This window comes from Dendrobates tinctorius, unplaced genomic scaffold (genome assembly GCF_039654945.1).
Source record: "Dendrobates tinctorius isolate UK_male_01 unplaced genomic scaffold, ASM3965494v1 ptg000032l, whole genome shotgun sequence".
Lineage (NCBI taxonomy): Eukaryota > Metazoa > Chordata > Amphibia > Anura > Dendrobatidae > Dendrobates > Dendrobates tinctorius.
In genome coordinates, this window is record NW_027361700.1 from 29,405,669 (window position 1) to 29,477,757 (window position 72,089).

Genomic DNA, 72,089 nt, shown 5'->3' on the forward strand with positions numbered 1-72,089 from the left:
CTGCGAGGACAATGTAGTGCTCTGAGTGAATGTACCAGCAGAATCATCCATCAGCGGCTGTGCATCAGTGCACTCCATGTCAGATTCATCTTGGCCTGGGTAATTCACCATTTCACTTGATAATCCAGGCATGGTATGTGAAAACAGCTCCATGGAGTAATCAGTAGTATGGCCTGCATCATCCTTCAATCTTGGTTGGGGTGAAGGACACAAGGAAAGGTGTGGTTCATGAACATGAGCCTCCAATGACGACTCAGTGCTTTTACTTTTTACAACTGAAGAAGAGGAGGCGATAGAGCTGGAGTCAGCAATGTAAGACAAAACTTTTTCCTGATGCTCTGCCTTTAAAAGCGGTTTGCCAACTCCTAGAAAACTAAGCGTTCGAGGCCTTATGTAGCCAGACGATGACGCAGGGTCAGCACCTCCTGCATTCGGTCCTATTTTGCTCTTGCCACTACCATCAGATCCACCACCAACACCATCATTACCAGCTGCCAACCCCCGCCCAATTCCACGGCCTCTTCCACCAGCCTTCCTCATTTTTGGTAGAAATGTAGACAAAATCCAACAAACTATATAGTAATGTAAAACAAGGTACAAGGTGTCTATAGGACAGGGGAGATTTAGAATTTCTGCACACACTTGTGGACAGTGGACACTTTTGGATTGTGTGAGGCCCACTGATATCTGAGTGCTATGTGACAGGCTCGATGGCACAGCTGCCTGTGACCAAAGTGACGAGAGGATAATGGAGATTTTGAATCTCTGCGCACACTTTTGGACACTGGACACTTGTGGATTGTGTGAGGCCCACTGATATCTGAGCGCTATGTGACAGGCTCGATGGCACAGCTGCCTGTGACCAAAGTGACGAGAGGATAATGGAGATTTTGAATCTCTGCGCACACTTTTGGACACTGGACACTTGTGGATTGTGTGAGGCCCACTGATATCTGAGCGCTATGTGACACGCTCGATGGCACAGCTGCCTGTGACCAAAGTGACGAGAGGATAATGGAGATTTTGAATCTCTGCGCACACTTTTGGACACTGGACTCTTGTGGATTGTGTGAGGCCCACTTATATCTGAGCGCTATGTGACAGGCTCGATGGCACAGCTGCCTGTGACCAAAGTGACGAGAGGATAATGGAGATTTTGAATCTCTGCGCACACTTTTGGACACTGGACACTTGTGGATTGTGTGAGGCCCACTGATATCTGAGCGCTATGTGACACGCTCGATGGTACAGCTGCCTGTGACCAAAGTGACGAGAGGATAATGGAGATTTTGAATCTCTGCGCACACTTTTGGACACTGGACACTTGTGGATTGTGTGAGGCCCACTGATATCTGAGCGCTATGTGACAGGCTCGATGGCACAGCTGTGACAAAAGTGACTAGAGGATAAGGGAGATTGGATTGCTTTTAAAAAAGCAGTTTGCGGAGCAGTGGGTAAACAGCAATGCCAGCGTGTCAGGAAGCCTTAAAAGGCAGCCTAACAACCAACACCACTGATACACCACAATATAGCCTCCCCTTGCACTGCACACACAGTGACTTGTGTGTTGTGCAGGCCAAATCGCTAGCAGCAGAAGCAGTTTTTTTGTCTTCTTCCCTGCCTAACGCTCTCCCTACAGAATCAGCAGCAACCTCTCCCTATACTAAGGTCGGCAGAAGTAAGATGGCGGTCGGCGTGCACGCCCTTTTATACCCCCTGTGACGCCCACCAAAGCAAGCCAATCACTTGCATGCCCTTCTGAAAGATGGTGGTGACCCATGCCTAGGTCATCACGTTGCCCACAGTGTCCGTGGATCCTGATTGGCTGAAAAAGAGCGCAAAACAAACTTTTGAAACGCGACTTTGGCGCATAAGTCGCCGACCTCGTGGCCGACCTCATCCTAGGGTCGGGTTTCGTTTCATGAAACCCTACTTTGCCAAAAGTCGGCGACTTTTGAATTTTTTCGACCCGTTTCGCTCAACTCTAGTTGTAACGCCACAGACAATGAGAAAGAGACTAGAATTCAAATAAGTTGATGAGTGAAGTAAGAGTGCAACTAATCAAAAAGTCAGCATTTGTACTGACAGATTTGTAACACCACACAAGGGAAGTAAGTAAGATATTTTGTGGGGTAAGTACTAGTCTACATTAAATAATATCCATGATGAAGGCATGACCAAAAAGCGTGTTGGAGTGGGTACATGCACCCCTCTAGATCCTTGCTAGGAGCTGCACTGCTTGCATATGTAACTACAATTAAGGGTGATTTCTGTTACAATAGTGACTGATTTTGGTTTTCCTTGTGGTAGTTAGATATAATGTATAAGGATAAGGATGAAGATTTATTTTTCCCTGTGCAGTGTTATTATCAGCTGTTGGTATAAATGATGCGATAATAAGATCAGTGATATATAATGTATTGGTATCACCAGCAACTCTCTGTAATAGTTCTCTAGCTATAATGTGATCATTTAGGGATGTGTGTGCCCCATAGTTTTAGAGCTAACATATATATTTTGTTATGTAAATTTTATGAATTCCCCCATTTCTTCTCTGTGTCAAAATTATTGTGATGCTTTTTACTAATAAAGTACTGTACATAATGCTTATTGCTCTGGACTCATACTAGTTGTTTCTTTTGGTTGCTCTTTTTGCGTGAAATATCCCTGGTAATGGTGAGACAAAACATACCATTAGTGGCTCTTACCCATATCCGTATCTGCGGAGTTCCACACACCCCAACGCACGTTTCGCGTCAGCTTCCTCAGGGGGCCAGAATGAAGTGTTCATCTTTCTGATTAGTTGCACTGTCACTTTGCGCATCTACTTATTTGAATTATAGGCTCTTTCTCATTGTCTGTGTCTATGGCATTACACCATATTTTGGTGCACCTAAGATGAAAATTGAATAGCTCTGTCACTGATAAGTATTTCTTATTTATGTATTTGCCTTGTATACTATGAACTATTTATTAAAAAACATATTTTTCATAATTCTTCTGTGGATTATATGCTTTGTGTTTCTGTTTTAATGAAAGACTATGGCGTGCATAATACTATGTGAAGTGCATTGAACTATATGGAGGACTGTTTTGGTGCATTATACAATATGGAGGATTACGGGGGTGCATTATACTATATTGAAGACTGAGTGGAGTATATTATACTATATGGAGAACTATTGGGAGTGTATTATACTATATGGAGGACTTTGGAGAGTGCATTATACTGTGTATTAGCCTGTTCCTGTCCACTATTTTTTAATTGTTTTTTGATGGAATAAAGATTACTCTGAAAATTTTACCAGAAACTGGAACATTTCTTCCTTTTCCTGCAAGTGCATTATGCTGTATAGAGGACTATGGGGTGTGCATTATACTATATGGAGGACTATGGGGGTGTATTATATAATAATATATTATTTAGTATACTAAACAAGCAAATAGCTGCCAATTCATTGACTGGATTGTTTATGCCAAAACAAAAATCTTTGTTCTCAGCAGCACATCGCCCAGTGAAAACTTCAGATATGCTGCTGATAACATGATAATGCATGGGGACAGATTGATCTATTAGTGATCATTCGGTGCCCATCATTCTTCCTCAGCCGGTAAGGAGGCCGGGGAACAAGCAGCAAATGGCTTCAATATTGTCAATCGCACTTGTTTAGCGGCCTGAACTCAGGGCATGTAAATACAACTAAAATGTTTCTGTGTGATGGCGCAACATGTGAGCATTTGTGGCCCCACTTTAAACTTTTGCCCAGGTCCCTAATATGTCTAAAACTGGCCCTGACATCATTGGTCCCCAAATGGTTGAATAGCATGCAACCTTATTTGGAGATGACACTGGGGCTTTTCTTATGATTCACTATTATTCCAATGGAATCAATGTTACTGATATGTGTCGCGTGTGCAATGATCACAACAAGTACATTGCAGCTAGCAGAAGATTCTTTTGGTCTTTCCATGGAACCGCACTCCATTACTGGACACTATTATGTGAAAGCTCTTTAAATTATATTTGGCAGGTTCCAACCTTTATTTGCCACCTACATTGGTAAGATTAATAGAATACAGAAACCTTGGCAATAACTAATGTCCACCTCTTGCCATTTTGAACAGTTTTTCTTTTAATTTCAAAATTCCTCATGTTGAATGGGTTTATTGTAACTTCCATAGAGGTGCAAAGGTGGACATAAACATTAGACAGCCGTAAGCTGATCATTTGGCTAATAGCTATCTCTCCAGAATCCCCCTATACAAGAACACTCTGCTCAGCTGAGGATTCTATTGTCTTTTATGAGAGAGCCATTGCTATAGTCACAAGAATTGGGCAATGGAATTCAAATGATGGGCAAATCCAAGTTCAGCTACTATCTGATATGCTTTAAAGGGGTTGTCTGGTCAAATCATATAGATGACCTATGTCTGATTGGTTGTGGTCGGACTCCTGGCATCATCACCGATCAGCTGTTACAAGCTCAGCAAGCTGGATGTGAACACATGGAACACAGATGCAAAGAGCAGCTCCATTCAATGTGTAGCAGTTGCTGCTGGGTACTGCAGAACAGCTAGTGTTCCATAAAGTGGCTCCCCAGTATACTACAGTACCATTTGATAGGAGTTTTAGTTTTATAGCAGCTGAAAAGCTTTAAGCTAATGAAGACAGCAGTAGAACATAGAGCAGAACATTGTGTTGCATTCAGACCCTTCTTTTACAGAGAACTTGTCGTGAAAGTGCAGTCCAGTTTGCAGGCATCATTTAATGGAGCAGATGGAGTGGACTAAATTGATATATAGTTTTGTGAGAAAAGAATCAGTATAACCTGTGATTTCATCATTTAAACCTCTGCTCATTCTGTGAATTTTGGTCAAGTGGGCGGACCTAACAGTGACTGACAACTCCCTATTTAGGCCTCTATCACACTTCAGTCTTTTGACTTTTGCAAACCGTCAAAGTGTGAAAAAACGGATCCGTTTCCGCTTTGCAAAAAAACGGATGCACCTGATCTTTTTTTTCGGACGGATCCGCTGCATCAGCCAATGTATGAAATTAAAAGCAACGGGAGTCTGGAAATGGAGAGAGAGAGATAGAGAGGGAGAGAGATTATTTTTTCAGTGTCAGAATGACTTTTGGGGTTAAATTACATGAATGGAAGCTCTTAGCAATTAACGGTTTGCAATGGATCCGTCGCCCACAAGCGTCCATTACAGCACATGGCGGACAGCGACAGATCCGTTGCTATCCGCCGTTTCAACGCAGGCAAAAAACGCTTAAATGTCCGTCCACTCCAGACAGCGGACGCCAAAATTATGACGGATCCATCAAAAAACGGATGCAAGGATGACCATTCGTCGCAATCCGTCGCTAATGTATGTCTATGGGAAAAAAACGGATTCCGCCAAAAAACATGGCGGATCCGTTTTTTTCTAAAAACGGCGTATTTCAACTGATGTCAAAAGACTGAAGTGTGAAAGAGGCCTTATTCACACTTATACAAAGAAAGCTGTCAATCACTGATAGGACCACCCATTAGAACAAAAATCCCAGAAAGAGCAGAGGTTTAAATTACCAAAACAAATGTTATGCAGAATCTTTTGTCACAAGACTATAATCAATAAGTTCAGCTTCCCCTGCTCTATAACATTGTGCCTGCCGATTGGACTGCATTTTAATGGTGACAGGTTCCCTTTAAGTCATCAGCTTGGCTTAGTTCTCCCAAGTGTCTTTTTGCCCAGTCTGGCTACTTTGCTTTCCTCCAAATTATGGCTCAATCTTTAACAGGTGTAAGTAGACTATGCTCCAGATTTTTTCCCCAATTATGCACTGTTCACATGAAGAATGAAGTCAGCAGCACATAGACCTTGGCAATCCTTCTTAAGACCTTTAAACACATTAAAGTCATCAAAAACAAGATCAGTTGGCTATATGACACGAATCAAACATACATATGAAATCAGGGGTCGGAAGAGATAGCTGATGACCAAATGAGTTGTCTGCCAACAGCTATCTGATGGGTATGGCCAGTCCTTTGGGAAGTGATGCATCAGCATTGCGAGCAGGACGAAAAAGAAGAGATACAACGCTCCCTCATCTGACTTTCTTCAGTCCTCTATTCAGCCTTGCTGTTCCACAAACCTGTTCACTTTATGTGACATGGCAGCTAAGGAGGGTTTCAACAAAAAACCTGCACACAAAAGGTGGTCACAACTCAGAATAAGATGCGGGATCATTTTATACAGGTTTTATTATAATTACAAATAGATCTTCATGGGAGGTGGTACTTTCAAAAAACTTTTGCGAGGGTTTTGCTGAGGTTTTATATTCCATTTATTTTATTAGCTTTGTACACATGAATTCACAAAAATTCATTTACAGAATTTTTTAATATACAAAAATATTTACATAAACTAATAAACTAATAATTAATACCGGGAACATGAAAGAGAGATAACAGAGATATCAATGTTGTGTGAAAGTGATATTGTGGAAAATGTAGAGATTTCACATAAGTACATAATGCTCCAACTTAGGTTATGTCTGTGTAGGGCGACCCTGACAGAGGAGGCCAATTCAACAACTTGGTGGTCAAGATGAGATTTGAGTGGTAAGATAGGGGGCCTAACGAAGAAAGACATAAAGATAGAATTAAAGGATGTGGGTACAAAAATATTGCAAATGCTACGCCCCTTTATGTACCTTTCCTAAAATGCTGAGTTAGGCTGGTTTCACATTAGCGCTTTTTAAGCGCACGCACGGCCGGGGGTAGCTCCGCCCCCAAGCCGGCTCTCTGCCCGGCGTGCCCGCCCCTTGCTTGTAGCGCCGCCTCCTAGTGCACAGCGGCGCCTGCGATTGGCACACCCTATCTTTAGCATAGGGTGCGCAGATCGTGCGCAGGCCGTGCGCTAGTTGCGCTTTGACCTGCGCTGCGCACTTTTGACGGTGCGCCGTGCGCGCCAAAATCAAACTTTTCGGATTTTGGCGCGCACGGCGCACCGTCAAAAGTGCGCAGCGCAGGTCAAAGCGCAACTAGCGCACGGCCTGCGCACGATCTGCGCACCCTATGCTAAAGATAGGGTGCGCCGATCGCAGGCGCCGCTGTGCGCTAGGAGGCGGCGCTACAAGCAAGGGGCGGGCACGCCGGGCAGAGAGCCGGCTCGGGGGCGGAGCTACCCCCGGCCGTGCGTGCGCTTAAAAAGCGCTAATGTGAAACCAGCCTTATATGTATGGTAAACAACTAATAAAAAATGAGGACTTGATGACACAGCACATACTGCAGTTGAACACCCTCTTGCCTCAACATCTGTGATCTGCTCTCTTCTAAGTGTGATATTGACATACATACATTTTATACTTGATCATTCACTGGGAATCTCACCAATGAATGTAATAGTGCATTTGTGTGCACAGAGGGTGGATTATTTAAAGAGGTTGTCCACTACTTTAGCATTGATGACCACTATGTTAAAGCAGTGGACAACCTCTTTAATCATTTACCGGTACATTGTTTTGCAATTTTGTATTTTTACCAGTGGTTTTTTTACTGTGCGTTTCATAGGTTATTTTTTATTATGCAATATGTTGCAGAATGTAATTACATTTCGCAGCACATTTCATTAAAGATGATGAATCTGTTCTTGTTTTGACACAACTTTCCCATCTTCAAATTCCTCTATGATGGAAACAATCTTCAAACTTCTACGTGAACCTAAACGGAAGAAGAGCAGAAATACATTAATCATTTGAGAACAGAAACACTCAAAATACCAGCAACATACATAGAAGAGAGAAGTCCCCATACAGAGGTACAACTAGGAGCTCTTTTAATATGGCTCAAGAAACTCGCCACCCCTGAATCAGTTACATCGGTCTTAATAACCATTGGGATAGGAATTTTGACTTGCCTTTTGGTTTTATAGATTCAGCCAGTGGAATTCTGTAAGGAGGAGAAGAAGAAAAATGTATGGTAACTGGATTTATTTCCGATGATTTAGTCTAATACAGTGGGGAAAAAAGTATTTAGTCAGCCACCAATTTTGCAAGTTCTCCCACTTAGATAGATGAGAGAGGCCTGTAAATGACATTATAGGTAGACCACAACTGTGAGAGTCAAAATGAGAAAACAAATCCAGAAAATCACCTTGAGATGAACTTTTGTTAATGACCAAATACTTATTTTCCACCATAATTTGCACAATAAATCTTGCCAAATCAGACAAGGTGATTTTCTGGATTTGTTTTCTCATTTTGACTCTCATAGTTGTGGTCTACCTATGATGTCAATTACAGACCTCTCTCATCTTTTTAAGTGGGAGAACTTGCACAATTGGTAGCTGACTAAATACTTTTTTCCGCACTGTACATAGGCAGTAGTATAGATATACTGTATGTTTAACTCATAACCTAACCATATATGGATTTTAAGATGAAACTGATAATCTTGTCCCATTAGTCTATTATAAAGACACGGTAGCTATTCCTCCCTACATACATGTCTTCTTCTTGCAGGAGACGTCTATATGTTGCGATTTCCATCTCCAGGCGTGTCCTTGCATCCATCAGAATCTTATACTCATGTTGTTGACGCTCCAGATCGTATCGTAGCGTGGAAAATTCGGCTTCAACATTGTTAACCAAACCTTGTATATAAGCTAGCTGAGCCCCATAATCATCTTCTGTTTCGACTAAAGAGCCTTCCAAAGCCAATTTCTGCAACAGGTCACGACAAAATAAATAGTCATTTGCAGGATATAATTCTTACTAAACAGATGAAAACTCATCCAAATATTTGCCCAAATTGTTAACACCACTTTTTGCACAGAAAAAAAATTTGCATTGTATTTGCACAAATATTTCTGACTTTTTTTTTACTTCTAAAAATTCTATTGAGTTAGGCTAGTTTCACATTTGCGTTTGGAGGAGCAGCGGATTCTCACCGTGAAGCTCCGCCCCCGGCCGCGCCTCCTCCGGTCAGCTCCACCTATGGGCACATGCCGCTGCATGCGGCCTGCGTACTCTATCTTCAGCATTGGGTACGCAGGCCGTGCGCAGGTATGCGTTTGCCGCCACATGCGTCGTTTTGATGGTACAGCGACCTGCGCCAAACACGTGTTGCATTATAGTGCTAAAGATAGGGTATGCAGGCCGCATGCAGTGGCATGCACCCATAGGCAGAGCTGACTGGAGGAGGCGTGGCAAGGGGCGTAGCTTCACGGCGAGCGTCCGCAGCCCAATGCTACGCCTATAAACGCAAATGTGAAACTAGCCTAAGAAGACTTCCATACTCAACTAACAATGATAGTGCCATCAATACAGCTGCAGTACAGTGGTGCTGTTTCTGCTGGAAATAAGCAGACCCTTTTCTAATCTCAGGCTTTAGCTTTAAAGGAAATCTTTAATCAGGTTTTTTCTACCTAATCTGAGAGCAGCATGCAGTAAGGGCAGAAACCTTGATTCTATCAGTGTCTCACTTGTTGGGCTTCTCATTGTAGTTATAATAAAATCACTGTTTTTTCAGCAGTAGATTATCACTAGAGCACTAGTATCCCTGCTGCCAGGAAGTCAAGCCCCACCCTTACCACTTATAGGCAGTTTGCTGCCTATGCACAGTGGTGTGGGCGGGGTTATACAGAGCACAGCATTTACAGAACTGGTAGAAGTGCAGAAGATAAAACAGTTTTTCATCAAAACTATAGTACCCAGTAAAGTAAGTGATACTTTTCTGAAATCATCGTGTCTGTCCCTCCATTATGCTGCTCTTATATGATGTAGCAAAAACCTGGTGACAGATACCTTTTTAGGCTACATTCCCACAATGAGTTTTTGTTGAGATTTTCATGCTGCAGAATTTCTGCACCAACTATTTAATTTTTTTACTTGCAGTTTTTCATTGCGCTTTTGTGTTTTTTAACATGTGTTTTTAATGCGTCTTTAATTCTGCGGTTTTTGTCTTTTTTTGGTGTGTCTGCTTTGTTTTTTGTAATTTCTGGTATTTGGCAAAACTTTATTGATATATTTAGGTGCGGATAACAAGTGTTTATAGTGCACTTCCGCTGTGGAAATTCACTAAAAACGCATGTGCGTTTTTTACATGCTGATTTTCTGCATCTAATGCAAGTCTATGGGGAAAATTCGCACAGAAAACTCAGTGTACCTGCAAGAGAAACTGATGTGTTGCAGAATGGAAACACACAACACAGGCCAGTTTACACTAAGCACAAAAAAAAAGCACAGTGGGCATTCCATCCACTTTTCTGGAACTGTACACAGCTTCAAAAATGCACCAAAAGCGCAACATGGGAACGTAGCCAACGACTTATTTCCTAATGTCATAAAAAATTTAACAGAAGCTGTCTCACCATAGCTAACGCCTTTTAGATCAGATTTACAGATCAATCAGTTGAAGCTGAAATCAAACAAGCTGATCTCCACCAAGTTTTCTGTAGCATTGTAGATTGCTAGTAACTGTCTAACATACTTCATGTCAATACCAAAAGTGCACAGACCCAATGCTCTACCCCATCTGACGGTGTAAGTACGTACTTTGCTCATGTCAGCATGAAGATCGATCTCCAATGTCTGTATTGTGTGCCGTAGATCAATGACTTCAGATTTCACTGTCTGCAGCTGCTCAGTCCCGGAAATCATGTCTTGGTTCAATTTTTCACTCTAAGCAATTAAAGGAAAATATAAAACATGACATATGACTTGCCTATCTCAGGTTCAGATCCGTATACTTGACAAGTCTCTGTAACTTTTGTAAGGTTGCAGCTGGACAGGTCCTTGATGGGAGATATGTGTCACCGAGATGTTTAGCCTCAATGATATAAAGCCCAGAGAAGCATGCTACAGCACATTAGTGCCGAGAGGTTTTTTTTAATAGGGCAGCATAGTTTTAGGAGCAGTCAGTTTTTAATTTTCTTTTGTGACCCTTTGTTCCAAAATTATGCCGCCTGGTAAAAAAAATGTTAAAAAATTGATTGGCCAGCATCAGAGGAGAAAAAGCAAAGGCCCTCTGAGAAGTTCATAGAATCATAGAATCATAGAATCGTAGAGTTGGAAGGGACCTCCTGGGCCATCTGGTCCAACCCCCTGCTCAAAGCAGGATTCGCTAAATCATCCCAGTCAGATGTCTGTCCAGCCTCTGTTTGAAGACTTCCATTGAAGGAGAACTCACCACTTCTCGTGGCAGCCTGTTCCACTCATTGATCACTCTAACTGTCAAAAAGTTTTTTCTAATATCTAATCTGTGTCTCCTCCCATTCAGTTTCATCCCATTGCTTCTAGTCTTTCCTTGTGCAAATGAGAATAAAGTTGATCCTTCTACAATGTGACAGCCCTTTAGATATTTGTAGACAGCTATTAAGTCTCCTCTCAGTCTTCTCTTTTGCAAACTAAACATTCCCAAATCCTGCAACCTTTCCTCATAAGACAGGGTTTGCAGACCGGTCACCATTCTGGTCGCTCTTTTCTGAACTTGCTCCAGTTTGTTGATGTCTTTTTTAAAATGTGGTGCCCAAAACTGGACACAATATTCCAGATGAGGTCTGACCAAAGTGGAGTAGAGGGAAATAATGACTTCACGTGATCTAGACTGTATGCTTCTGTTAATACATCCTAGAATTGCATTTGCCTTTTTTGCTGCTGCATCACACTGTTGACTCATATTCAGTCTGTGATCTATTAGTATACCCAAGTCTTTTTCACATGTGCTGTCACTTAGCCCTATTCCTCCCATTCTATATATGCTTTTTCCATTTTTATTGCCCAGATGTAGTACTTTGCATTTCTCCCTGTTAAAAACCATTCTGTTAGTTGCTGCCCACTTCTCCAGTTTATTTAAATCTTTTTGAATCCTCTCTCTCTCTTCTCTAGTATTAGCTATCCCTCCTAGCTTTGTGTCATCAGTTCTGTGCTATATATCCAGTAGGGTGAAGGGAAAATTTGCACCATTAAGGCCGGGATCACACATGCGAGAAACTCAGACGAGTCACGCATGTTAATACCCGGCACTGCCGCCGACACTCAGGAGTGGAGCATGTGGCTGCATGTATTGCTATGCGGCCGCACACTCCAATCCGAGTGCGGCGGCAGTGCCAGGTATTAACATGCGAGACTCATCTGAGTTTCTCGCATGTGTGATCCCGGCCTAATACTGAGAGTGTTACTTTGGAACAGAGGGGAACAGAAGAAAAACAAAAACTGGTCAATTGGAGGAGGTACTCAGTTTAAATTTAAAAAATCCAATGCAAATTCCTCTTTAACCCCTTACCTACATTGGACGTACTATTGTGTCCATGTGACCTGGGACCTAAGTCCCAAGGACGGAATAGTATGTCTAGTGAGATCAGCGGCGCTCACGTGGTGAGCGCCGCTGATCGCGGCCGGGTCTCGGCTGATTATCACAGCTGATCCCCGACACGTTAACCCCTTGCACACCGCGATCAAACGCGATCACGGTGTACCGGGGGTTAAAGGGAAGCATCGGCTTCCCTGAGCCCCCCCTTCGCAGCGCAATGTGCAGCGCTGCTGCGGGGGTCTCTTTCCCTACAGGTCCCCGGATCCAATATTGCGACGGGGACCTTCGGGGGCCTGCAGGGAGCTGACTTCCTCAGTGCCTGCAAAGCGCACTCATGAGGAAGTCTGCGTCTATGCCTGTGACATATCGCTGATCTGTCACAGTGATCTGTGATGTGACAGATCAGTGATCTGTCACAGGACAGTGATGTCCCCCCTGGGACAACCTAATAAAGTTAAGAAAAAAAGTGTAAAAATAATTTTAAAAAATCGCTGAATAAATTCCAAAAAAAAAAAAATATTCCCTAATAAATTCATTTTTTGGAAATAAAAAAAACGAAAAACAATAAAAGTGCACATATTTGGTATCGCCGCGTCCGTAACGACCCGCCCTATAAAACTGTCCCATCAGTTAACCCCTTTAGCAAACCCCTTAAAAAATAAAAATAAAAAACAAAGCAAAAAATAATGATTTATTATCATACTGCCAAACAAAAAGTGCAACAACGCACGATCAAAAAGACGTATATAAATATCCATGGTACCACTGAAAATGTCATCTTGTCCCGCAAAAAACGAGCTGCCACACAGCGTCATCAGCAAAAAATAAAAAAGTTATAGCTCGCAGAATAAAGCGATGCAAAAATAATTATTTTTTATATAAAATTGTTTTCATTGCATAAAAGCGCCAAAACATAAAAAATTGACATAAATGAGGTATCGCTGTAACCGTACTGACGCGAAGAATAAAAGGGCTATATCAATTTTACCGCACGCGGAACGGTGTAAACGCACCCCCCAAAAGAAATTCATGAAACGCTGGGTTTTGTTCTTTCTGCGTCCAAAAATCGGAATAAAACTATTTTTACAATAAAAAGTGTCTTTTAGCGTGTGACAGCTGCAAAATATCAAAACCGCCATAAATAGTAAATCAAACTCCCTGTTATCACCCCCTTAGTTAGGGAAAAATAATAAAATTAAAAAAAATGTATTTATTTCCATTTTCCCATTAGGGTTAGGGTTAGGGTTAGGGCTAGGGTTAGGGCTAGGGGTGTGTTGGGGTTAGGGTTGGAGTTAGAATTGGGGGGTTTCCACTGTTTGGGCACATCAGGTGCTCTCCAAACGCAACATGGCATCTGATCTCAATTCCAGCCAATTCTACGTTGAAAAAGTCAAATGGTGCATCTTCCCCTCCAAGCTCTGCCATGCACCGAAACAGTGTTTTACCCCCACATATGGGGTATCAGCCTACTCAGGATAAAGTGCAAAACAACTTTTGGGGTCCAATTTCTCCTGTTGCCCTTAGGAAAATAAAAAATTGGGGGCAAAAATATAATTTTTGTGGAAAAAAATGATTTTTTTATTTTCACGCCCGGGCGTTATAATCTTCTGTGAAGCACTTGGGGGTTCAAAGTGCTCACCACACATCTAGATAAGTTCCGTGGGGGGTCTAGTTTCTAAAATGAGGTCACTAGTGGGGAGTTTGAATAGTTTAGGCACATCAGAGACTCTCCAAACGCACATGACACCCGCAGACCATTCCATCAAAGTCTGCATTCCAAAACGTCACTCCTTCCCTTCCGAGCCCCGACGTGTGCCCATACAGTAGTTTTCTCCCACATATGAGGTATCAGCGTACTCAGGACAAATTGGACAACAACTTTTGGGGTCCAATTTCTCCTGGTACCCTTGGGAAGATAAAAAATTGGGGACTAAATGATCATGTTTGTGGAAAAAATACGATTTTTTTATTTTCACGCCCGGGCATTATAAACTTCTGTGAAGCACTTATCACTACACATCTAGATAAGTTCCTTGGGGGATCTAGTTTCCAAAATGGGGTCACTTGCGGGGGGGGATTCCACTGTTTAGGTACATCAGGGGCTTTCCAAATGCAACATGGTGTCCGATCTCAATTCCAGCCAAAAAGTCAAATGGCGCTGCTTCCCTTCCAAGCTCTGCCATGCGCCCAAATAGTCGTTTACACCTACATATGGGGTATCAGCGTACTCAGAACAAATTTCACAATAACTTTTAGGGTCCTGTTACCCTTGGAACAATAAGAATTGAGGGTGAAAAGATCATTTTTGTGAAAAAAATATGATTTTTTAATTGTACGGCTGTACGTTATAAACTTCTATGATGCCCTTGGGGGTTCAAAGTTCTCACCACACATCTAGATAAGTTCCTTGGGGGGTCTAGTTTCAAAAATGGGGTCCCTTGTGGGGGGTTTCCACTGTTTAGGTACATCAGGGGCTCTCCAAACGTGACATGGCGTCCAATCTGAATTCCAGCCAATTTTGCATTGAAAAAATCAAACGGTCCTCCTTCCCTTCTGAGCTCTGCGATGAACCGAAACAGTAGTTCCCCCCCACATATCAGGTATCAGCGTACTCAGGACAAATTGCACAATAACTTTTGTAGTCCAATTTCTCCTGTTACCCTTGGTAAAATAAAAAAAATTGAACTTGAAGTATTTTTTTTGTGAAAAAAAGCTAAATGTTAATTTTTTTTTAAATATTCAAAAAATTCCTGTGAAGCACCTGAAGGGTTAATAAACTTCTTGAATGTGATTTTGAGCACCTTAAGGGGTGCAGTTTTTAGAATGGTGTCACCTTTGGGTATTTTCTATGACATAGACCCCTCAAAGTGGCTTCAAATGTGATGTGGTCTGTAAAAATAAAATGGTGTTGCAAAAATGAGAAATCGCTGGTCAAATTTTAACCCTTATAACTTCCTAACAAAAAAAATTGTGGTTCAAAAATTTTACTGATGTAAAGTAAATATGTGGGAAATGTTACTTATTAAGTTTTTTGTGTGCCGTATCTCTGTAATTTAAGAGCATAAAAATTCAAAGTTGGAAAATTGCTAAATTTTCATAATTTTCGCCAAATTTCTGTTTTTTTCACAAATAAACACAAGTTATTTGAATGAAATGTTACCACTAACATGAAATACAATATGTCACAAGAAAACAATGTCAGAATCACCGGGATCCATGGAAGCGTTCCAGAGTTATTACCTCATAAAGGGACAGTGGTCAGAATTGTTAAAATTGGCCCGGGAGTTAACGTGCAAAAAGCTAAAAAGCTAATGCGAGTGTTGGTTAGTACACCGAAAGACAAGTGATAAAAGCCTGCATTAAAATTACCAGTAATTAATAAAAACACATTTTTATTCTTTATGCCAATAAGATCACATGTGCTTTTGCATATCCTCATAAAACATGAAAGCTAGAAGGGGTCAAAATTTGGGCCTAGAGTAGCCTTTAGGCACCATATTCGAGAGGCGGAATATAGCCGAATGCAAAGTGTGTAGGGAACACAATCATGAAATATTAGTCTAAGGCTGGTTTCACACTTGCGTTTTATTGCGCTGCATTTTTGCGCAAACATGCGCATGCTTTTTTTTCCCTATATTTAGCATGGGTGCACATTGTCATGCGTTTGTACGCATTTGTATGCGCATGTGTCTTTTTGTAGTGTGCTCCCAGGCGCACAAAATGCAACCTGTTGCATTTTTGGTGTGTCCGACCTGTCTAAAAAAAATGCATGCGCACGCAATGCGCACGGAATTCACCCAAAAACACATTAAAGTCTATGGGAGCGCTGACGTGCGCATGGTCATACGCTCGTCAGCGTTTAAAAACGCATGCGTTTTTAGGTAAAAAAACATGAGCAAAAAAAGAAGAAAACGCATTAAAAACGCATGATGCATTTTTTATGCGCGTTTGCACTGCGCACGCAGCGCAAAAAAAAGCAAGTGTGAAAGTAGCCTAACTATTCACACAGCTGGCTCCTTCCAGAGGATCCAGTGTTTTTCCCTGAGGTGAGAACAGTACCTGAGTCATGAACCAGTTCTCCACATCCTTCATGTTTTCCTCCATCAAGCTTTCATAATCCCTTCGGATTTCTACCAAGATCTTACTCATGTCGACTGACGGTGCAGCGTCAACTTCCACATTCACTCTGGCTCCTAGTTGTGTTTCAAGGCTGTTTACTTCCTAAAGAAATACCAGGCTGTAAGATCAGATATATATGTGAAAAATCAAAATACAATAAAGGAATTGTGGAGCCTGGAATTAAACTTATTGATCCTTGCAGGATAATTATTCTTTGTTTTATACAGCATAGTGTAGTGAGGTGTAGTATTATACAGTGTATTGCAGTTTAGCGAGGTGTAGCATTACACAGTACAGTGTAGTGAGGTGTAGTATTGTACAGTATAGTATAGTGTAGTGAGCATACATATTAGTCCATAAAAAACCATAAATACCAAGGTCACACTCCGTATCACAATGAACCAAACACATATTCACACACAGCGAAAGGGAAAAGGAGTGTATATTATAAATTCATTTTATTAAACATATACATACAAAATTGATAAAAGAATGCCTCATGTCAAACAAAAGACTAGGCAGAAAGCGACTACCACTGATTATGGAAGGTATTTTTACCATAAATAGACCTAAATTGTTCCATACATAAATTATGTCTTACAAGGCACCACAAACTGCCTACATAAATATTTCTATAAAATAAATGAATAAATAAACGGCAATTACTAATATCAGAGTGCCTTTCCTTTTTGTTTGCAATGTATATATATATATATATATATATATATATATATATATATACACACACTAGGCAGGTAGCGTGCAAAGGAGAGTATAGAGGTCAATGTCAGAGTTTAAATCCCTGTCCAAGTGGATAAAGCAATGCCTCAGTGCATGTAAACTGGAGGGTAACACCTGAACTAGCAGCAAAGAAAGGGACCAAATGGAAAAGTTGCATATTAGTCATTTTACCTCAGTGATAAGCCAGGGGTTTGTCGAGTCTCCCGCCCCAACGCGTGTTTCATTTATTATTCTTCCAGGGGCATGAGATCAGTGGTAGTCGCTTTTTGCCTAGTCTTTTGTTTGACATGAGGCATCCTTTTATCAATTTTGTATTTATGTGATTAATAAAATTAATTTATAATATACATTCCTTTTTCCTTTCGTTGTGTGTGAGGGTATGTTATGGTGTAGTGAGGTATAGTGTTGTACAGTATAGTGTAATGAGGTGTAGTATTGTACAGTACAGTGTAGTGAAGTGTAGTATTGTACAGTACAGTGTAGTGAAGTGTCGTATTATACAGTATAGTGTAGTGAGGAGTAGTATTGTTCAGTACAGTGTAGCGTATTGAGGTATAGTATTGCTTGGCATAGTATAGTGTAGTGAAGTGAAGTATTGTACAGTGTACTATAGTGTTATGAGATGTACTACAGTGAGGTGTAGTATTGTACAGTATAGTGTAGTGAGGTATAGTATTGTACAGTGCAGTGAGGTGTAGTATTGTACAGTGTAGTGTAGTATTTTACAGAGTAGTGTAGAGAAGTGTAGTATTGTGTAGCGTAGTATAGTGAGGTGTAGTATTGTACAGTGTACTATAGTGTTATGAGGTGTAGTATTGTAAAGTTTAGTGTAGTGAGGTGTAGAATTTTACAGAGAAGTGTAGTGAAGTGCAGAATTGTGTAGTGCAGTATAGTGAATGAGGTTTAGTATTGTACAGTGTACTATAGTGTTATGAGGTGTAGTATTGTACAGTATATTATAGTGAGGTGTAGTTGTGGCACCCCAGAGTCTGGTTGCCATAGTGACATTGCCTCCCTCTAAGGGGTGATGTCATGCCTGGAGGCAGGAGGGGGGGTCCCCATGCCAGGTAACACAGGTTACATGACAATTCCTGGTGCAGGTCATAAAGGGGAGCTTCCTTATAAATTCTGGCCAGCAAGTGGGGTTAGTGAGTCAGTAAGAAGTCAGCTGAGAGAGTAAACAAGGGAGTTGCCATGGAAACGGGGGCAGCTGGAGCTCATGACAAGAAAGTTAGAGACAGTTGAAGTTGGTCTGTGAAGAGGAAAGGGACAGGAGCAGCGACAAGAGGCTCTGGGGGAACTAAAATTGCGTATAGCTGACCCCAGAGCGGAGCGCTGATATAAAAAGGACGCCAGAGTCCTTGGCTGGGCAGGAGCTGTATGCCCTGACAGTCGAATCTGGAGTACAACGGACTGAAGGCATGGCAGCAGACCAAGAGCCCGGGGCTGACAGTGAAAAGGACAGTACCCGTGATATAGGCTCACGCTGTCAGTCATACATGTTAGAGATCATCACGCAAGAGAGGGCCTCAGCTTAGCTACAAGCAGCAGGGACCCGAAAACAGAGCGCAGAAGGAAGGTCCCCAACCCCACCTGGCAGGGTGGATCCCCTGATTGCCTCCAGTTGAGCAAGACTCAATCCCTCATCTGTATGTGGTACCCCAGACTGAAACTACTTTAAAGTAAAAGGTAAAGAAAACTGCACCTTTCTGTGTCCTTCACTTATTCTCTGCACCCCAACGTTCACCACCATCTGAACAATCAATATATTTGCCCTGGGGCCCCGCTCTACCCATGCGGAGCTGAACCATCTTTGCTGCGTCACCATCAGCCCCAGAGGACCAAAACCGCAATGTCGGCCACCCATTGCCGAACACCACGGGTGGCGTCACAATAAAACACCACATAACTATCCTCTATTTAATTACTGGACGCCCAGGGCCATGGACCGGGTCACTGCCACCGTGACATCCCCTTTTGAGAGCCTGACCGGCCCGGTGCCGAGTAACCTAAGGCCCTGTGGGGCGCTCCATAGTATTGTACAGTGTAGTATAGTGAGGTGTAGCATTGTACAGCGTAGTGCAGTGATTTTGTAGTATTGTACAGTGTGGTAAAGTGAGGTGTAGTGTTGCTCAGCGTACTATAGTGTTATGAGGTGTAGTATTGTACAGTATACTATAGTGCGGTATAGTATTATACAGTGTAGTTAGTATAGTGAGGTGTAGCATTAAACAGTGTACTATAATGTTATGAGATATATCACAAGAACGTGCCCTAAAGTGTTAAATACACCCAATATCTGGGTGCATGTACCATTTAGAACAACCAATACTTCACGAAAGGAGACAATATTAATGAATAATTGCCCCAAATAATGGTACTATAATAAAAAGTAATTTTATTGATATTTCAATTAAAAACAATAAAATGACAAAAAAAGGTATGGAATCCAATAAAGAGGGACTATATCCTCATAGGGAATCACAAAAAGACATATGACCAGAGAATTTTGCAATAATCAAATATACTTGCATAAAAGGAACTATGGAAGAGTCAAAAATTGAACGATCAATAGAATCAAAAATACGAGTAATAGTTAGAGTTGAGCGATACCATCCGATACTTCAAAGTATCGTATCGGATGGTATCGGCCGATCTTTAAAAAAAGTATCGGTATCGCCGATTCCGATACCGGAAGTCCCATTCAAGTCTATGGGACTTCCGGTATCGGAATAAGAAAAACCCTTTCCTGCCCTTGTACAGCCTCTCTGGGGTCTGTACGGGCCTTTCGGGGGGCTGTGCCGGCCTGCCAGGGGGTCTGTGCAGGCTCCGGTGGTCTGTGCCGGCCTGCCGGTGGTCTGTGCAGGCTCCGGGGGGCTGTGCTGGCCTGCCGGGGGGCTGTGCCGGCCTGCCGGGGGGCTGTGCCGGCCTGCCAGGGGGTCTGTGCAGGCTCCGGTGGTCTGTGCCGGCCTGCCGGTGGTCTGTGCAGGCTCCGGGGGGCTGTGCCGGCCTGCCGGGGGGCTGTGCCGGCCTGCCGGGGGGCTGTGCCGGCCTGCCGGTGGTCTGTGCAGGCTCCGGGGGTCTGTGCAGGCATCGTCCGATGGGACTACAAGTCCCATCTGGCGATGCCTGCTACCATGACAGTGATTGACACATTAGCCAATGATGGGACAGTAGTAGTCCCATCATCCGGCTAATGTGTTAAATGTAAAAAAAAAAAAAAAAAAAAATTACATGCTACATTCATACTACATACTACATACATGCTACATTCATACTACATACTACATACATGCTACATTCATACTACATGCAACATACATACTACATATATACTACATGCATGCTACATATATACTACATGCATGCTACATACATACTACATGATACATACTACATATATACTACATGCATGCTACATACATACTACATATATACTACATGCATGCTACATACATACTACATGCTACATGCATGCTACATACATACTACATGCTACATGCATGCTACATACATACTACATACATGCTACATATATACTACATACATACTACATATATACTACATGCATGCTACATATATACTACATGCATGCTACATACATACTACATATATACTACATGCATGCTACATACATACTACATGCTACATGCATGCTACATATATACTACATACATGCTACATATATACTACATACATACTACATATATACTACATGCATGCTACATACATACTACATATATACTACATGCATGCTACATACATACTACATGCTACATGCATGCTACATACATACTACATACATGCTACATATATACTACATACATACTACATATATACTACATACATACCACATACATACTACATGCATGCTACATATATACTACATGCATGCTACATACATACTACATATATACTACATGCATGCTACATACATACTACATGCTACATGCATGCTACATACATACTACATGCTACATACATACCACATATATACTACATACATACAATACATTCATACAATACATACATAGACATACAGTACATATAACATAGAGTAACATACTTACCAATACTTGTCACATTGTTCCCCGAAGCCATTGTCGTCTACGGAATAAATATTAACATAACAAACCACAAAAATACTCACCCACGATCCGAAGCAGTCCACGAGTGTGTCCCACGACGATCTTGGGTAGAGAACTGCAGCATCAGCTGATGCTGCCGTTCTCTACGGGCTGCAGGAATCCAATGACGGAAGGTAGGTATCCTTCCGCACTGTATTCCTCCGCCACTTAAAAAAAAAAAAAGTCCCTAGTCTCACTTTATGCCATTGCTGTGTGGGAATTTCCCACACAGCAATGGCATAAAGTGAGACTAGGGACTTTTTTTTTTTTAAGTGGCGGAGGAATACAGTGCGGAAGGATACCTACCTTCCGTCATTGGATTCCTGCAGCCCGTAGAGAACGGCAGCATCATCTGATGCTGCAGTTCTCTACCCAAGATCGTCGTGGGACACACTCGTGGACTGCTTCGGATCGTGGGTGAGTATTTTTGTGGTTTGTTATGTTAATATTTATTCCGGAAAGACAATGGCTTCGGGGAACAATGTGACAAGTATTGGTAAGTATGTTACTCTATGTTATATGTACTGTATGTCTATGTATGTATTGTATGAATGTATTGTATGTATGTAGTATATATGTGGTATGTATGTAGCATGTAGTATGTATGTAGTATGTATGTAGCATGCATGTAGCATGTAGTATGTATGTAGCATGCATGTAGTATATATGTAGTATGTATGTAGCATGCATGTAGTATATATGTAGCATGTATGTAGTATGTATGTGGTATGTATGTAGCATGTAGTATATATGTAGCATGTATGTAGTATATATGTAGTATGTATGTAGTATATATGTAGCATGTATGTAGTATATATGTAGTATGTATGTAGTATATATGTAGCATGCATGTAGTATATATGTAGTATATATGTAGCATGCATGTAGTATATATGTAGTATGTATGTAGTATATATGTAGCATGTATGTAGCATGCATGTAGCATGTAGTATGTATGTAGCATGCATGTAGTATATATGTAGTATGTATGTAGCATGCATGTAGTATATATGTAGCATGCATGTAGTATGTATGTGGTATGTATGTAGCATGTAGTATATATGTAGCATGCATGTAGTATGTATGTAGTATGTATGTAGTATGTATGTAGCATGCAGTATGTATGTAGTATGTATGTAGTATATATGTAGTATGTATGTAGCATGCATGTAGTATGTATGTAGTATGTATGTAGTATGTATGTAGTATATATGTAGTATGTATGTAGCATGCATGTAGTATATATGTAGCATGCATGTAGTATGTATGTGGTATGTATGTAGCATGTAGTATATATGTAGCATGCATGTAGTATGTATGTAGTATGTATGTAGTATGTATGTAGCATGCAGTATGTATGTAGTATGTATGTAGTATATATGTAGTATGTATGTAGCATGCATGTAGTATGTATGTAGTATGTATGTAGTATGTATGTAGTATATATGTAGTATGTATGTAGCATGTAGTATGTATGTAGTATGTATGTAGTATATATGTAGTATGTATGTAGCATGCATGTAGTATGTATGTAGTATGTATGTAGTATGTATGTAGTATATATGTAGTATGTATGTAGCATGCATGTAGTATATATGTAGTATGTATGTAGCATGCATGTAGTATATATGTAGCATGCATGTAGTATGTATGTGGTATGTATGTAGCATGTAGTATATATGTAGCATGCATGTAGTATGTATGTAGTATGTATGTAGTATGTATGTAGCATGCAGTATGTATGTAGTATGTATGTAGTATATATGTAGTATGTATGTAGCATGCATGTAGTATGTATGTAGTATGTATGTAGTATGTATGTAGTATATATGTAGTATGTATGTAGCATGCATGTAGTATATATGTAGCATGCATGTAGTATGTATGTGGTATGTATGTAGCATGTAGTATATATGTAGCATGCATGTAGTATGTATGTAGTATGTATGTAGTATATATGTAGTATGTATGTAGCATGCATGTAGTATATATGTAGTATGTATGTAGCATGCATGTAGTATATATGTAGCATGCATGTAGTATGTATGTGGTATGTATGTAGCATGTAGTATATATGTAGCATGCATGTAGTATGTATGTAGTATGTATGTAGTATGTATGTAGCATGCAGTATGTATGTAGTATGTATGTAGTATATATGTAGTATGTATGTAGCATGCATGTAGTATGTATGTAGTATGTATGTAGTATGTATGTAGTATATATGTAGTATGTATGTAGCATGTAGTATGTATGTAGTATGTATGTAGTATATATGTAGTATGTATGTAGCATGCATGTAGTATGTATGTAGTATGTATGTAGTATGTATGTAGTATATATGTAGTATGTATGTAGCATGCATGTAGTATATATGTAGTATGTATGTAGCATGCATGTAGTATATATGTAGCATGCATGTAGTATGTATGTGGTATGTATGTAGCATGTAGTATATATGTAGCATGCATGTAGTATGTATGTAGTATGTATGTAGTATGTATGTAGCATGCAGTATGTATGTAGTATGTATGTAGTATATATGTAGTATGTATGTAGCATGCATGTAGTATGTATGTAGTATGTATGTAGTATGTATGTAGTATATATGTAGTATGTATGTAGCATGTAGTATGTATGTAGTATTTTTTTTTTTTTTTTTTAACATTTAACACATTAGCCGGATGATGGGACTACTACTGTCCCATCATTGGCTAATGTGTCAATAACTGTCATGGTAGCAGGCATCGCCCGATGGGACTTGTAGTCCCATCGGACGATGCTTGCACAGACCCCCGGACATCAGCACAGCCCCCCGGCAGGCCGGCACAGCCCCCCGGCAGGCCGGTACAGACCCCCACAGGGTGCACAGCCCCCCGGCAGGCCGGCACAGCCCCCCGGCAGGCCGGCAGAGACCCCGGGCAGTCCACACAGCCCCCCGGCAGGCCGGCACAGCCCCCCGGCAGGCCGGCAGAGACCCCCGGAAGGCCCGAAATGACGGCGCATCATGATGCGCACACACCGCGCATCATGATGACGTCAGGCCGTCAATCAACTGAACTTCCGATTCCGATGCCGAATTCCGATATTGAAAAAATATCGGAAGTCGGTATCGGAATTCCGATACAGCAAGTATCGGCCGATACCCGATACTTGCGGTATCGGAATGCTCAACACTAGTAATAGTAGTGAATCAGGCACAATCCTAAAATGACAGAATTACCCTCCTGTGTATACTTGAACTAACTGCATTCATTGGTATAAACGTAACTACATCAATGTGTATTGGAGCTGAGCCCTACATCACAAGGCACATTCCAATTCAGAGCTAATCAAAAGCTTCCTGCCAATGCCATGATAATAAGTATAATGAATTACCTAAGGTTAGTAGGCTGGTCCCCTGGCATCCCTCTGCTCCGACGCGTGTTGTGCTTTCCTTCTTCAGGAGGCATTCTATTGATCATTCAATTTTTGACTCTTCCATTGTGCCTTTTATGCAAGTATATTTGATTATTGTAGTGTAATGTAGTTTAGGGAGGTGTAGTATTGAATAGTGTAGCGTAGTGAGGTACTGTGCAATGTAGTGAATACTAATTGTACAGTGTTGTACATTGTACTGAGACATGGTATTGTTCATTATAGTGTGTTGAGGTGTTGCATTGTACCATATATCATACTAAGAGCTTGTATTGTGTAGTACAGTGTTGCGTAGTACTGTACAGTACAGTATAATGATGTTTTGCCCTGTATGATTATTATTATATTGTGATGTGTTGTAGCATTGTACATTATTGTGTAGTATTGCACATTACAGTGCAGTGTTGTGTGGATTTGTACATTAGTTGTGTAGTATTACATATTATAGTGTAGTGTTGTGTTGTATTGTACATTATTGTGTAGTGTTGCACATTATTATAGTGTAGTGTTGTGTAATATTGTACATTACTGTGTGACTGATGTGTAGTACTGTATAGTGTAGTACAAAAATTGTAACTCACAGATCCATCATTCTCAATCACAGTACCTCATTATGACTCTTCTTTAGTAATGATAAATCTTCCAGGTGGAAATTAATCTGAAGTTCAAGGTCATATTTTTCCATGTTCAGTCCATCAAGACATTTCCGCAAGGCTTTAATATCTGCTTCTATATTATTTCGTAAACTGAGCTCCATGGAATATCTTAAAAAAAAATATATCACTTTATTTTAACCTTTTATAATGACAGGTAATGCTGTAACTAATCTTTATAATATGTTTCTGATTTTATTAAGGACCTTTCACCAAATTTTTCATTTTCAATTTTTACTGGGAGAAGAACTACATGTCGCCAGTGAAAACACTTACATGGACTTAATTAAAGTTAACCCATTAGCTACCAAATACTTTGATCATTAATTAGTGATGAGTGAACGTGCTTTGATAATGTGTTATCCCAGCCTGCTCGGGTGCTATTCGAGCGTCTTCGGAGTGCTCAAATAATATGTTTGAGTCCCCGCTCCTGCATGTCTCATGGCTGTTAGACAGCTGCAACAGATGCAGGGATTTCCTAACAAACAGGCGATCTCTGCATGTGTTGTGGCTGTCTAACAGACGCAATACAAACAGCCGTAGGTACTCGAACATATTTGTTGAGCATGCCAAAGACACTCAGTTAGCGCCCGAGTGTGCTCGGATAACACCTTATCCCAGCACGTTCGCTCAAGACTATTGCTAATATCTTCACAATGGAGAGGCAAAATTAAAAACAAACACAAAAATTGGATTTAGTTCTGCAGCCATTATTACAATGTGTGTCCAGTTCAACATGGAATATTGGGTGAATTGTCCTTTTTCAGAGCTCCTGTGAGGGTCACTCCACTGGGACTCCAGATTATTTTCTGGAATGTGGTTGTTCAGGCAATGTGAAAATGATGCACCTCAGCCTCTTCATTCTCATAATTAGAGTCCCAACATTTAGGCTGTGTGAATACGTAAGCGGTTTTTACGCATATTTTAAGCGTTTTTACAGGCAAAAACGCTTAAAAACTGCTTAAAAGAAGCATCCCATTCATTCATTCACCTTACGAAGACTGGAAAACGTATTTGGAAGTCGCCTTGCTACACTCATCAGGAGTGTTTTAAACTAGAACAATGCGAGAAGGGAAGCAAAAGGCCAGAAAAAGCCATACACCTGACAAATGCTATTGAGAACTCTGCTATTAGAAGTGGAAGGAAAGAACAAAGACAAAAAAATCTAAATAATAAAAATATTGGAGAAAGAGAAACCAATCACAAACTAAAATGTTTCTATACTAATGCACAAAGCATGGGCAGCAAACAAGGAGAGTTGGAACTACTAACACAGGAAAAGAAATATGATGTCATTGAAATCACTGAAACTTGGTGGGACAATACACGATTGGAATACAACGCTAGAAGGATACAACTTATTTGCAAGAAACAGACTTGATAACCGAGGAGGCGATGTCGCATTGTATGTTAGAAACGCGTATATCTGCACAGAGATTGAAGCTTCAGAGACTGGGAGTTCTGTGGAAACTGTTTGGGTAAGAATACAAGGACAGAACAACGGAAAGGACACCATTATTGGCATTTACTACAGGCGGCCTGTGCAAGCTGAAGATATGGATGAACTCTTTATGCATCAAATGGCCAAGTTCTCCAAAAAATATGACATAGTTGTCATGGGAGATTTCAACTATCCAGACATTTGTTGGGAATCTCTCTCAGGCAAAACTAACAGGTCAAGGAAATTCTTATCCTCTCTTGCTGACAACTTTATCTTCCAAAAGGTAGGGGAGAAAACAAGGGGAACTGCTACCTTGGATCTAATCCTTATAAACAGGGAGGAAATGGTTGAGGAGGTAAAAGTGGCTGGGACCCTAGGAGGTAGCGAACATGCTATTTTAGAATTTTGGATAACTAGAGGAGGAAGACCTGTGAAGACTCAGACGTCAAGGTTAGATTTCAGAAAGGCAGATTTTAAGGGATTCAGAAAGAGAATTGGAGTGATCCAATGGCTGGATATCCTTAAGGACAAAAATGTCGAGGAAGGATGGGAAATCTTGAAAAATGAAATTCTCAAGGCAAAATCGTTAACAATTCCAAAAAGAGGGAAGAATAGGAAGCATTTAAGGAAACCAGGATGGATGAACACAGAACTTAAACACATGCTAAAAATGAAGAAAGAAATGTTTATGAAATGGAAAGAGGGAGGCATATCTAAAGAAGAATATAATGCTGTCTGCAGAATCTGCAGGGCACGAATCAGATTACTAAAGCTGACAATGAATTGAGGCTTGCAAGAGACGCCAAAAGCAATAATAACAGATTTTGTGGATATGTTAAAAGTAAAAGAAAAGTCAAAGATGCTATAGGATTTTTACAGGATGAAAATGATGAAATGGTAAGACAGGATGTTGAGAAGGCCGAACTTTTAAATTCCTATTTTGCATGTTTTCTCTCAGAAAGGAAATGTAACATCAACTATTCTTCACTGTCCTATTAAGGGAATAGAAGAATCCAGAATAACTATAAACAGAAATATAGTGAGGAAACACTTAGCTAACCTAAATGAATTCAAGTCTCCAGGTCCAGATGAATTAACACCCCAGAGTGTTGCAGGAGATAGCAGAAGAAATTTTTGAACTGCTTTCCATAATCTTTGAAAATTCGTGGCGAACAGGAGAAGTCCCAGAAGACTGGAGAAGAGCAAATGTTCCTATCTTCAAAAAGGGGAAGAAGGTGGATCCAGGCAACTATAGGCCAGTGAGTCTGACTTCTATGCCAGGAAAGATCTTTGAACAAATTATTAAACAACATGTATGTCAGTACCTGGATAAGAATGAAGTGATTAAACAGAGTCAGCATGGGTTTGTAACTAATAAGTCATGTCAGACTAACTTAATTTCCATCTATGACAGAATCACTGATTGGGTGGGGAAATGCTGTAGATATAGTATATCTTGACTTCAGCAAAGTATTTGACAAAGTATCTCACACCATCCTTATTGAAAAAATGACTAAGTATGGAATGGACAAGGCAAATGTTAGGTGGATTCATAACTGGCTTAGTGATGGGACCCAAAGAGTGGTCGTAAATGGCTGCACATCCAGTTGGAAGAATGTCTCAAGTGGGGTACCAGAGGGCTCTGTCCTGGGCCCTGTATTGTTCAACATCTTTATCAACGATTTAGATGAAGGAATTGAGGGTAAACTGATTAAATTTGCTGATGACACAGCTGGGAGGGATAGCTAATACTAGAGAAGAGAGAGAGAAGATAAAGATATAAATAATCTGGAGCAGTGGGCAGCAACTAACAGAATGGTTTTTAACAGGGAAAAATGCAAAGTACTACATCTGGGCAATACAAATGAAAAAAGCATATACATAAGGGGAGGAATAGGGCTAAGCAACAGCACATGTGAAAAAGACTTGGGTATACTAATAGATCGGCAAAAGAGCAAAAAGGTTTACCCGTCCATCCAGGATGCTGTGCATGGCCATAGTGTGAACAGCGCCGCATACAAGTTTTTTATTGTGCATTAATATACCAGGCTACCGCCCCCTCCATGTATTGGTAGGCTGTGAGCGGTTGTTTCATCGGTATTCTTGCACCTGTGTTGCCATCTTAAATATATGGGTCCACTGCATCCTGATAGTGCATTTGCCTGGAGGCCTGGACGGGTAAACCTTTTTGCTCTTTTGCTGTTTTCTATTATTGGAGGATTTTTAATTCCTCTTTCTGTGCTATTTCAGTATACTAATAGATCACAGACTAAATATGAGTCAACAGTGTGATGTAGCAGCAAAAAAGGCAAATGCAATTCTAGGATGTATTAATAGAAGCATACAGTCTAGATCACGTGAAGTCATTATTGCCCTCTACTCCTCTTTGGTCAGACCTCATCTGGAATACTGTGTCCAGTTTTGGGTGCCACATTTTAAAAAAGACATCAACAAACTGGAGCAAGTTCAGAAAAGAACGACCAGAATGGTGACCGGTCTGCAAACCCTGTCTTAAGAGGAAAGGTTGCAGAATTTGGGAATGTTTAGCCTGCAAAAGAGAAGACTGAGAGGAGACTTAATAACTGTCTACAAATATCTCAAGGGCTGTCACATTGCAGAAGGATCATCTTTATTCTCATTTGCACAAGGAAAGACTAGAAGCAATGGGATGAAACTGAATGGGAGGAGACACAGATTAGATATTAGAAAAAACTTTTTGACAGTTAGAGTGATCAATGAGTGGAACAAGCTGCCACGAGAGGTGGTGAGTTCTCATTCAATAGAAGTCTTCAAACAGAGGCTGGACAGATATCTGTCTGGGATGATTTAGCGAATCCTGCTTTGAGCAAGGGGTTGGACCGGATGGCCCAGGAGGTCCCTTCCAACTCTACGATTCTAATGGATTCTGCACTTTTTGTGCATATTGATGCATTTTTTTCCGTGAAAAAAACGCATCGCGGTAAAAAACGCAGCATGCTCATTAATTTTGCGGAAAAATCCGCATTTCTTACTATTTTCTATGAGACTGGGGACGCTGCGGAAAAAAAACGCATAAAAAACGTGCGTTTTCTGGGAAGGAGTCCGGTTTTCAATTTTCTGCATATGTGGGTACATAGCCTTACTGATCACCACGTGAAAACATATCTTCAACATGTTTATATCACATAAATGAACAGTTGAATAATGACAATGGACGTTTCCACTAGTACAATCCTCAGTGAGTTGGAGCTTTCACCCCACCTGGCAAATAGCATCATTGTTTTTTCCAGGACCTTCCACATAAACAACCAACACCAAGGTGCTTGGTTATTTCAAGAAGCCGCCAGACCTTTACTAGCACTACATCCCAGTTTGTTGCATTGCAGACAGAAACTCCAGCAGTGGATACAGGTGGCCAAATGGTCCGGAGACCACAGAATACTGACGTAGCCCTCTCGTCAAGGGTCCTGTGAGAATCCTCCAGAACCCCCGATGACTCTATTTGTAGGCCCGATGCAGCATCATCATTGTGGCATGTTGCATGCATGATATTGCGTTGGGTCTACTAATCAGGGATTTCAGCAGGATAGAGGTGGTTTGCAGGGCTTTCATCTGGCGGCTATGGACTAGTGAATTGGCCGGTGCACCAGAGTCCTCTGAATCAATTCGCTTATCTCTAGTAGTAAATCTATGAACGAATGAAGAAACATACAGTGGGGAAAAAAAGTATTTAGTCAGTCAGCAATAGTGCAAGTTCCACCACTTAAAAAGATGAGAGGCGTCTGTAATTTACATCATAGGTAGACCTCAACTATGGGAGACAAACTGAGAAAAAAAAATCCAGAAAATCACATTGTCTGTTTTTTTTTCATTTTATTTGCATATTATGGTGGAAAATAAGTATTTGGTCAGAAACAAGCAATCAAGATTTCTGGCTCTAACAGACCTGTAACTTCTTCTTTAAGAGTCTCCTCTTTCCTCCCCTCATTACCTGTAGTAATGGCACCTGTTTAAACTTGTTATCAGTATAAAAAGACACCTGTGCACACCCTCAAACAGTCTGACTCCAAACTCCACTATGGTGAAGACCAAAGAGCTGTCAAAGGACACCAGAAAAAAAAATTGTAGCCCTGCACCAGGCTGGGAAGACTGAATCTGCAATAGCCAACCAGCTTGGAGTGAAGAAATCAACTGTGGGAGCAATAATTAGAAAATGGAAGACATACAAGACCACTGATAATCTCCCTCGATCTGGTGCTCCACGCAAAATCCCACCCCGTGGGGTCAGAATGATCACAAGAACGGTGAGCAAAAATCCCAGAACCACGCGGGGGGACCTAGTGAATGAACTGCAGAGAGCTGGGACCAATGTAACAAGGCCTACCATAAGTAACACACTACGCCACCATGGACTCAGATCCTGCAGTGCCAGACGTGTCCCACTGCTTAAGCCTGTACATGTCTGGGCCCATCTGAAGTTTGCTAGAGAGCATTTGGATGATCCAGAGGAGTTTTGGGATAATGTCCTATGGTCTGATGAAACCAAACTGGAACTGTTTGGTAGAAACACAACTTGTCGTGTTTGGAGGAAAAAGAATACTGAGTTGCATCCATCAAACACCATACCTACTGTAAAGCATGGTGGTGGAAACATCATGCTTTGGGGCTGTTTCTCTGCAAAGGGGCCAGGACGACTGATCCGGGTACATGAAAGAATGAATGGGGCCATGTATCGTGAGATTTTGAGTGCAAACCTCCTTCCATCAGCAAGGGCATTGAAGATGAAACGTGGCTGGGTCTTTCAACATGACAATGATCCAAAGCACACCGCCAGGGCAATGAAGGAGTGGCTTCGTAAGAAGCATTTCAAGGTCCTGGAGTGGCCTAGCCAGTCTCCAGATCTCAACCCTATAGAAAACCTTTGGAGGGAGTTGAAAGTCTGTGTTGCCAAGTGAAAAGCCAAAAACATCACTGCTCTAGAGGAGATCTGCATGGAGGAATGGGCCAACATACCAACAACAGTGTGTGGCAACCTTGTGAAGACTTACAGAAAACGTTTGACCTCTGTCATTGCCAACAAAGGATATATCACAAAGTATTGAGATGAAATTTTGTTTCTGACCAAATAGTTATTTTCCACCATAATATGCAAATAAAATGAAAAAAAAAACAGACAATGTGATTTTCTGGATTTTTTTTTCTCAGTTTGTCTCCCATAGTTGAGGTCTACCTATGATGTAAATTACAGACGCCTCTCATCTTTTTAAGTGGTGGAACTTGCACTATTGCTGACTGACTAAATACTTTTTTTCCCCACTGTAAATATAAGTATAATCTGCTCATCTGAGCACAAAAATGTAATTATGTATCCACAATTACATAATTGTGTAACCATGACATCCATGGTTATGGAGGTATTTGTTAATATTATTATCATTACACCTACTACATATTGGAATAGGGTCTTGGAGATGGGATTACCCCTTTTAAGTTCTTAAAGTTCTGCCTATTGTTTCAGTCCTTCGCAACAGTCCCAATGTGGCCTATTGCACATGGGACAGCTAATTGCTCACCCCTGTGTTACACTGTTGGTTAACCCATATGAAAATGTATTCCAATACTCAACCACTATGAAATTTAATACCTAAAGACAACATAAATGTCTTGATAATATTGTAGTTTTCTTTCTTTGCATATATGCTTCTTACTTGTTTAGTAGGTCATCCCCTGCAAGACGGGCATTGTCTATGTGCAGAACTGTCTGCGAATTCTCAATAGTAGCCTTCAAAATCTGAAAAAGATGGCAGAAACTCAACATGTCAGAAAAATGTCTCAAAGCTGAATATTACACACCCTAACTATACATGATATATAAATTACTAACATATAATATGATTGTTTTTTTTATTTTGATACAGCTTTAAAAAAACTGACCCATGTGGCCCATAAAGTACAGGACACAGAATATTCATTTTAACCTGTCATCTCATTCATGCTCCCAAATCGCAGGCAACTTGAAAGAGCTCATTCATTTCAGAAAAAATAAACTTTAAAGATCGGACCAGGAACCATAGCCAGACTAATGTTGCGCCGCCCTTGGCCGGCTCTTCCCAGCGCTGCTACAGGTGATTGACAGGTCTCTTCCTCATGTGTGTATAGGATGATTAAAGTTTATTCTCTCTGAACCGCTGAAGCATTTCAGAGAAAAATACACCTGGCTACAATCGTGCAGCCAGTCTCTGATTCATGCTGACAGGTTCCATGTAAGCTCTCACTGATTCCATTGATGTTGTTTTCTGACATATCTATTTGATATCACAGAAACTTAATTTGATTGAAAGCACAACATCCTCCATTTACCCCTATCCACAGACTTGTATTACCTCTTTTTGAAGCTCCTCAATGGTCTTGAAGTAGGATTTGTAGTTTGGTAGCTCTTTTGGAGCATTTTTCTCATCCCATGCCTGTATCTTTCTTTCCAGTCGATTATTTTCTTCTTTCAGTTCTGCAACCTGTTCCAAATAATTTGCAAGCCGATTATTTAGAAACGTCATGGTTTCTTTAGAGTTCGTGCTGAATAGGCTTTCCTTCTTCCACTCATTATTACTTCCAGCAGCTCTAAGACTACATCTTTTGAGTAAACTCTCAGGTCCAAACACATAATGAAAAGCATCCTGAGTTGTTCTTCTTAGCTTTGTTCCACCAAGTACACTAAATGTCCCTGAGCAGCCTCCATTGTATGATAAGGACCTTGACAATTTTTTAGGGTCACCACCAAAATGATAAGTTCCTCTGAGAGATCCAGCAGAAGACCACGCTTTCTTCCCGCTGCTCCTCATGGTGATACAATGGTTAGGTCCAGGTAGGTTGTTATAGATCTTATTTTAAATTGAGAAAAGGAAAACTTCAAGGTATACTTCTTTTATAGGGCGTTTAGTGGGTGTCGCATACAGAAGAGTGTTTTTATAGGAATTTTACAAGAGTGCATTCCTATGCCAGGCCTATTCCAAGCTTCATGAAAGGTTTTTTAACTATATAAAATATTTTGTGTGTATGTAGAAAGGTGAACATCAGACGAGGTGACACCCTGTGACACACAAAAGTAAAGACTAGTTGTAGCACTGCTCACAGTGGAAGAATCTAGGTGTTTCGTGTAATATAATTTCTTATTACTAGGTTAATAATAAGAAGAAGGATATTGTAATTGTTAGTGTCTATGAAAGGTTTAACAGTGTAATAAATGTAAGGAGATTCATCATGCAAAAATGTATATTTTGCACTGTACTGGATGCATTTGTACCTGTGTGCATGTACAGTACATGTGTGTGTCTGTGTGTGCACACATGCATATGTATTTGTGTGTGTGGACATGTGTATAAGTGTGTATGTCACAAGGGTGTCATGCCCCCTGGAAGATTTGGAGTTAGATGGTAACATCGGGTAATGAATCGCAGTCCTCTTTAGAGATGGTGTGATTTATGTCCTTATTTAAAGGGAATCTGTCACCTCATTTTTGCCCTATAAGCTGTGGCCACAGCCATCAGGGGCTTATCTACAGCATTCTGTAATGCTGTAGATAAGCCCCCAATGTAACCTGAAAGATAAGAAAAACGAGTTATATTATACTCACTGGGGGGCGTGGTCCGGTGCGGTGGGTGTCGCAGTCCGGGTCCAGTGCCTCCCATCTTCTAGCGACGACGTCCTTCTTCTTACTTCTGCCGCTGCTCCGGTGCAGGCATACTTTATCTGCCCTGTTGAGGGCAGAGTAAAGTACTGCTGTGCGCAGGCGCCGGACCTCTCTGACCTTTCCTGTCACCTGCGCACTGCAGTACTCTGCTCTGTTCTGCCCTCAAAAGGATAGATAAAGTACGCCTGCACAGTAGCTGCGGCAGAAGTAAGAAGGAGGACGTCATCGCTAGAAGATGGGAGGTGCCGGACCGGACTGCGACACCCATTGGACCCCCAGGTAAGTATAATCTAACACGTTTTTCTTATCTTTCAGGTTACATCAGGGGCTTATCTACAGCATTACAGAATGCTGTAGATAAGCCCCTGATGGCTGTGGTCGCATCTCATAGCCCAAAAATGAGGTGACATATTCCCATTAAATGCATTTCCTTTTCCTTCAGTGCTGATAAAGTTAAGGACTCTTTCCATGCTGGCTGAGACCACATAGCCTGGTTGTTATCAGTTGCAACTGCTTTCCCTTTACTCTGTCCATATATACAGGCTCTGGGCGTTTAGTCCCTGCAGGTAAAAGATTAGTCCTCCTGTGCTGTGTGCTAAAGCTAAGTAGTTGAAGTTTGGAGTTGGAGATGTGGTGTTCTGTCGGTTTCTGTTGTACGTGTGTGTTTATCTCCTGTTATCTTTTCAAATTCAGTTTATTCCTCCCTGTCCCTATCCCACTCCCTAGTATTAGTTAGTATTTTTGTATGATAGAGGTTTTCTGTTATCCCTGTTTTGTCTTTGTGCCTAGTTTACCTTTCATTTCTGTCCCAGGCCTTGTGGTGTGGAGAAGGGGATAGATTAGGGTTTATATAGGAGCATATTAAGATCAGAGACTCAGGCCTTTGTAACTTTAAGAGTGCCTCCGGGACAGGGATAGTTAGGGTCCCAGCTCCAGAGACGGTTTGAGGCACCACTTCTTTACAGAAGACCGTCACAGCATAACAGTGTGTGTGCGCACATGCATATGCAAATGTTTGGACATGTACATGTATGTATGTGTGTGTATATGCACATGCATGTGTGTGTCTTTGTATGCGCACATGCATGTGTTTGACAGAAAGGGTCTGGTGAAAGCTAACATTTCTAGTTGTACATAACATACCCAATGTTCCTAGCTGGAAGCTCAAAGACTACTGGAATAGCCAGCTCTATATAAGATAGAACAAGAGTCATTGAAAAATATACAATAGAATTTTCAGAGTTGTAATGACACATCACTGGACCGGAGGATCTTCTAGTGGATCAAGATAATGGGGAGAGATAATAGAGTCTATGAGGACCAAAAAAGGACAACCCCATCTAAAACTGATAGAGGGAAAATCACTTATTGCATGACCCATTTTGGGTAATTTCCCAAATAACATAATAGAGTAGACTTTGGTCCCATTTCATCAAGACTGGCAATCTGTTAGTTACATGTCTCACTCTGGACATGCCCCTTTTATTAAAAAACAAGTTCTAGGGGCAGGTTCTCAGTCAGATTAATCAGGAGCAATTGACTAGTGGTATGTTCCTCTACTTGCGCCTCACCACAGTCCTTGAAGTAGTAAGATTTGTGGCATAGCAATCAATGCTGCTCATCGTGAAGTTGATGAGCTGGGCAAAAAGGACATCAGATCGCCAAAAGTTAAAACGTTTTGACTTTTCAAAGAATTTTACCCCAGAATTCTGGATTAAAAGCTTTGATGAATCAGTGGTAATTAAAACAGTTTCTAATGGAAATTCCCATTCACTTAAGATATAAATAAAATTCAACTAAATGTTTTTTGTTTTGTAAGAGGAGTCAGTACAAAATGACTATTCAAACCCAACACAGGGGCTTTCTGCACCCCTTGCATGGCCAAAAGTTAGGTGTTCCTTCCCACCTACTTCTTTTCCATCTATCTCCATCCTTTTCTGTCTCCTGTGAATCCAGAATTTTCAATCAAGAGAAAGAGGGCTGATGTATATGGATTTTCAGTAGGTTTGTAAGGTGCACAGACCTTTTTAGCCAAGTCAGAGGTGCACCAAGCGCCTGTGCTTGATTTCAACAGCCAATTTATACTGACAGACTATTTTAAGTAGAAAATACTTCCTCCAATTTAATTTGATAGACCCAAATTTTAAACAAAAGGACATTTTGGTCTCTGATAACATTGTGAAGAATCAGTAAAGATCTTTTATTGCATAACATTGTGCAATGAGACTGAACATAGATTTGACTTCAGGTTTATAGACCAATGCATAAATCTTGACTTGACAAAATGGTCTTCTTAATATCTGCCTATTTTGGTGGTGGAAATGACCTTTCCACCAACTTCCTCTTTGATGATTGCTTGCACTTTGGAGGTGGAGGTGGTAGTGGAGGATGCGCTGGATCCTGGAGAAGAAATGGAAGCTGTTAATTTACATTTTTATTCGGGCTTTGTAATGTAATGGAATCAGTGTTTGATACACTTTGCAAATGCATTATATATTTTTAGAAATTATGGTTCTTACCTGATTTAAACTCTCCACTGGCAATTCTGAAAAAGAAAAAATATTTTAAACATTAAAAAGATAGATCGATAGATAGATACATAGATAGATACATAGATAGATATGAAATGGCAGAACATGAGTCATGAATGATGCTTGGAATGGTATGGCACACCATTAAGTCAATTACATTTTTGAAGGATAGCCTAACATGAAGTTGCCATGGTAGGTTAATGCCCCATACAGATTAGACTAAAGTTGTCCAAACTCGCTGACTTTGAAGACGACAGATGATGTCAGTGGAGAAGGATCCAGCCACTGGAATTTCAACATCGGCAGTGACTATCTTATAGAAGACATAGGAAAGCTTGGCAGAACCAAGCAATGCTGTGTATTGGGAAGTTGCAAAGGTTGTTATCAGTTATCTAATGTGTATTCTGGCCTTCTGTCTCCTACCCAGCTTGTACTCTGAACTGTCTGGCAATAATGGCCAAATTACTCATCCACGATTTGGACATGGAAATCACATGTAGGTAGAAGTTTGGTGGCCATTGACTTGTGACCAAACATCCTTAGCTAAAAGGAAAGATTGAAAATTATAACTGCACAAACTTTTAAATGACCTTCAGAATAGAGGATATAATGGTTGCAATAGCAATCATCAGTATTAGTTTAAAAAAAGATCCTTTTTTACTATAATAGAGCATATAAATTAAGTGAAGCACTGAGTAAAACAATGCACTGATAGACATTGGACTATTGATGGAACAAGACTTACTTTCCACCCTCTCCTTCAAGGAGCTGATGGTATGTGGCAATTTCCTGCTCCAGTCTGCTCTTGATGTCCAGCAGGGTTCTATATTCTTGGTTTTGACGTTCAAGGTCTGAGCGGAGATCACTAATCTGTACTTCAATGCCGCCGATAATAGACTGTATCTGGTAAAGTTGTGCAGCATAGCGACTTTCTGTCTCTGCTAACGTAGCTTCCAGGCCGGCTTTCTGTTGTAGGACATAAGTTTTGAATTAGTGTCTCATTAAAAGATGATTATCTACTTTATTTCATTTTTTTCCAGAAACTGCTCCAATGTTACTCTTGGCAGTGTTGCAACCCTGCCCCTTTTGATTGAATAGAGGAGAACCAGTATACCAGACATAACCCATCAACAAGAGTCATGTTGATGATGTACAAAAATGTTGATTCTGGTTTTAGCATCTTTTCGAAAACGTTACTATAAATATTTGCATTCACTTTAAAACAATTTTGGAGCTTTTTTAGAACTTTGCAACTGCTTGTTAACTATCACCCCTTATCAAAGGGGTTTGTCCCTTTACTGTCCAAAATCTGTCCAATCAGTACAGTTAGTATTAGACTAGAAAGGCAAAAAGCCCCAAAGGGAATGGTATAACCCAGGCTGATAGAGTTCTAAGAAAATAGGATGGGTAATTCATATTTTGTCAGGAATACAAATATTTCATAGATTAGACACCTTGAGAGACCTCGCAGATCTCCTTTTTAAGCAAGATAACAGTTTTTCAGATACTTACCGCACTGAGCAGAGCCTGAAGTTCAGCCTCAAGACCTTGATTACTGCGTCTCAGTTCTGTGCTCTCAGATTTGTTGGATTGCACTTGTTGTGTGTTGGTAACAACTTCATTCTGCAAGCTTTCAACCTAAAATGTCAGAAGACAATTTAAGTTAGCCTTACCCTAAATATCATCAACATAACTTGCTATGGACCAGTCCTCTAAGTATCCAGATGAGGGTTCCAATATTGAAATAGCTATTCTGTAATCTACACAGTTATATAGCTGGCCATCAAGCTTAATCCAGAGTATACTTTCAAATTTGTTTTGCAGAAAAATCATCTGAAAGGACTTATCTTATGAAAACAAGCCTGTCTAGATGGGTTATTAGGAGATATGGACATTATACAAACTGATTCTCCACTCGAGTCTCCCGTAACTGAGTCAACACATAAAGTCAACGTATGGCCAACGTTTCCTACAACACTTCTCTTACAGCACCCACAGGAGTTCTTTAAATCTATCTTATCATTTTTCATACAAGAAACTAGCAACCAAGAAAAATCATTCAGCAAGTCCAAAAACTAATTGTTTAGTCAACACGGTCAACTATTCAACACTCTTTTTTGTATAACAAAAAAGTTTTTCTAGATATTGTATCCAAGAGATAAAAAGTTCAGAAATTTACGTTACCTGTCCAAGGAACCAAGCTTCAGCCTCTCTTCTGTTCTTCTCTGCAACATGCTCATACTGTTCCCTGAGGTCATTGATGGCCTTGAGGAGATCAACTCCAGGAGCAGCATCCAGTTCTACATTGACGGTGCCAGCGGCTTGCTGTTTGCTGTCGCTGACTTCCTGAAAATTTGTATTGGAAAAAATCCTTAAGTGTCAGCACAAAAAGCATAAGACATTGCTTAATACACAGTATATTATTCCTAAACACCACTGCACAGTATCAGTCTATGTTCATTGAAGAGCCTAATCAATTATGGTGGTAGTGGAGCCTCTAGGCTGATTAACATAGCATTTAGTTACATGTGTCAAATTTGACATGTCCCAAAAGGATTGAACTATTAGTTGGTATCCCTGACTTTTGTTTTTTCTATGGTATTGTACCACATACTTGGAAAACACTTGACTATTGGTGTTGGTATAATTAGGTAATAATAAAAGTCTGTGAAATAATTTAGATAGTTGAGTGTGTGAGGATTGTTCAGGGATTTTACATACTGCACAGATTGGAGTTATTGACCTGATTTTTGTTGATTTGATCCATGACTGAGTCACATAATTGGGGATTTCAGAAGCAGAAATTTCTACACACAATATTTGTTCTCCATTAAAGACAATTGAAGATCTGGAATGAAGAAACATTATGTGGCGTCATAGACTGATCGTTCCGTATTATCACTTACCTCCTCATGGTTCTTCTTTAAGTAAACCAGTTCCTCTTTGAGACCTTCAATCTGGAGCTCCAGATCTGATCTTGTCATGGTCAGCTCATCCAACACTCGCTTAAGTCCATTGATATCATTTTCCACACTCTGACGAAGGGAAAATTCATTCTCATACCTAAAAAATGGGGAATGGGATAATTTATGTAACTCCAACAGGTATCAATAGCTAACATTTTTATTGTTGGACTGAAGAAGATTTTGCCAAATTATTGGAGCATACAAATTACTTTTATTTTGCATAAAATGTATTTAGAACATGGATGTTTTAAGCCGTAATAAGTTGGAATGATTAAGTCTACAATAAAGGGGTCAAAGAAAGAAATAACATTAAAACAATAAGAAACAAAACAAGTTACAGAGATTGATCAAGATTTAAAAAAAAAAAAATGGCCGGAAAACAGGGGATGCATTACAATAACAAAATGACTTATACCTAACTGGTAAACTCCTTTTATATATTTCATAGAAGACCTGTAGTGACCGACTACCCACAGGTGACCTCTGTTGTCAATCAATGGTCTCAACAGTGATGGTAACAACGACAGCATATGACTCCTTCTGTCAAGGATTGGGTCAGTGGCACTGAGAATAGTCGCAATGTCATCACTGTAGGACAACTAACAAAGACTGGTGGGACCACTAGTGCTTGAATGGCAGTAAGGGTTTATTATTTTGTTATTTTACTGCAGCCTCTGCTTTCTGGCTAGTTTTACCGAATCTTGGGCAACCCTTTTATTAATAATAATAGTTAATGATCAGATATGTGAATGAAGAGCTAGATAGATAGAGGGATGGAGTAGATAGAGGGATGGAGTAACCAGAAGGATGGAGTAGATAGCGGGATGGAATAAGATAGATAGATAGATAGATAGATAGATAGATAGATAGATAGATAAATAGATAGATAGATAGATAGATGGATAGATAGTCTATCTATCATATACTCACTTCAGTCTGAAGTCATCAGCAGCCAGTCTGGCGTTATCGATCTCCAAAATGACTTTTGAGTTATTGATTGTTGCCACAAAGATCTGTAAGAAAAAAACATAGAAATGATTAAATAAATTCAAGAATTTATGTTCTTGAATGGCAATAGAATCTACATAGATAGGTAGACAATTAGATAGACAGACAGACAGATAGATAGATAGATACTATATGGAAATTATATTGTGTTATGTTGAAAGTACTCTATTTCTCATAGTAGTATGATTCATACCTTATCACGTAGGTCATCAATTGTGTCATAGAAGTGAGCAAAGCTCTGCTCACGAACTGTCACAGACCCTTGCTTTGTATACCAGTCACGGATCTTAACTTCCAAATCATGATTTGCCTCCTCCAATGATCGGACTTTATCAAGGTAGTTTGCAAGACGATCATTTAGGTTCTGCATGGTATACTTTTCATTTCCTGAAAGTAGTCCATCTCCACCGCCACCACCACTGACACCAAAGGATGATCCAGAGGCAAAGCCTGCTCCACCACCAAATCCAGAGCCATAGCCTGCTCCACCACCAAATCCAGAGCCATAGCCTGCTCCACCACCAAATCCAGAGCCATAGCCTGCTCCACCACTAAATCCAGAGCCAAAGCCTGCCCCACCTCCATATCCACCACCATGGACACTGGCTGCTCTGTAGATTCCATCAGAAAGCCTGGATGAGACACCACTGCTCAATCTGGAGGAGCTGGCTTGGCTAAAACTGTAGCTCATGGTGGTGATAATTGGTTTCTAGAGATGACTATAAAGAAGGATCCTACACAACTAGAGTCAGGAGTGCAAAAAATCTTGGTAGATGAACCATATTTATAGGACAGGTGTAGGGTCATATTCTATAACAGGCTTCACACCCCTTGGACCAAAGCCACATCTCAGAATTGCTTCTTATTGGTCAGTAACTGATTTTAAAGATGATCATTTACATTCTTTCCTTTTTTGCCTTAGGATAAACACATTTCAACTTTTCTTGTCTCATGTGTTTTAGAAACATTCCCTGAAGGGATAAGCTGAATTCTCCTGAAGATTTCTGTAATATATAGGTATCTGAATTTTTGCATTTTTTTTCTTTCTTCTATATGTTGCAAATGGAAAGTTTTTAGGCATTTGCTTTAAACAACATAAAACATTAATAAAACTAGCTGTTACAAATGGTCATTAAATCTAAGTAACAATAACTTCAATAGGTTATTATTTTGACATACTGATGCATGGAGAGTCTTATATATACACAATGGTTCAGATTTAAGATTCATTTGGGTGAACTAACCAAGCCGCATTAAATGACCAACCGCTGATTGGTAGGCATTTGTGATGGGCGAGCACTAAAATGCTCGGGTGCTCATTGCTCAGGTCGAGAAAATTGAGCAATGAGCCCAATGTAAGTCAATGGGAAACTCAAGCATTTTTTCGGTGCCCCCCCAGTGGTCTTTAGAGGTTCTAGAAACTGTGGAAATTGATGGGAAAAGTGCTCAAATGATATGGGAACAGCATGGGGAAGACGTCTGGAAGCATTTCTGACTCCCAGGTCACAGCTGTGGACAATGTTGCGTTTTTGAACTTTAGCGGAGAATATATGCATCTGTCTGCAAGTGTATGCAGCTGTCTGTGTGTGTGGCTGTCTGCGTTTGTGTACAGGTGTCTGTGTGTGTTTGGGTGTCTGTGTGTGTGTGTGTGTGGGAGAAACCTGTGTGTGCGGCTGTGGCCCGATGAGACTACTGCTCCCATCGGGCTATGTCTGGTGTCACTGATACAGTGCCGCAGGTGCCGCTGATGGAAGAGTAGTGTCTGCCGGCACCTGTGCTCACAGTTAAAAAAAGTAAAACTACATACATATTCACATAAAAATAAAATAAAAAAATTACACTCATCGCACACCAAATCCCCGACTTCCTCGTCTCCTTATAATAAACCAACATATACTCCCTATCCGCCATAGTTCAAGGTAATCCAGATTGTCCCACGGCGATCTCACATGTTAGAACAGTCACATCGCCAGCGATACACTGACAGGAGATAATCTCTCCCACAGTGTATCAGCTGATCAGCTCCGGTTCTGGCACTTATGGCATCACTGCTGTGTGAGAAAGTCCTCACACAGCGGTACTGCCATAAGTGAAAGCACCAGAGTGATAAACTCTGGTAAACTCTCACAGCGGCTCAGTGATACACTGTGGGAGATATTACCTCTTGTCAGTGTATTACCGGAGGCTGGGTAGAGCAGTCACATCTCCCGATGCTTTCACTTATGGCAGTACAGCTGTGTGAGAACTTTCCCATGCAGCAGTGGTGCTGTAAGTGACAGCACCAGAGCCAATCAGCTGACACACTGTGGGGGCGATTATCTCCTGTCAGTGTATCGCAATCAGCTGAGTAGAGTGGTCAGATCTCCCGATGTGACTTTTCTACACGTGAGATCGGCGTGGGACAATCTAGATTACCTTGGACTATGGCGGACAGGGAGTATATGTTGGTTTATTATTTTATATTATTTCTAGGAGGGAAGGATGTTGGGGATTTGGTGTGCGGTGAGTGTAATTTTTTTATTTTATTTTTATGTGAATATCTATGTAGTGTAGTTGTCTTTTTTTAACTGTGAGCACAGGTGTCGGCAGATACTACTCTTCCATCAGGGGCACCTGCGGCACTGTATCAGTGACAGCAGACATAGCTCGATGGGAGCAGTAGTCCCATTGGGCCAAGCCTGCATTTTTACCGCAGGTCACCGCTGCAGGTCACAGTCAGCTGCGGAATCACGCTGACATATGCCAGCATGATCCTGAAGCACTGTGACCGACAGTACCGGTGATAGCGTTACCACACACAGCCACACACAGACACCCACACACACACGCAGGCACCCACACACACAGACACCCACACACAGCCACACACGCAGACACCCGCACACGCACGCAGACACCTGCACACACGCAGACACCCGCACACACACGCAGACACCCGCACACACATGCAGAACCCCGCACACACAGACACAGCATGTGATGAGCATAGCGGCGCCAGGTCTGATATAGACCTGATGACGCTCTATGGCGAGCCAATCACTGTAATGCCCCAACCAATATGGCTCCGGCTTTACAGTGTGTGGCAGACAATCCCTGCATGTTTATTGCCTCTCTAAAGAGTGCCATACATGCAGGGAGGGGACCCAAGCTCTCGCCAAGCAACATCTTTAAAACTCAACGAGATCCAAGCATCTCGAGCAGTGAGATGCTCGGGGGAGTACCAAGTAGTGGCGAGCATGCTCGCTCATCACTAGTAGGTATATACCAATCAGTGCTTGTTTCACTGCCTGTTTACATAATATGACCACTCTTAACGATGTGCACTAAACGATCTGTTCTCAGCAGTGCGAGTCCTATTTACAAAGGATAATGTGCTGTCGAGCACAATGATTTTTTGTGTAGCTCAAAAGATCATCTCACACAACGAACAACCATTTTGCTTGCCCATCAAGTGATCAGCAGCCTGTTTTCACTGAAAGATTATTGTCAAACAAACATTCGCATTCCTAGGATAGCTCATTTGTGATAATCTTGCAGAAGATGCACAAAATTTATCTCAATGGTGCTCTCCGTGATTTGGTATATCTTGATAGAAATGTTAATGATATGTCAGATACTTTTCTTTACCTTCTCACCTCTTTGTTGGCTTTCTTTCGTCCATTATTTACTCAAAATATTGTGGTGCACGTAATTTATAAATTAGGCATGGTTTAGGGCTCCAGTTACCTATATCTTTTCTAGATATTGAAAAGTCTTAAAAAAGCATTCCCACTAACATTTTTATTGCTTAAATGTGTGTGTATGTGGATGTAGCATAGGGTGAAAGTATTGATATACTCAACTATTACCGCTTTCTCTGGGATCTGGCGCATTTCTTCTGCTCTTCTCAATGATGTCAACCTCTGTAGACTTTCTGTGAGACCCATAAGTGACTGCTACAATGTATGTCTATGGTGCACCATAACGAGACTCCATAGGCTTTCCTTATAAAAGTGACTTCCGGTTCATGCATAGAATGAGCTTTCAGGTTTCATTTGCGGTGACGTCCCTGAAGAAAGACAAAGAACGGCACTGGCCACCGAAGAAAGCGGCAGTAGATGAGTATATTAACACACTCTCAGTATAGTACCTAAGTAAGAAGGAAAACCGGACCACGGGTACCTGTACTAAACCGGGTCCGGAACTGTCAAGGCTGCGTCCCATGTTGTCCGGGGGAAGGCAAAAAGGCCCGGACAGGTGCCCTGACCCGGAAGCCGGGGGCGCGGTTAAAAGTGAAAGCACACGCAGCATCTGCCAGTTTTCCGCCGGAAGTGATAGAGGCAAGGTGCATGCTCCATGGGGTAAGCAGCAGGGTGCCGTAACGAAATGCGGCCATCCCAACGCCAGGATGCCGCCAGAGCCCACCGCAGTAACAGGGAGAGAGTTGGGAGCTCTGTACAGCTAAGTGCCGCACGTGAGCCTAAGAGCCAGAACAGGGTGGAGGACTGTTCGCTGCTGCCCTCATCGCCGGACTTTGCCAGGCCGCTCAACCAGGACCCTGACAGTGTTGCAGCCTTGATTGCTTTGGCCGCATCCACTTATGGACTAAGGGCTCAGCGGAAGGTACCGGAAACCCACCGCTGCTGCCAGAAGATGCACCATCGTTGCCTGCAGGACCTCCATAGACAAGCATCACGCCCGCATCAACTACTGACTTCCCAGCATCAACTACAGCCTGAGAAACCGCTGATATGATAAGTGCTACCTTGTGCATTGTTCATTAACTCTGCATATTCCTTTCAATTTAACTGTTTATTCCCTCAGTTAACTGTTTGTCTCCCTGCGAGGAGTATCCCATTATTAAATTGAAATTGTTAACCCTTGCTCTGCCTCTCATGCATCGCTGCATCCCAGAACCTGCTTACACATATACATGCAAACACTTTTACACAATACAAATGTTAGTGGGGGTGCTTCTGCTAAGCAATGCATGAACATGTCCAAAATATGTAACAAATCTGGAACATGACATGTACATGTACAGTATACCAATCTTTGGTGCAAGTTGTGCCTGTATTTTGGTGCATTTCCCATAGTAAATCCATCAGAATTGAATGATAATCTAATAGAAATTCAGAGAGATTAATCCAACGTGCCTGTTTTTTTATGCCCTTGGGGCCTGAGCACATAGGTTTTAAATGTTGAACATGAATGTTTTTGAAGGAGTTGAGAAAGGAAGCCATCTGATTTGTATGACAGACTTTAGCTTTAGTTGATCTTTAGAGCAACTTTCCATCTATAAATGATTTCCCTACGACGACATGTGTACTGAATGGGTGCAAAAAGTCAACTGGATAAAATAAAGGAACTGTTCCCCTTGTGAAAAAAAATGGGGGCGCAACTCATACACAGAAAAGTTATACTGAGATGTGCTACGCTTTGTGCAGACAACACTCTTTTATGCCATAACCCATCAATATATGGTAGGGATCCCACTAATGGGACTTCCACCAAGACAATTTGCTCTTCCTAGAACTCTTGGCTAAGCAAATAACATACTTCAGCTTTTTCCCTTTTTCCATTCCTACCATTAACTATACTTGTATGTTGAATTTCTTATTATTTCGTAGCTTGAGACAAAAAGAGGCGCCCAATACTCTACATGAGCATAAAGGCGGTAACCATGAGGAATAAACCGCCATCACATAAGAGATTCCACTCCATACATAATGCAAAAAAGGAGAAATAAGGAGTAATGGATTCAAAAGTAAATATAAAAATACAAAATTTATTAATTAGCACATGCACAGACAAATAATAAATCCACAGCAAAATTGCCAAAAAAATAATAAGACGCAGACAGGACTGACCAGGAGGGGAAAAGACAAACTGCGCACCAAAAGCACAGAAGCACACAAAAAGCAATGAGTATAGAAAATGTAATGCAGGATATATCCAGAAACAGTAAATATTACGGCCAAAAGATGCACATAGTCAATAAAAGGGAAAGATCCTGCCTCAGTGCAATAAGGTGCTAACGGTGATGACGGTAAGCAACGCCCACTACAGTGATCACTAGATCCATGATGGACACATATGGGGTAAGGGTGGGTGGCTTACCAGAGGTGCGCAGGTGAACAGGTCCGGACGGCGACCACCCGACGCGCGTTTCACGCTCACACAGGGCGCTTTCTCGTAGATTGTAAAATGCAATAGTTTCACTATAAATGTATATTTTTTTGCTATTTCTTTTATAGTGTCAACAAATTTCACAGTAATTGTCATTATTCGCATAAATACCTTTCTTTGAACGGGCTCACATTCATCGCTGTCCTGCTCAATGCAGGATTCACTAATGCATCTCATACAGATGTCTCTCTAGCCTCTGTTTGAAGACTTCCATGGAAGGAGAACTCACCACCTCTTGTGGCAGCCTGTTCCACTCATTGATTACCCTCACTGTCAAAACATATGGGGAGCCCTATTGTTCCCTCCTCCATACTCTTTTCGTACTGCTCTACTCTTAATGCTCCAATGGACTAAGGGCATTACACAACTGGGACAAAAGATATTCTATATATTGCAGCTTAATGATAGAACCCAATCAATTTTGTGGATTGGTTTCTTTGCTGTCAAAAACAAAAGAAAGCAGTTAAGCTATTACAAACTGCATAGTTTCTGCTTGTATGTACATGAAAACTGTTTGAATTACGATTAGTACATATTGTCTTTGTAATGTAGGTCATCTGGGTGGTGTGCTGTAATATATGGTGATGCTGCCAAACTATATTGCTGTGGCTGGCAATGGGTCTGACAGCCTTACTGGCTGTCAGCTACATTGGGAGGTATAGACATCAGCAAAGGTGAAGGAAGAGCCTGTTGTTGACTAGAAAGTGTTGACAAATGACAATACCAATGTGCTGAGCAACTGAATTTTGTGGAGCAGTCAGAATGCAATAGCATGAAGATGTTACAGATGGTAAGAGTGCATATGGTTTGCTATAAGGCTACATTCACACTTTCATGTGACACGTCCAATTGCTGTCCAATTTTTTCTCATAACACTAGAGTAGAATGGGTGTATTTGCACATTCGTTATAATCACGATCCAAGAGTTAGAACTCCTGAGGACAATCCTTCCTTTTCTCTCAGATTGTAGCGTCACTTATTTGTGAAGAATCAGATGTGTGAGTCTAACCTAAGACAGCTTGGTCTTCTGCCTGTTCACTTAGTTGCAGTGAGCTTGTAGCCAGAGTAGGTTTGGTCTTTAGGAGAGACAGTGGTGGACTAGAGACTGGAGAACCTGCCTACTGAAGTGTTGGAGATGGAATGGAGGGCTAAGGCATAATGAGAAGCTGTGTGGAGGTTTAATCGACATGCTAGAGAAAGTCTATGGAAGAGAGTGGCCTACTTCGTTAACAAAGCTTAGAAGGCTTAGAAGATAGTCACAGGAACAAGGTTTAGGAGAAAGTTACAGGAACATTGTCACTGAAGATCATAACTGTGAAAATAGTTTCAGAGACATGATCTTCCTAGAGGGATTTACAAATGGGCTATACCTTATTATAAAGAACAGTGCAGCACTAAAATAGTTAAGCTCTCCACCAAGCTTGACCTTGCACAGTAAGAATGTAGGCTCATACCCTGCAGTTATTGAATATCTTATGTCAGCTTTACTACAAGTTCTCTCATTCCCCAAAGCTTGTGGGGTTTATCCATCTTCTTTCACCTGCCAATATACAATAAGTAGCTCGGGGACAGCAATCCGGATCTAAAACCTTGTGCTGCATGCCACAATTTGCCAAAGGGCCGTAGGGAAGTTTGAGGGTTGGTTAGAAGGCCATGCTGCCCCAATTATATGGAACGTGAACTGTCAGAAATATTTCTGCAATTACTGCTTGGAGGGTTTTTTAGTGACTTTCCTGTACAGTCATGTACAGTAACAGGACAATTTGACTTACGTAGAAATGTATAGACTAATAAATAAAGCCATGGTTGCACTACATTGTACTAAAGCAAATCAGTGTGTGATGAATGAAGTGTGAATAGCAACCAAATGTGATTGAATGAAATTAAAACCAAAGCTTGGTGAAGGGCGAGGTTTGTCCAAGTCAGGAAACTTAGTACATAATAATAGTAAAAAACTGACCGAACAGAAAGCTAGTCTGACCTAGTGCATACCAAAAATCACTAACATAATAAATAAAGCCAAGGTTACACTACATTGTACTAAAGCAAAACAGTGTGTGATGAATGAAGTGTGAATAGCATAATGGTTTAGGAAATGAAAAAACACATGAGATGCTTAGCACAAAATTTGGCCAAAAATTGTGAGCCCATCTACCAACGTCAAGGTAATCTCATAATCAGCTGGGTCCCTAACCTAACTGCCTAATGTGAACTTACCTCAGGCTATTAACATAGTAAAGCCTGTATGTATATATAGGAATGCTGGAACCAAATGTGATTGAATATAATTAAAGCCAAAGCTTGGTAAAGGGCAGGATTTGTCGAAGTCAGAAAAAGTAGTACATAATAATAGTAAAAAACTGACCAAACAAAAAGCTAGTCAGAACTAGTGCCTACTAAAAATCACTAACATAATAAATAAAGTCTGACTTTACCACGTTAATAGCTTGAGGTAAGTTCCCCGGTCAGCCGGAGACTCCACGCAGCCTCAGTGATGTCAGCGATAGTCAGTGATGCTGCGCGGAGTCCCCGCCTGACCTGAAGTGAACTCAGGAGCATGGGAAAAAGTTCAGAAACTTTCCCACACTTATTAGTTCATCTCCGGTCAGCTGGGGCATCTGCACAGAGATGAATTCATTCATTCTGTAGTGGTTTACAGTGGGGCCGGTAGCGTTAGTGCCGATCCCTGTTGTAAACTAGTTAACCCCTTGTGATGGATTGCAGCGGGGGACCTGACTGAACGGCGGAGAGGTATGGATATTGTTGGATTTTTACTTTTTGTTTTTGTTACAGGACAACAAGGGAATCTGTTGGATTAGCAGAATAATAAATTATGTCAAAAACTTTGTGTGATTATTTCATTAAAAGAATTTTTAATTAATGTGTGTGTGTTTTTTTTAACTCTTCACTACTATAGGATTAACAATGGATAGTTGTCTTATCGACACTTCTCTATTATTAACCTGGCTTAATGTCATCTTTCAATAGCAAGGTGACATTAACCCACTATTATTAACCCATGATCCACCACTAAAGGCAATGGGAATAGAGAGGCTAAGTGCCAGAAAAGGTGCATCTTATAGATGCGCATTTTCTGGGGTGTCTGGGACCGGCCCGGTACCGATTAACCCCACTGCCCTGGCTGGCCACCCACACTCAATGTCAGAATCATCTTGGACTGGGGAATTCACAATTTGACTTGATAAACCAGGCATGGTATGTGGGAAAGAGCTACATGGACTAATGTGAAGTGTGGCCTGCTGCATCATTCACTTTTGGTAGGGGTGAAGGACACAAGGAAAGGGGTTCTTCCTGACCAGGAGCCAGCACTTGACAACTGAGTGCTTGCATATTTGAAACTTCAGAAGAGGAGGGCATATTTTCTGGAGTCTGTTTCGGCAATTTAAGCCAAAACCAGTTCCTGATGCTCCGGCTTTAAAAGTGATTAACCTACTCCAAGAAAAGGTAGCCTTCCAGGCGTTCCAGAGCCAGACCATGATGCAGGCTCAACACCTCCTGCCTTAGCTGCTATTGTGCTTTTGCCACTACAAACAGATGCACCACCACCATCAGTACCAGCTGGCCCCCCCACGCCCACATTTGCAACCTCTTCCACCATACTTCCAAATTTTGGAGAAAATGTACCCAAAATAACATCAAATATATGGTACTGTATCAGAAGCGTACAGCTCTATACAGTCAAAGGATAATTGTCAATCTCCCTATATATTTCATGAGTCACACAGAGACACTCACAGGCTCAGTATGGATTAGACAAGAATATAAAAAGTAGAAAAAGGGTACAGTATCATCAGATACCAGGTATATATAGTATAGTTTAAACATTATAAATCTCCGTATATATTTCAGGAGGCAGACACAGACGCTCTCAGGCTCAGTATGGATTACAACACAATATAAAAAGCCGTAAAACGGTAATGGATCTGAAGCGTACAGCTGTACACAGTGTAGGGGTCATTGTCAATCTCAGTATTTATTTCCACAGTCAGAAACAGACTCTCACTTGGTCAGTTTGGATTAGACCAGAATATAAAAAGTAGTAAATGGGTAATGTATCACAAGCGTAGAGCTGTATACAGTGTTGGGGTAATTTTTAAATCTACATATAAATTGCAGGAGTAACCCATAGACTCTCACATGCTCAGGATGGATCACACCACAATATGAAAAGAAGATCCGCAAGAAATAATCACACATGTGGGCCAATGTTCCAGGTGTCAATGATGCACTTAGAGTGGTGGGTGGAGGAGGACTTCCTGGCAGAAAGGGTACAGTATCACCAGATACCAGGTATATATAGCATAGTTTAAACATTAAAAATGTTCATCTATATATCAGTAGTGTTGAGCCACCCCGCTAGTGTTTGAGTTTGGTTCAGTTCGTCGAACAGGAGGCAGGTTCGTCGAATGTTCGTCGAACGTTCGACGAACACCGTCGAGCCCCATTGAAAACAATGGCAGGCAAACACAAACACATACAATCACATAGAAAACAATTACAAAACACCTTAAAAGGTGTCCCAAAGCAGACAAAATGCTCAGAAGACAAAAATAACATATGGAAAAGGGCAACTACATATAGAAAAGAGGTGGAGGAGTAAAAGGAGGAGGAGGAGACACAGATATAGGCATGTCATGCCCTTATAAAGTCAAGAAAGGCTGGACTACAAATCTAAAATAAAAAAAAATCTAAAATTCTAAAATCGAAGACGATCATATACCGTCGGACTTCCCACCATAAATTATGCCAACTGCCGATCGGGGGGCGTTATGCCCACCACCCTCCGAACAGAGTCCATGAAGGCAAAGTGTTTGGTTTCTGGGGGCAGTATGGTTGCAAAGCTGAACCTTAAAGCAATGTCCAGAAGGGCACCACCAGGAGTGGAGCCTGCGACTTCATTGGACTCCAACCATGCCAGCCACGGAAAAGATGGACAGATTGCAAGCTTTGTCTATTCTGTGGGTGGTGGTGCATGGCCGTTTTTAGTTGTGCTAGCGATTTGTCAGTTTAATTCGGTTAAGGAACGAGACTCCGGCATGCCCCCGCGGTCCGTGTCCAGCTGACTAGAGGGACACGCGAGGCTCTGGCATGCGAGATCGAGCAATAACAGGTCTATCATGGCCTTACATGTCCGAGGCTGCATGCGCGCTACACTGAAAGGACCAGTGTGTGTCGCTTACAGGTGCGGATAACCCGCTGAACCCCGTTAGTGATGGGGATCTGGTATTCCAATTCTTCCCCGCAAACGAGGATTTCCCAGTAAGTGCAGGTCAACCGGAATTCTGGACTTAGGCCTAACCGGCATTCCAGAAAGAATGTGATAAAATTAAGTGTCCAAACCACAGGTGCTGTAGCTTGCTTAACAGCTGGGCTACTCTGATGAGTAGCACGCAGTTCTTACATAAACAGGCTGCATAGCTTGGTTCACGGGTGGGCAACTCTGCTGAGTAGCAGACAGTGCTTACATAAACAGGCGGCATAGCTAGGTTCACGGGTGGGCTCATCTGCTGAGCAGTAGACACAGGTACTAGGCCCAAAGTATTCACTGGGCTAAATGGAGTTAAAAAATGATTCTTACATAAACAAGCGGCACAGCTAGGTTCACGGGTGGGCTCCTCTGCTGAGTAGCAGACACAGTTACTAGGCTCAAAGTATTATCTGGGCTAAATTCAGTCAAAAACTGGTTCTTTCATAATCAGGCGGCATAGCTAGGTTCACGGGTGGGCTCCTCTGCTGAGTAGCAGACAGTGCTACAAGGCCCAAAAGGATTTTCTGGACAAGATGCGGTAAAAAATTGTTAGAAACACACACGGTGTAGCTCCTTGACAGATGCACTACACCGCTGGCTACCAGACACCGCTACTATGCCATGAAACTGTCTATTAACATTGAAAACCATTATTAATGTGAAATTACAGTTACGCTTTTGGTGAACGAACCGTTCTCGAACGGAACCTCGAACAGCCGAATTTTAAGCAAAGTGTTCGAGTTCGACGAACGGCTCGAACACCGCCTAAAACAGCTTGAATTTGAACTTGGCGAACAGGTTGACTCGAACACCGCTCATCTCTAATCAGGAGGCAGACTCAGACGGTCTCAGGCCCAATATGGATTCGACAAGATTGTATAAAGTTGAAAAAGGGTAAAGTATCACCGGATAACAGGTATATATGTAGCATAGTTTACACATTAAAAATCTATGTCTATATATCAGGAGGCAGACTCAGAAGATCTCAGGCCCAGTATGGATTCGACAAGATTGTAGAAAGTTGAGAAAGGGTACAGTATCACCGGATAACAGGTATATATGTAGCATAGTTTACATATTAAAAATCTATGTCTATATATCAGGAGGCAGACTCAGACGGTCTCAGGCCCAGTGTGGATTTGACAAGATTGTAGAAAGTTGAGAAAGGGTACAGTATCACTGGATACCAGGTATATATAGCATAGTTTAAACATTAAAAATCTCCGTATATATTTCCGGAGTCTGACAAAGACACTCACAGCCTCAGTATGGATTAGACAAGAATCTAAAAAGTAGAAAAAGGGTAATGTATTCGAAGCGTACACCAGTATACACTGTTGGGGTATTTTTCAGTCTTCATATATATTTCAGTCTCAGTAAGACAGTCCAGACTCTCTACAAGAGGAAACGAGATGGATACAAGTACAGACGGAAAGTCAAGTGATTGCAGATATTTTGGAATTACTAATCACGGGAAAAACTCCCGGGAGAATTCTCAGAGGCGATGTTGACCCTCAATTACTTTGTCTGTGGAGACAGTGAAAACTGTTCTTGTGAAGAAAGGTTTGCTGTATCGCAGTACCGTGATCACAGGGAGAGATGTAGACATTGTCCTCACTGCCTATCATGATCTGTCAGGTAACTTTGGAGTGCAAAAGACAGAAGCCACAGGCCGTAGGCGATTCTATTAGATTGGCATGAGAGGACACATTTAAAAATGTGGGCAGGAATGTCACACATCTGTGAGTAGGAAAACCGTGAAAGCTGATGATAAACCACCACTACATCTCATTGTGAGTCGACGTCCATAACAAATGGAAGCCATTGATCATCTGAAGATAGAGCCCAGCAGGACAGGGCATAGCTACGTCTTAACCATCATCTATCAGTTCTCCAAATTTGTATTGGCAGTCCCAGTGAAGGATTTAACAGCCCAGACTACACAGCGGTGGAGCAGGGAGAGGTAAGTATTGCAAGTGCTGGGGCCCTGAGCAAGCAGGGGGGGCCCACTCGTGGGTGGCGATACTGGCACAGGGCCTCTCATAGTACGCCAGTGTGTCTGACGGCGGGTGTGCACCCCCACCATCAGAGACACTTGATTGTACTATGAGGGACCCTGTGCCAGTGCAGTCGCCCAAGAGTGGGCCCCTGCCACCTGTCCAGGGCAACTGCACTCGCACGGGTGCGTGCGCCAAGTGGTGACCCCGGCCCTGGGGGGGCAGCCCAGTTAGGGAGGTTGAAAAAATTGCATATGTTAATGTTGGACATTCAGCAGCTGAAAATGGAGGAATTGGAAAAGTCAGAGGAAGAGGAGGACAAAAGTGAGCCATTGTTCTGGCAACCTACGTGTCAGCATGGGAAGGTGGGACAAAATCCTTTGAAACCCATGCATGGTTCATTTTAATGATGGTTAGATCATCAACATTTTGGGTCGACAGACGGGTCCTGTTTTCTGTCAGGATTGATCCAGCAGCACTGAAGACTCTTTTGGATAGCACACTAGCAGCAGGGCAAGCGAGCTCCTGTAAGGCATATTGTGCCAATTCAGGCCAGGAGTCCTGTTTCACAGGCCCAATAGTCAAAGGGGAATGACCTGTGAAGGAGAACATCGATATGGGAGGAGAAATAGTTTGTAACCATAGTTGACAACTGCTGTCTCCTGTCACTTTCAATCGATACAGTATTACCAGTCGTGTGAGCGGTACTTGAAAAATCAGTCCACAACATGGTCATGAAACCCCTGTGTCCAATGCCACTTCGGCTGTGTGCACCACAAACACCTCTTCCATGTTGCCCCCTACGGCTCGTGGGAGAACCATCACCGCCGCTGTGTGCTGGGAATGCCTCAAACAAACGGTTTACCAGAGTTGCTTGTTTGTTAGCCAATATTAGCTCTAGGTTCTCCTGTGGCATGATGTTTTGGAATTTGCCTTTATAGCGTGGATCCAGGATGCTGGCCAACCAGTAGTCATCATCGTTCATCATTTTGGCAATGCAGGGGTCCCTTTTTAGGATCTGCAAGGCATAATCACACATGTGGGCCAATGTTCCAGGTGTCAATGATGCACTGTGAGTGCTGGGTGGAGGAGCACTTTCTGGCAAATCAACATCCCTCCAGTCACGCACAAACCCTGTACCTGACCTTGCCACGCCAACATTTTCTCTTGCCCCCTGAGAAGCATCCTCCTCCCCTAAATAATTATCCCCATCATCCTCCTCCTCTTCTTCCTCCACCTTGTCCAGGAGAGTTCCCTGAGCAGAAAATGGCTGACTGTCATCAAGGCTTCCCTCCTCCTCTTCCTCCTCGGCTGCAGACGCCTGCTCCTTAATGTGCGTCAAAGTTTGCATGAGCAGACGCATAAGTGTGATGCTCAAGCTTATGATGGCGTCGTCTGCGCTTACCAGCCGTGTGCATTCCTCAAAACACTGAAGGACTTTACAGAGGTCTTTCAGCTTCGACCACTGCACACCAGACAACTCTATGTCTGCTCTCAAACTGCCTGCCCGTGTATCCTCCCACAAATGCATTACAGCCTGTCTCTGTTCGCACAGCCTCTGAACCATGTGCAGGATGGAGTTCCACCTTGTTGCAACGTCGATAATTAGGCGGTGCTTGGGAAGGTGGAGCAATCGCTGCAGCTTCTGCATACGACTGGAGTGTACGGGCGAGCACAGTCTTCGCACCTTATGGATCAGGGCTGTTAACTCCGGATAATTATTGAGGAAGCACTGCACCACCAGGTTCAAGGTGTGAGCCAGGCAAGGTATGTGTCTGAGTTTTGAAAGGGCTATGGCTGCCACAAAATTCCGGCCGTTATCACTAACTACTTTGCCTGCCTCAAGATGTAGACTGCCCAGGCATGACTCAGTTTGTCGCTGCAAGTAGTCGGCCAGTACCTCTGCAGTGTCTGTTGTCGCCCAAACACATCATCTTCAACACAGCCTGCTGATGCTTACCACTAGCTGTTCGGTAGTGTGACACCTCGTGTGCAACACTGGCAGCTGCGGATGGAGTGCTCGTGCGACTGTGCTCTGTTTCCTATATCGTGGGCTAGGCAGCACTGTCCCACCGCCACTGTCCCCTGTGGACCCTGCATCCACCACATTAACCCAGTGTGCAGTGATGGACATGTAACGGTCCTGGCCATGCCTACTGGCCCATGCATCTGTTGTGAGGTGCACCTTTCGACTCACTGATTGCTTGAGTGCATGGACAATGCGGTCTTTCACATGCAGGTGGAGGGCTGGGATGGCTTTTCGAGAAAAGAAGTGCCGACTGGGTAGGTCATAGCGTGGGACTGCGTAGGCCATGAGCTCGTGGAAAGCTTCGCTTTCAACCAACCAGTAGGGCATCATCTCTAACGAGATTAGTTTGGCAATGTGGGCGTTTAAACACTGTGTACGCGGATGAGAGGATGAGTACTTTCTTGTCCTACTGAGAGTCTCTGGTAGGGTGAGCTGGACTTGAGAGCTGCATATGGTGGAACTAGCGGTGGACATGGCGGACTGAGAGAGGGTTGGTGATGGTGTTGGTGGTCTTGCTGATGGCCTAGATTCAGTCTTTCGTAGCAATAACATTGCGATTCCCTGACTGCTTTGGCCTTGCGACGACACCTCAACATTTGCTGCTGGTGGTGTACTAACCGGTGGGCTTAGAGTGGGGGAAGCGATGTAGCGTAGCTGACTACCTTCATTCGGAGCAGGTGCACATGTGGTACGTGAGGTTTGGTAGTTGGTAGTCCGTCCACGCTTGCAAGTGCATGGTTGTTGAATGTCTAAGCATGCAACTGGTATTCAAATTTCTCAGATTTTTCCCTCGGCTAAAGGTCTTTGGGCACTTCTTATAGGTAACCTTTGCCTGATCATTAGGATTTTGTTCAAAAAAGTGCCACACTGCACGCTTCCTACTATGGAAGATATTTTGAGGCCTTGCACGCTGTGCTAATTTGACCATCTGGCCAAGCTGTCCTGCAACTCTTTGGGTTTTTGTAAACCGTTTTTGGACTGCTACCGGCCTGCCAGATAACATCTGTTGCGATGTCGATGCCTGCTGCGGATCATCCTCCTCCTCTTCTGAGCTATTGGCAGTGGCAACCTCTTCCCCCAATGGATGCCAATCTGGGTGAACATCTGGGTCATCCATCACCTCATCTTCAATTTCATGTGCACCTTCCTCTGTGTCACCGTGTAAGGTGGTATAGTATGCGGGAAGGGGCACCTGAGTTTCATCAGGGTCAGATTCTGGCTCAGTACACTGCGAGGACAATGTAGTGCTCTGAGTGAATGTACCAGCAGAAAAATCTATCAGTGGCTATGCATCAGTGCACTCCATGTCCTATTCATCTTGGACTGGGGAATTCACGATTTGACTTGATAACCCAGGCATTGTATGTGAAAAGAGCTCCATGGAGTAATCTGTAGTGTGGCCTGCTGCATCCTTCACTTTTGGTAGGGGTGAAGGACACAAGGAAGGTGTTGTTCCTGACCAGGAGCCTCCACTGACGACTCAGTGCTTTTATTTTTAGAAACTTCAGAAGAGGAGGCGAGAGAGCTGGAGGCTGTGTCAGCAATGTAAGCCAAAACTTGTTCCTGAAGCTCCGGCTTTAAAAGCGGTTTACCTACTCCCAGAAAAGGGAGCCTTCGAGGCCTTGTGGAGCCAGACGATGACGCAGGCTCAACACCTCCTGCCTTAGGTGCTATTGTGCTTTTGCCACTACCAGCAGATGCACCACCACCCCCACCACCATCAGGACCAGCTGGCAACCCCCGCCCACTTCCACGGCCTCTTCCACCATACTTCCTCATTTTTGGAAAAATGTACCCAAAATACCACCAGCTACTGTATATGGTACTGTAAAACAAGGTAAAAGGTGTATATAGTATTGGGGAGAATTGGAAGCTCCCTAAAGATTTTAGGAGGCTGAACTATTATCTCAGGCCCACTATAGATTACACCTCAATTTAACAGGCTGAAATAGGCAGGTGTATGACCAGGCACAAGGTGTGTATATAGTATTGAGGAGAATTGAAAGCTCCCTAAAGATTTTAGGAGGCTGAACTATTATCTCAGGCCCAATATAGATTACACCTCAATTTAACAGGCTGAAATTGGCTGGTGTATGACAAAGTACAAGGTATATATAGTATTGGGGAAAATTTGAATCTCCCTAGAGATTTTAGGAGGCTGAACTATTATCTCAGGCCCACTATAGATTACACCTCAATTTAACAGGCCGAAATTGGTTGGTGTATGACAAAATACAAGGTGTATATAGTATTGGGGAGAATTTGAATCTCCCTAGAGATTTTAGGAGGCTGAACTATTATCTCAGGCCCACTATAGATTACACCTCAATTTAACAGGCTGAAATTGGCTGGTGTATGACCATGCACAAGGTGTATATAGTATTGGGGAGAATTTGAATCTCCCTAGAGATTTTAGGAGGCTGACAATGATGCTCTCAGTCCAAGTATGAACGCAGGCAGCCTAATAAGCAGGATTGCTGCACACAAAAGTGTGGAAAAATGAACGCTTGGTAACTGTGCAGAAAAGAGGAAGAAAAGTATTTTTGCTTTTAAAAAAACAGTTTGCACAGCAGTGTGCAAACAGCAATGCAGCTATCAGGGAGCCTTAAAAGGCAGCCTAATAACCAACTGAGCTGATGCACAAAAATAGAGCCTCCCCTGTCACTGCACACAAACTGTTGTGTTGTGCAGTGGAAATCGCTAACAGCAGAAGCAGGTTTTTTTGTTCTTCTTCCCTGCCTAACGCTCTCCCTTATTCAGAATCAGCAGCTGCAACCTCTCCCTAATGCTAATATCGGCAGAAGTAAGATGGCGGTCGGCGTGCACGCCCTTTTATAGCCCCTGTGACGCCACACAAAGCAAGCCAATCACTTACATGCCCTTCTCAAAGATGGTGGTGACCGATGCCCATGTCATCGCGTTGCCCACAGTGTGCGTCCTCCATCATTGGCTGAAAAAGGGCGCTTGAAGCATTATTTGAAACGTGACTTTGGTGCTCTGGTCGCCGACTTCGTGGCCGACCTCATGCTATGGTCGGGTTTCGTTTCATGAAACCCGACTTCAGCGAAAGTCAGCGACTTATGAATTTGACCGACCCGTTTCGCTCAACTCTACTAACTACATCTCTGCTCCCAGGCAAAAATTTGCCAGCCCCTGCCTCCATTCACTTAATGAACCGTGACAAACATTTATTTACTGACAGCTGTAATGAAGGCTTATTAGCTGAGCCTGCTACATTCATGGCGAAGCCAGGAGAAATTCACTGCACACTCTGGTAGCAGGTGATGCAGTATACAATGGGTCCAGAAAGTATTTAAACCCCTTTAAATTTTTTACTCTTTGTTTCATTGCAGTCATTTGGAAAAATTAACAAAAGTTCAATTTTTTTCTCATTAATGTATACTCTGCACCCCATCTTGACTGAAAAAAAAACAGAAATGTAGATTTAAGGATTTAGGGAATGCATAGTGGATGCTGAATAAGGTGATACTTTTAGCTGCTATGTCACAAAACTGGCAACAGGTTCCATTTAAAAAAGAAAAACTGAAATATCTCATGGTCATAAGTATTCAGACCCTTTGCTCAGTATTGAGTAGAAGCACCCCTTTGAGCTACTGCATCCATGAGTCTTCTTGGGAATGATGCAAAAAGTTTTTCACACCTGTATTTGAGTATCCTCTGCCATTGTTCCTTGCAGATCATCTCCAGTTCCGTCAGGTTGGATGGTGAACATTGGTGGACAGCCATTTTCAGATCTCTCCAGAGATGCTCAATTGGGGTTATGTCAGGGCTCTGGCTGGGCCAGTCAAGAATGGCCACAGAGTTGTTCTGAAGCCACTTCTTTGTTCTTTTAGCTGTGTACTTAGGGTTGTCTTGTTGGAAGGTGAACCTTCAGCCAAATCTGAGGTCCAGAGCACTCTGTACTTGGCCACATTCATGTTTCCTTTAATGGCAACCAGTCATCCTGTCCCTGCAGCTGAAAAACACCCCTGTAGCATGATGCTGTCACCACCATGTTTCACTGTTGGGATTGTATTGGGTAGGTGATGAGCAGTGCCTGGTTTTCTCCACACATACAGCTTAGAATTATCACCAGAAAGGTCTATCTTTGTCTCACCAGACCAGAGAATCTTATTTCTCATAGTCTGGAAGTCCTTCATGTGTTTTTTAGCAAACTCTTTGCGGGCTTTCATATGTCTTGCACTGAGGAGATGCTTTTGTCAGGTCACTCTGCCAAAAAGGCCTGACTTGTGGAGGGCGGCAGTTATAGTTGACTTTCTGGAACTTTCTCCCATCTCCCTACTGTATCTCTGGAGCTCAGCCATAGTGACCTTGGGGTTCTTCTTTACCTCTCTCACCATGTCTCTTCTCCCATGATTGCTCAGTTTGGCTGGACGGCAAGGTCTAGGAAGACTTCTGGTGGTCCCAAACTTCTGCCATTTAAGGATTAAGGAGGCCACTGTGTTCTTAGGAGCCTTGAGTACTACAGAAATTCTTTTGTAACCTTGGCCAGATCTGTGCCTTGCCACAATTCGGTCTCTGAGCTCCTTGACCAGTTTCTTTGACCTCATAATTCTCATTTCGTCTGACATGCACTGTGAGCTGTGAGGTCTAATATAGACAGGTGTGTGCCTTTCCAAATCAAGTCCTATCAGTTTAGTTAAATACAGCTGGACTCCAATGAAGAGTTAGAACCATCTCAAGGAAGATCACAAGGAAATGGACAGCATGTGACTTAAAATGCACCTGTCAGCAGTTTTGGCTGCTATAAGATGTGGCCACTGCCTTTCAGGGCTTATTTACAGCATTCTATAATGTTGAAGATAAGCCCCTGAAAGATAAGAAAAATAAATTTTATTATACTCACCTGGGGGGGCGATCTGGTGCGGTCCTGTCCAATGTGTGTCGCAGGTCCAGGTCCAGTGCCTCCCATCTTCTTACGATGCCATCCTCCTGCTTGCTTCATCGCTCCCCGGCATTGCGCTCCTGCGCAGGCATACATATCTGCCCTCAACCAAAGTATTGCAGTACACTGGGAAATGTCAGAGAGGCCCAGCACCAGCACACTGCAGTTCTTTAAACTGCCCTCAACAGGGCAGAAAAGTACCGCTGCGCAGGAGCACAATGCCGGGGAGTAATGAAGCAGCAAGAGGGTGGCATCGCAAGAAGATGGAAGGAATTGGACCCATACCCACGACGCCCATCGGACCAGACCGCCTCCCCCCGGGTGAGTATAATAAAACTTATCTTTCAGGTCGGACTGGGGAGCCTATCTACAGCATTGTAGATAAGCCCTGAAAGGCAGTGACCGTATCTTATATCAGCCAAAACTATTAACAGGTTCGCTTTAAATATGAGTGCCTAAGCAAAGGGTCTGAATACTTATGACCATGTGATATTTCGTTTTTTCTTTTTTAATGAATTTGCAAAAATTTCTACATTTCTGTGTTTTTTTTAGTCAAGATGGGCTGCAGACTTTACATTAATGAGAAAAAAATGAACTTCTTTGAATTTGCCAAATTGCTGCAATGAAACAAAGAGTGAAAATTTTAAAGGGGTCTGAATACTTTCTGTACCACTGTATTTTTATTATCTGTAAAAATAGATGTACCATCATTTATGGGTCATTGGTCTGTTCTGCTATCTTTATATGTGGTTTTATACCAGTCTGACTGTATATACTGCATATACTATAATACCTCCCGCATGTACCTTGTCGTCCTTGGACGTTTTGATGCAACTTATACACTTTTCTACCCCATTTACTTGTCTTTTTGATGTAAAATTTCAATAACGTGGTTACAATTTTATACCACCTTGGACCGGTTTGATCGCTTTCTTTCTTGTCTTTTGTGTACATAAAAAGGCAATGGTCCTGGGAGTTATACTACAAAGTTACATAGGGCGTTTCAACCCCACCAGTGTCTTTACCACAATGTCGCTGTGAAGAAAAGACACAAGGTTTGAGAGTCGTGCAATATGACATGAAACAGCAAAACATAGTCAATAACTATACATATTTACAATATTTACAGTATATACAGTGGGGAAAATAAGAATTTGATGTACTGCCAATTTTGCAAGTTTTCCCACCTACAAAGAATGGAGAGATCTGTAATTTTTATCGTAGGTACACTTCACCTGTGAAAGAGAATCTAAAAATAAAAAACAGAAAAGCACACTGTATGATATTTAAATAATTAAATTGCACTTTATTGCATGAAATAAGTATTTGATCACCTACTAACCAGCAAGAATTCTGGCTCTCACAGACCCGTTAGTTTTCCTTTAAAAAGTCCTCCTGTATTAATTACACCTGTTTGAACTAGTTATCTATATAAAAGACACCTGTCCACACACTCAATCAATCACACGGCAACCTCTCCACCAAGGCCAAGACCAAAGAGCTGTCTAAGGACACCAGGGACAAAATTGTAGACCTGCACAAGGCTGGGATGGGCTGCAGGACAATAGGCAACCAGCTTGATGAAAAGGCAACAACTGTTGGGACAATTATTAGAAAATGGAAGAAACACAAGATGAATGTCAATCTTCCTCGGTCTGGGGCTCCATGCAATATCTTGCCTCGTGTGGTAAGGATGATTCTGAAAAAGGTAAGCAATCAGACAAGAATTACATGGGAGAACCTTGTTAATGACCTAAAGAGAGCTAGAACCACAGTCTCAAACATTGCAATTCGTATCACACTATGCCGTCCTGGATTAAAATCCCCTTTCCCAAGCTTACACATGTCCAGACCCGTTTGTAGTTTGCCAATGACCATCTGGACTATCCAGAGGAGGCATGGGAGAAGGAAGGACATGTGGTCAGATGAGACCAAAATAGAACTTTTTGGTATCAATTCCACTCGTCATGTTTGGAGGAAGAAGGATCAGTGCAACCCCAAGGGAGGTTCTTTTCTGCAAAGGAGACAGGATGATTGCACTGTATTAAAGGGAGGATGGATGGGTACATGTATCGCAAGATTTTGGCCAACAACCTCATTCCCTCAGTAAGAGCACTGAAGATGGGTCGTGGCTGAGCCTTCCAGCATGACAATGATCTGAAACACACAGCCAGGGCAACTAAAAAGTGTCTTCATAAGAAGCATTTCAAGGTCTTGGAGTTACCTAACCAGTCTCCATACCTGAACATGATAGAAAATCTTTGGAGGTTGCTGAAACTCAATGTTGCCCAGCAACAGACCCAAAACCTGAAAGATCTGGAGAAGATCTGTATAGAGTAGTGGGCCAAAATCCCTGCTGCAGTGTGTGCAAACTTGGTCAAGAACTACAGGAAACATCTGACCTCTGTAATTGTAAACAAAGGTTACCAAATATTAAGTTCTGTTTTTCTATTGTATCAAATACTTATTTAATGCAATAAAATTAAAGTAAATTATGTAAAAATCATACAATGTGATTTTCAGGATTTTTTTTAACATTCTGTCTCTCACAGTTGAAGTGTAACTACGATAAAAATTACAGACCCCTCCTTTCTTTGAAGGTGTGACAACTTGAAAAATCAGCAGTGTATCAAATATTTATTTTCCTCACTGTACAGGTTACATGGAGGTACATGGAACGATAAGGTTAGGTATGTCTAGCGTCACAGTGGCACAAAATGTCAATTAGAAATACATATAGAATTGTACACCTGTAAAGGTGTGTACCTGAAGCAATGTAGTCTGGTAGCGTGACACAAAATGATGACCTTAAGACACACAAGTATATGTACGTATGAAGAGGGATTACATATGTGGTAAAAATTGAAAGAAGCTGTATACGTTCCTGAGAACAATGTAGAGAAATTTTTATAGGTAAGTATTTGGTATATATTTTAATGCTGGAAATGTCTATTAGGTTCCTGTAGACTGGGTATACCCCATTGGGATTCACTTGTCTGGGGATTGTAGATATACAAAGTCCAAAGCATAGTCTAAGTAACTACAGAAAAGGCAAAAAGACAGGTACCATCTATGTATGCAAGTGGTAAAAATGACCTTATTGAATCAGTATGAGTACCTGGGACAGAATACTAAACTGTACATAATCAATCATCTGTTTCTCAAGAGGTGCGGATGTCCAAATGTCCTGGACAGGAGCCTCTTCTCAGGCATACTGGAAGCCACACCACTTAAATGTGTCAAGTTTCGGAATAAGGGTAATCAGCCAAGATTCAGGGTTTCAATGTCCTCTAGCTCTTCATCATCACTCCTACTGGAACTCGAGAGAGCACATCGGCATTGCCATTCTAACGCCTTGACCGGAACCAGATGCGGTATTGATACTTGGAGAGAAAAGTCATCCATCTCTGTTCAGGCTTGCTTTACTTGGCATTTTCCAGGTGCGCTAATGGGTTATTGTCTGTTATTATGGTCACTTTGGATCCCGTCAGGCACTGTGCAAACTTTTTGCTCATGGCTCATGCCAAAGCCAAGAGTTCCAATTTAAAGGAGCCATAGTTGTTGGGGTTGCTCTCTGATTCTCTCAGCAACCGGTTGTTGTAAGTAATTACTCTCTCATGTCCATCTTGAATTTGAGACGGCACGGCTCCAAAACCATGTAGACTCCTGTCAGTGTACAACAAAAACGGGGCATCGAATCGCATGTAGGCCATAACCGAGCACTGGTCAGGGCCTCCTTTACTGCCTCAAAAGCTTCTTGCTGCCGTCGTCCCCACTAGATGAGCTGAATCTTGTGCCCCTCAGCCATGCCCTTCATCAACTCATTTATTGGGCCGGTTAGATGAGCAAACTTTGGTATATACCATCGATTATATCCTGCCAGACCTAGAAAGGCCCATACCTCCCGTAGAGTATTCGGCCAGGGCCACTTCTGGACTGCCTCCACCTTGCTTGTGACCGGTTGTACCCCCTCCTAGGTGACCACAAATACAGTGTCCTAAATTACTGTATCCAGTGTTGGAATAGCTAACATTTCCTGGGCTTGATGTTTAGGCTGTAGTCTCACAGCCACCCTAGGACCTGCTGCAGTTTTTGGAGGTGAACCAAAAAGGAGATCCTAAACACCACCAAATTGTCCAGGTATATCAATACTAACTCAAAGTTTCGATCACCCAGACAGGGCTCCACAACCCACTGGAATGTTCACGGGGCATTGGACAGGCCGAATGGCATCTGATTGAACTCATAGAGTCCCATAGTTAGGATGAAAGCTGTCTTCGCCTTGTCCTTCTTGGGCATCGGTACCTGTCAGTACCCACTGGCCAGATCAAGGATTGAGAACAACTTTTCATGACTCAGGGTTGACAACGACTCTTCAATCCGTGGATGAGGGTAGGCATCCTGAATGGTATGTGCATTCAGTTTCTGGTAGTCTACACAGAATCGGAGGGACCTGTCTTTTTTCTGCACCAAGACCACTGGAGCAGCCCAAGGACTTTGACTCTCTTAGATCACCCGATTCTCCAACATGCTGGCCACCATGTCTGTCATCTCCTGGTATAACTTGGATGGGAATTTCTGGTACTGTCTCGCTCAGAGGGGGTACTCAGGTCGCCAGACAGCGTTAGACTCAGGAGGTCACGGGGGTGGCAGCCGTGCCTAGTGCCTGTGCTCCAGGGACATTGAAATTGGGGTTGATAAATAGAGTAAAAATAAAAGGGAGTGAGGTAAAATTGTGTGTGTGCAGTGATCTCTAGCAGAGAAAGCATAACTCCCATTATTTACAAAACAGTACATATTTAACCATTTTGTGGTGGCAAAGACACAGGGTGCCACATTCCCCCCTAGTTGAAGGTAGCACGTCCTCGGGCTACACCACAGAACATAAGCGTATAACAAAATGATGTAACATTTAACCTGAGTATAGGTGAACAGTCACATTAACTGAGTCGTGGATTACAGCCCAAAACCACTTCTGATTGGTTGGATCATCCCTGAGTGCAGCTGCAGGGCACACAGACCATAATATGAAATTCACTGCACTGGCTGTTTTAGATGGCTTCCTGCCAAGGCACAATGAATGGATTTTCCTCAAAAGTTTATGAGTCTTTACAAAAGTTCTTGTAGTAGAATAAGGCATATTAACTACTGAAATCTCACATTAGTCCATGTGGGCACAACTTCTTCAACATTTTTAATAACGTTACATAAAGCATAGTTCAATATAAGTACAACTCAAAACTAACTTATTAATCTTAATACTCTATGAGAATATTTTACAAATCATTTCTATAGCGAGAAGGGGTTTGGCCCTGTGTGTTACGCTGTGATTTGCTCAAGATAGGAATGCTAGGCAACTTCCTACCACTCTTTGAACCTACAGGTTCACTGCTGACTGTGGCCAAGTTTTCTGATTCATCTGCATGCAAAGTGTCAGTGGTTGGCATTAGCGTTTTGTCGCATTCAGAATGATTTGGTGTCTTTTGTAAAGACCGTTATGGGAACACCATCACTGGAACGACCACTGCGTTGTTAACTTGTAGCCAGGAACTAGGGAATTCACCTAGAACAGTGCAAATCTTTGTACCAGTCTTTTCTTTTAGCTGAGGATCTTCCTTAGTCCCAACTCTTTCACGCAATTGAGCTGGATATACTTTCAGATTGTCTCTTGATACCTTGATACGGTAGTACACGTTTTTCAGCCGTCTTTGGAGATGGTACACACTTTGCTGTTGTCATAGCTAGATGGTTGAATAGTGTAAGGCTGGGCCTTCCATTGGTCATCTAACTTGTGGTTTCTTCTCTTTTTCTTTAGCACTTGTTCACTTGTTGGTAAGGGGTTTGCCACAGCATGTCTATTGAAAGTTTCTTTCCTGTTCTTGCCTAGCTTGAGCAAGACTTTCCTCTACACATTGCTGATCTTTTTGATACTGCAATTGTCTGTGTTCCAATCAGTGTCCAATTGGCTGGATATGGTTTCAGGAGTTAGGACTCCCATTTCTAGGTCGATGGGGAGTCTACCTGGCCGTACGCATCAAGTAAGCTGGGGCATATCCTGTTGAGCTGGTTGGGATATGATTGTACACTTCGATTAAATCAGGTAATTTTTCAGGCCATTGATTCCTTTCTTCTAGTGGTAGGATCTGCAATAAATTGATCACCAGATGATTCAGTTTTTCGCAAAGACCATTGCCTTGTGGTTGGTATGGTGTAGTTCTGATCTTTTTACATCCATAGAGGGAGCAAAATTCTTGAAAGACCTCTGCTTCGAAGGCTGGACCTCTGTCTGTCAGCACTTGATCTGGGTAGCCATGGGGTCTGCAGAAATATTCTTGGAATACCTTTGAAGCTGTTCTTGCTGTTTGGTCTTTCACTGGAACGACCACTAGGAAGCGGGAATAGTAATCCACTATTGTTAAGGCATAGGTTTACCCTGATCGGCTTGGGGATAGTTGCACGTGGTCTAAGGCCACCAATTCCAGAGGCTGTTTAGTGATCATGGGCTGCAAGGGGGCACTTTGATTGGCAGAATTCTTATGAGATTACATGGGCCGCATTCTCTACACCACTGTTCAATAGACCATCTCATACCTGTCCAGAAGAAGCAGTCGCATATCACTACTTCCAGCTTTTTCCAATGAAAGTGTCCCGCTTGATTGTGATAAGCTTCCAAGACCATGGGCACTTCCTTTTTGGGGACCACGATCTGCCATACCAGTTCATGCGTACGTGGGTTAATAGCTCTTCGGACCAACTTGCCTTCAAAAAGGAACAGCTTCTTTCTCTTTTTCCACAACTGTTGGACCTCTGCAGGTGCATCAGTAGCTGGAGACGAATCTGCTTCACCAAGGAGTTCTTTGACCATACATATAGTCGGGTCACTGCTCTGCGTCTCTGCCCAACCATGGTGGGGTAATGGATTAAGGGAAACTTCATGAACGGCAAGACTTCTCCCTGTCATGTGGTTAGAATCTTGGGAGGCACCGTTGCGGTGGAATGCTGGCATCTCTATTTTTTCCAGGTCTTCTAGATCTTCTGCTGGATCAGGAGCATTTGGCATACTGGACAAAGCATCAGCATGGGCGTTTTTAGTGCCAACTCGGTATTTAATGACAAACTCATAATTGGACAACCGAGCCAGCCATCTTTGTTCCAAGGCGCCGAGCCTGGCAGTCTCCAGATGGCTTAACGGATTGTTATCCGTATAGATGGTAAATTTAGATGAGGCCAAATAGTGATTGAACCTCTCGGTCACTGCCCAAACGATAGCCAAGAATTCTAGCTTGAAGGAGCTATAGTTGGTAGGGTTCCTCTCAGTAGGTCGAAGCTTCCAACTCGCATAAGCAATGACTTTCTCCTTACCCTGCTGCTCTTGGGACAGGACAGCTCCTAACCCAACATTGCTGGCATCGGTGTGCAGGATAAACGGCTGATCATAGTCTGGATACGCTAAGATCTCTTCTCCAGTAAGTGCTTGCTTAAGGCTGTTGAATGACTCATCTGTCCTAGCATTCCACTCTATCAGCGGACTCTTGCTTGCCTCTGGCCTTTTTGGGTTGGCCAATTAGGAGATCTTGAAGGGGGCTGCCAATTTAGTTTAGTTTCATAAAGTGTCTGTAGTATCCCACTAGCCCTAGGAACAGAGGCGTATCTAGGCTTTCTGGCACCCGGGGCAAGAATTTGGTTTGGCGCCCCCCCCCCCCCCAAGTACATATGCCACTTGCACAGTTAGTCATGTACCCACGAGCTGCTTTCCCTAATGCTCTCAATGTTCAGTAAAAAACTGAAAGCAGGAAGAGAAGCTCGTTGTCACAGGACCATAACTATGAAAATCGCATATGAGTGAAGTGTCCATGTGATGACTACTGGAACCTGCAGAGCTGAATCCTGACATTGCAGCTTCTGAATTCTCACAACGAATGCACTGCATACTTTTAGGATTCTCCCTTGCCGATGTACAGTCATGTCAGCACAAGTATGTGATTTATATACTTCTGGCCACATTCCGACTAGACGTGTCCGGCCTCGCTCCGTTCATTTTCATGGAGTGAGGCCACACATGTCTAGTCAGCATGTGACCGCATGTATGTAAATTACCGGCACGAGAGAATCCTGACAGCGTTCAGTGAGCACTGTGAGAATTCAGAAGTCTGCAGTCACATAGAATGTCTGCAGACTCAGCGCAAACCTGGACAATCCCTTTAATGCTCCTAACAAATAAAAACATGAGAATTAGTCAGTGTCACAAATAACATTTACATCCAGGTACCTTATAGATGACGTCGTCTCTGCAGTCGTTCTCCTTTTCTTCATCTTGTCCAGACCCCATGATGAGTTTTCTCATCCACAGCCATCTCTGTAGACTTCCATCTTCTCCGGTCTTCTGCAGCAAATCTCCACACGATGCCCTTAAAGATAGAAGTGTTATTATAATGCTCCCAAATAAAAATATCTGCAATATACTGTCGCCTCACACTATTCCCCTCCCTCCTCATACTGTCTCCTCATATATTTACCCCCTCACTCTCTATACTGTCTGCTCACACATACCCCTGACTCCCCATACTGTGTCCACATACATTCACCCATTCGCACCCCTTACTGTCTGCACCCAACCCCCATACTGTTTTCTCATACTCTTCATTTTGTGTCCTCAAATCTCCCCACACACATTAAATACCATCCCCACTCCAAATCCCCCATCACTAATCCCCCACACACATTAAGTACCCCCCATCCCCACTCAATAACCCCTCATCCCTACTCCCAAATCCCCCCACACATTATGTACCCCCACTCCAAATCTCCCCACACATTATGTACCCCCACTCCAAATCCCCCCACACATTAACCCCCATCCCCACTCATTAATCCCCCACTCATTAACCCCCATCCAATCCCCATCTCCACTCATTAACCCCCACAGTCATTAACCCCATCTCCACTCATTAACCCCCCAATCATTAACCCCATCCCCACAATAACCCCCATCTCCACTCATTAACCCCCCACATTAACCCCCATCACCACATTAATCCCATCTCCACTCATTAACCCCATCCCCACATTAAGCCCCATCTCCACTCATGAACACCCCCATCTCCACCCATTAACCCCCCCACTCATTAACCCCCATCTCCACTCATTAACCCCCATCCCCACATTAAGCCCCATATCCACTCATTAACCCCCATCCCCACATTAAGCCCCATATCCACTCATTAACCCCCATCTCCACCCATTAACCCCCCCACTCATTAACCCCCATCTCCACTCATTAACCCCCATCCCCACATTAAGCCCCATATCCACTCATTAACCCCCATCTCCACTCATGAACACCCCCATCTCAATCCATTAACCCCCCACTCATTAACCCCCATCTCCACTCATTAACCCCCATCCCCACATTAAGCCCCATATCCACTCATTAACCCCCATCCCCACATTAAGCCCCATATCCACTCATTAACCCCCATCTCCACTCATGAACACCCCCATCTCCACCCATTAACCCCCCACTCATTAACCCCCATCTCCACTCATTAACCCCCATCCCCACATTAACCCCCCATCTCCCATCTTTGGTGGTTGTTCAGCTCCACAGTGGAGCACACTTACCACCAGCGTTTGCTCTGGGCGCCGGGGAGTGACGTCAGCAGCGTGATCACATGACCTGATCACTCTGCTGACGTCGCTCTGACCCGGCGGTCAGAGCTTCAATTGTACTGGCGTCTGTATAGACGCCAGTACAATTGCTGCCTGGGAGTCGGCGCGGCCTCCTTCTCTGCGTCGGCTGTCAGCTTGACAGCTGACACAGAGAACAGCCGACACACAGGACGGGGGGCGGCAGAACGCAGCCGCCGGGGGAGAGACACTGCCGACCGCTGCATTAGGCGGCCGGGCGGCCCGACTGCACCCCCCTGCTGCCTGCGCCCGGGGCAACTGCCCCGGCTGCCCCCCCCTGGATACGCCACTGCCTAAGAATTGTCTGACCTCTTGGATGGTGGTGGGTACCTGCCAGTCTCTAATGACAGTCATTTTGTCTGGGTTGGGTGCTACTCCCTCTGCACTCATGACATGGGCTAAATACTGCACTTTGGGCTTTAAGAGATGACATTTAGATGGTTTTACCTTTAAGCCGAAGTTGGACAACGCCTCAAAGACCTCGGCCAGGTGTTGCAGAGGTTCTTCATAGGTCCTGGAATATACAATCACATCATCCAAGTACAATAGCACAGTCTCAAAGTTCATTTGTCCCATTCAACATGCCATAATTCTCTGAAAGGTTCCAGGAGCACTGCTCAATCCGAACGGCATATAATTAAACTCACATAGCCCCATAGGAGTAGTGAATGCAGTTTTTTCTTTGTCTGCCTCAGCAACAGGAACCTACCAGTACCCGCTGGTTAATTCCAGAGTGGAGAAGTACCTAGCTGATTTTAACGCTGCTAGGGACTCCTCAATGCGCGGTAAGGGGTATGCATCTTTGTGAGTAATTTTGTTAAGTTCTCTGTAATCAACATACATGCTCATGGTATCATCTTTCTTTTTGACTAACACCAGGGGAGCTGCCGAAGGACTGTAGCTCTCCCTGATTACCCCTGCTTGTTTCATTTCTCTTAGCATACCTTTTGCACACTGATAATGAGCTGGAGGTACAGGACGATACCTTTCTTCGATAGGTGGGTGATCTCCTGTGGGGATGTTATGTTGAATCCCTTTTACCTGCCCAAAATCCAAGGGATG

General features: G+C 42.4%; 2 protein-coding genes across 5 annotated transcripts; both read right to left on the bottom strand.

Moving 5' to 3' along the window:
• Window positions 1–6,316: 6,316 nt before the first annotated feature.
• On the bottom strand, window positions 6,317–33,685 carry LOC141086542 (keratin, type I cytoskeletal 42-like). Of its 2 annotated transcripts, XM_073572682.1 has the most exons (9): window positions 33,163–33,685; window positions 32,488–32,570; window positions 25,314–25,470; window positions 16,362–16,523; window positions 10,547–10,672; window positions 8,496–8,713; window positions 7,909–7,940; window positions 7,603–7,712; window positions 6,317–6,625 (listed from the first exon to the last, which is right to left on the bottom strand). In XM_073572682.1, the coding sequence occupies exons 1-8, from the start codon at window positions 33,616–33,618 to the stop codon at window positions 7,621–7,623; spliced, it is 1,326 nt and encodes a 441-aa protein (XP_073428783.1). In that variant the 5' UTR covers window positions 33,619–33,685; the 3' UTR covers window positions 6,317–6,625; window positions 7,603–7,620. The 2 variants fall into 2 exon arrangements, with proteins under 2 accessions (XP_073428783.1, XP_073428782.1); XM_073572681.1 differs by lacking the exon at window positions 6,317–6,625 and having other exon boundaries at window positions 7,208–7,712.
• Window positions 33,686–36,698: 3,013 nt separating this feature from the next.
• Window positions 36,699–41,662, bottom strand: LOC141086543 (keratin, type I cytoskeletal 19-like). 3 transcript variants are annotated; one of them, XM_073572684.1, is made up of 8 exons: window positions 41,165–41,662; window positions 40,894–40,976; window positions 39,904–40,060; window positions 39,182–39,343; window positions 38,510–38,635; window positions 37,743–37,963; window positions 36,986–37,011; window positions 36,699–36,866 (listed from the first exon to the last, which is right to left on the bottom strand). In XM_073572684.1, exons 1-8 carry the CDS (start codon window positions 41,660–41,662, stop codon window positions 36,760–36,762), a joined length of 1,380 nt encoding a protein of 459 aa, XP_073428785.1. In that variant the 3' UTR covers window positions 36,699–36,759. The 3 variants fall into 3 exon arrangements, with proteins under 3 accessions (XP_073428785.1, XP_073428784.1, XP_073428786.1); XM_073572683.1 differs by lacking the exon at window positions 36,986–37,011 and having other exon boundaries at window positions 36,699–36,884; window positions 37,750–37,963; XM_073572685.1 differs by lacking the exon at window positions 36,986–37,011 and having other exon boundaries at window positions 36,699–36,859.
• Window positions 41,663–72,089: the final 30,427 nt, after the last annotated feature.

Excerpts from the sequence above, each read along its gene's own strand:
- LOC141086542 (XM_073572682.1), bottom strand. The coding sequence starts at position 33,618 with ATGAGGAGCAGCGGGAAGAAAGCGTGGTCTTCTGCTGGATCTCTCAGA. Across the intron at positions 25,471-32,487 it reads GGGGATGACCTACTAAACAA|ATATTCCATGGAGCTCAGTT; the intron begins GTAAGAAGCATA and ends TTTTTTTTTAAG. Across the intron at positions 16,524-25,313 it reads TAAAGAAGAGTCATAATGAG|GAAGTAAACAGCCTTGAAAC; the intron begins GTACTGTGATTG and ends GTATTTCTTTAG.
- LOC141086543 (XM_073572684.1), bottom strand. The coding sequence starts at position 41,662 with ATGAGCTACAGTTTTAGCCAAGCCAGCTCCTCCAGATTGAGCAGTGGT. Across the intron at positions 38,636-39,181 it reads AAGCTTGGTTCCTTGGACAG|GTTGAAAGCTTGCAGAATGA; the intron begins GTAACGTAAATT and ends CTGACATTTTAG. Across the intron at positions 37,964-38,509 it reads TTCAGGCTCTGCTCAGTGCG|AAAGCCGGCCTGGAAGCTAC; the intron begins GTAAGTATCTGA and ends GTCCTACAACAG.